Raw genomic sequence first — 72,089 nt, forward strand, 5'->3', positions numbered from 1 at the left:
ATCAACATAAAAGTTATATACTATGTTGCCCTTGAAAAGCATACCGAAATGACTGTTAAATACTGAAAAAGCATTTGATGTTACAAACATGCAACGGTGTGATGATTTAGGGGATAGTTTTGTTTCTTACGACATATCGTGCCAATCAGATGTGTTAACAAAACTGAAAGCAAGGTGAACAGACGCTGTGGTTAGCTAGAGCCCACCGTGGCAAAATGTAAACAAAGAAGCGGTCCAATGAGTCCGTGATAAAATAACCAATCCCCAGTAAAAACTAGCACTTAAACTAACCACGTATATCAGACACTGTTAACAGTCATGTGTAAAAATGCAATCAACAATTGGTGCCACGAGCTACAGCTTTTGGCAACAATTCTTGGCCTCCAACATTACGTCCCCTAACAGCTCTAGTATTAGATAGCTAGTTAGCTTAGCAAGCGAACGCTAAATTAACCTAATGCAAAACACTAAAGGCATAGCGTGCGTTTGTGGCAGGGGGCACAGATACTGATAACAAACATCAGGTAGGCTAAATAACAGCAGTCCACTAATTGTAGCCAGTTAATACGCCGTTGTTTGCCAACATTATGACCAGTAGAAAGCTAGCTAGCTGCTACACTGCTAGTAAGAAAGCATTGTGGTTTTATTTTATTTTTTTACCTAACTACGCATTTAATGAAACCAATTTGCTTGAACAGTTAGATATTCCTTACCACAAATCCTGGTACATTTCACAATCCCGTACGTCTCATGAGCAGCAGCTTGACGTTATCGGTATGTACTCGACGACTGGTGACTGCTGCAGGCCGGAGCAGTCTCTCTGAGCCCCGCAAGATGGTTCACTTGATGACGCGGTGAGGACGGGAACCAGCTAAGATTCACTCCTAAATTCAAAAGAAAAAAAATGCTCCCATATATAGATATAAATAGCCTATAGCTATCCACATCTAAAAAACACATCTATATATTCGTCCAATTTCTGACATGAAAGTAAAGGTTTCTTTTATTTTATACAAACTTTATACCACTGTTTGTCTAGTTTTGTAGCTTATGTTTTATTTGGAAGCCTGTGCGTCAGCTAATTGGGATTTTAACTATAGCCTACAAACCAACTAGCGAACCCATATTGAAATAAAACATTTAAATAATTAATTAAAGAGATTATTGGAACTATTAATTAACTGTTTATTTTTTTTTTTTTATTACATATAGCATCTTGACATGAATCCCTTAAATTATTCTCCTCGGTTGACCGCATGAACTACAGGAGCTCCAAACGCTCCCACAACTCACTGACAAGTCCTATCGGTTCCATAGCTAATGTAGTACTCTCTTTGATTATAATATCCCTGCTGCAGAGTGCCCCACTTCCTGCCTGTGGTGGGATAGACCTAAAGATAAAGAACAGCACCCTCTGCTGGTAAAGAGAGCGCGTGGAAGTAGCTCCAATGTTTGGACACTTGGCATTTATGGCAGTTATAATTAAGTTATGGCAATTGGTACTCGAGAAGTGTTAGGTCAGAGGAGGTGTGTGTGTGTGTGTGTGTGTGTGTGTGTGTGTGTGTGTGTGTGTGTGTGTGTGTGTGTGTAACACAGATATATTACTGTTTCAGTAAGTGATTGGATCACTGAAATGTGTTTGAACGGAAATGAGGGTTAGATTAAGATTGATCCAGCATTAAGATTTGAGATAGGTTAATGGAAACTTTGGTCTGGCAGTGAAGGCATAAAAGACCTTACATGCAAGTGAAGTCTGGGGCCTATCAAATTTATAACATTTTAATAAATGGGACAAACATCCAACATCCAGATTCTACACTGCATATTCTGTGGGATGATATTAAGGGTCCAGAGAAAAGTCCAAAACAATGCCTGTAGAGACAAACTTGGCTGCTTCCTGTTCATATCATCTAAAATCTAGTCCCCAACAATCCCTGTAACATGAAGTCCTTCAGTCCCAGGAGCTGAACCCCTAACAGAGTTCACTATGCTAGCTGATCCAGAAACTCTCCAGCCTTACAACCTCAAACATCACAGACTTTCAGAGCAGCACTGCTTACCAAACACAATTTGGAATTAACAAAATCACTATGAACAAATTGAATTTAATTGTTTGGACCATTGGAATAACCAATCTAAAACTCCAAATGAGATGATATGCTACATGGCCCTAAAGAGAGACTACAAAATTAGTACAGACTCTGTGACCACCAGTTGGCAAATTGGCAGTAGAGACAGGAAGACACAAGAAGACATGGCTAACCAAAGAGATGCAAATCTTTGGTCACTGTTTGGCAAGAGAGGTTGAGACAAAGATGCACTTCCTCCTTCACTGTGAAAAGTTCTCACAGATCAGAGAACAGTATTTCCACAAATTTACCAAGAGTCCATTATTTCTTGTCACTATGAACAGAATAAGTTGAGAATACTGATGGGTGAGTGTGAAGCAGTTAATACAGTGCCACAACCTGAGAGACAATGAGTAAAGGAAAGAAAAAAAAATCTGTTTGAATATTATACAACAGCAACTGATAGATTTACTTTATTTTCTATGGTGTACTCTTCTATACTTAATACTGACATTAATCTATTCTCTGTTTTACATATATTGTTATAACTATTATTGCCATTATTCTAATGGTTTCTTTTAATTTTATTGGAATTTATTACTTATTATTTATTTATTATTAGTGTTATCATTATTGATTACTACCAAAGCTTTGGGAATATATATTGAATTCTACTTCATGCCAATAAAACCATTGAATTGAATTGAATTGAATTGAATTGAATTGAATTGAATTGAATTGAATTGAATTGAATTGAGATTCTGGGCACAATCGTTTCTGCCATGATGTGGTGATTATGGGATGTGCATTATGAATGGAAACACATTCAAGTCCAATCCTTATTTTAATAAAAGCAAAAATGATAACAATAATAACAACACTGGCAACAACAGCAATGACAACAATAATAATCATCATTATGATATATGTATTTGTACATGTACATGTAGAATAACAACTATATAGACAGGCTCATATCACACAACATAACCAGTCATACATTTTTGGCAATGGCTTGATCATATCTGAGAGTGAAGGAATAATGGAATACGTATAATGGGATTAGCACAATCTTATTACAAATCTGATAAATGTAATCTGTTGGGGTTTATGAAATAAACACAGATATATTCGATCACTGAAATGTGTTTGAAGGGAAATAAGGCATTAAAATTGTTAGATTAAGGCACAATTTGAATGGTTTAGGGTTAGGGTTTGTTCGTTTTTAAGGTTTCAAAGTTACTGTAATTAACTGTGAATGAGCTCTTTGTTTAGCTTCATATTGTGTAGAATTTGGAGGCAAAGACACAAACAGAGACGCATTACCTAGTTGGATTAATCCAGAAAATTACTGATTATATTTTAAGAAAGTAATCAGTAATTTGTAACAGTGGTGTTGTTACAAACTGGAGCCAACACTGAGTATAGAGAAGGGGCACCATTAAGGTCTGTGCGGTAATGCAGCCCAGCAAAACTCTTTCTATAAGGGGATCTGGTATTTTTTTACATAAAGTAAAAAAAAAAAAAACACAGTTTAGACTGATGTCAAGTTTTAGGCAAAGTGACACTATACAAGCCATATCGTATTTGCAAGTACATAGCAAATGCATAGATATCTTCAAACAAGATGAGAGCTGATGTGAATTGTGGAGCCTATATTAAACTTAGCTTACTACTGTACAAAAAAAAATGGTAATTGGCTATTTACAATTGTTCGTGTCATTCTCATAGACACCCCTACACTTCAGCATCAGAAAAAGACTTCTCCTTGCTGCGACTGATAACTGCTGAGTTTGTGTAGGTGTTGGATTGAGACGCCTCTTCCTGGAAGGCAGTCTCCAGCACCTTCAGGATGGATCTGCGGACTTTATCCTTGAAATCCTGGCCCATGAATACATACAGCAAGGGGTTCAGGCAGCTGTTGAGAAAGGCCAGGCTGGTGGCTATAGGGATGCCAATGGTGGTGACATGATCTAAAGTTTCACTGAACTCGGCAGCTATGTGGTTCACCATCTCGATCAGAGCCATGATGTGATAGGGAGCCCAGCACAGGAAAAAAGTGGTGATGACAGCAGCGATGATTTTGAAGGGGCGGCTTGACTGGCTGGCCAGGGAACGGTTCCTCCTAAGACGATAAATTATCACAGCATAACAGGAGACAATGATAGTGAAGGGCACCACAAATCCCAGAATGAAGCGGGTAATGGTCGTGGCCCGATGACGAAACTGCCGCAGCTGAACTATGGCCGGTGTTTCGTAGTCATCAGAAAAGGCAAAGTTGTTGAAGCAGTTAACGATGCCCTCTTCGCTAAATGATGCCCCGGTGTCCCTGAAGGCGAAGTAGGGAGTGCTGAGAACCAGAGCCAGTACCCAGACACACAGACTCACACAAGACGCCTTGCGTACACTCCGGTGGTTCTGGGCCCAGACTGGCCACACCACAGACACACATCTGTCCGCACTGATGACCACCAGAATGTAGACGCTGGCAAACATGTTCAGAAAGCTTACAGTGCTGTTAAGCTTGCACATGAATTTGCCAAAGGGCCAGTGGGCGTTCATAGCCGTGTAAGTCACACTCAGGGGCAGGAACGCTGTGAAGAGGAAGTCAGCCACCGCCAGATTGAGGAACCAAATGGTGTTAACCGTTTTCTTCATTTTGAATCCTGTGACCCAGATGACCACTCCGTTTCCCAGCACCCCAAGCACAAAGGCCAGGCAGTAAATGATGACAGACATGATCTTGAGAGACTGTCTGAGTTCAGCATGCTCGTAGTCATCATACTCGTCTGTTGCATTTTCGTGGTAAAAAGGAGTAGTGGTCATAATCTCCATCATTGTCTCGTGACCTGGAATAGCAAGATGAAAAATAAATATTTGCTTTGTTTCTCATCATACCTCTTGTCTGTTTTGTAATATGATCTACCTGCAATTTTATTATCATCTCCTAGAGGTCAGTAACACTCCTTCATAATAAATGAGACTTGTTTTACAAAATATTGAAATTATTTTTAATCAAGCATTATATCAAACTTTTCAATATTTTAAATGATTTGTTATAGCTTCACTACTGTCAATTTCTTAAAATGTCTTTAAAATAAATTAGTTCTTAACAGTCACAGTAGGTAGACTATGTAACATGAATTATGCAACATTGGCAAGAGCAATAGCCTATATTTCACATTTGGCGACACATTCATAAGCGAGTAGCTAATTCTGTTGTTTATATCTTGTACACCAACAAAGTCAAAAGACAAAAAGACAAATATTAAAACGACATTTTTAAGAATATGTTGTCTCATTAACTTTCTCGACCCACAGAGTAAAAAAAAAAATCAAATCAGTCTGTGGTGAAAATTATGGCAGCGTATTGATGTCACAGTGGGAGAAAAATATAGGCTCAGTATCTCGTTATAACGAGAAACTTTTCTCGTTATAACGAGATCTTTTTCTCGTTATAACAAGATATTTTCACGTTATAATGACATATTTTCTCGTTATTACAACATACCAACTTATCTCATTATAACGAGAAACGTTTCTCGTTATAACGAGATATTGATTGTGTCTGAGTCAGGATAAGTTGAGCTGACTGTATTAGCCAGTTGGCTGCAGTGCTGAGCATTGTGAAATGCTTGTGCAGTTTATTGTTGATGCAGTGTGGAGCTTGTACCATCCAGCATCCCATTATATGTTGTAGACGTAACACCATACTGATATCTTATGTGACTGTGTGTGTAAGAGTTTACTGTGTGTGTGTGTGCGCGCGCGCGTACGTGTGCGTGCGTGCTCATATGTGTTTATGGTATGGATCCATGTAACATGAAGACCAGACCCCCTGTCTGATTGTTGCTGAGTTGTCTCATTCCATGAGTCTAGTCAACTTGATTAAATCGTTCTCAATTTCCCCGATGTCTATAGGCTGTTTTCTCATTTGGCAATATGTATTTTTTCTCATTATAACAGCATTTGAAAGTTTCTTGGTATCTCGTTATAACGAGAACAGTTTCTCGTTATAATGAGATAAGTTGGTATGTCATAATAACGAGAAATATGTCATAATTATACATATCTTGTTATAACGAGAAAAAGATCTCGTTATAACGAGAAAAGTTTCTCGTTATAACGAGATACTGAACCGATTTTTTTTCCCACTGTGGCATCAATACGCTGCCGTAGAAAATGATTATGCAGTTTCATAAGTTTTTCTGTATTGCTTAATGTTTTTGAATTTTCCCTTTACAACCTTATGAGCAACGTTTATTAATACATGCAGACAGCACAACAACTTGTCGTGGGATGAAACTCCCATAGGTTAGACACACGCACATAACAAAAACCCTATTTGATGAATTAAACATTTGATAAGGTCAATGTAGGGGTGAATAAAAAATGGTTAAACTATAACATAATATGACTTCCAATCTGTGATTAATCAGGGAAACAACAAAATAGATATTTTCAGAAAAAAAGAAAAAAAACATTACTTAATGCTTTTTTCATTCAGAGACTATTTAACACATATCTTATCGGTTTGATAGTACTCTCCATAATGTATAGGCTACTGTGAAGTAGACTACGTTATAGAAGTTAAAGTCAGCCTTAAAAGGTGGCAGCCTAAACTGTATTCCGCAAAAGTAAAAAGTTGGACAAACTGAGTTTAGGTGGTTTTCCCTTCACCACATCCCTGGGTAAAATGTTTATATAGGCATACATCAGATTTTTTTATTTTTATTTTTTATTATCCTATTCGCAACATAAAATTTTAGAATAAGAATAATAAAGGCAGCCTACCTTTCGCTCTGAGGGAGGGATGTCTGCGGAACCAGCCCCGTTAAGTCTTCAAAGGGCTGTGTGCTGCCGCCTTAAATAAGATTTCCCGTCCGATTTTTTCAGAATAAAAGCGTAATTTCAACAAATCCACAACACTATATTGACTAAAAAAACGTCTTTTTGCACAAAAAACAACAACAAATAATTAAGCAAAAAAAAAAATGCAACTCTGTACAATGTTTTTCTATGACAAGAATTGTTGTAATCATTTAGTTGAAAGTTCCCATCTAACAGGGATTTGCCTTTCCCCCATATAGACCTCCGGATCTATAGCGGTTGCTCTGTGGGGATAATCAATGGGGTTTTCACATAAGCATCCCTTACAGGCTGTATTTAATGCAGGCTTTTTAAACTTGGTCCTTTTTTTTTTTTACCCTTCGTACATTTGTCTTTCTAATGACACTGCGTCCATTGAATTCTGTGACAGTGTTCGAGTCAAAACAATAATTTTGCTAACAAGCTTACAGTGGCGCAACATGTGCGCCTAATTTGTGTCAGCTGCTTGCGGGACTTCTAGCATGTTGATTTATACTTTTTATACCACTGTTTGTCTAGTTTTGTAACTTATGTAGCCTGTCGCCTGTGTGTCGACTAATTGGGATCCTAACTATACCTAACAAAGTAACGAGCGAACTTACTAATACTAACCCATATTGAAATAAAACATCTCAGTCATCAATTAAAGAGATGTGCTTAAAAATGCGAACATTTTCTATATTATTGCAACTACTAAGTAACTGTTTATTTTTTTTTTTTATTACATATAGCATCTTGACATGAATCCCTTAAATTATTCTCCTCGGTTGACCGCATGAACTACAGGAGCTCCAAACGCTCCCACAACTCACTGACAAGTCCTATCGGTTCCATAGCTAATGTAGTACTCTCTTTGATTATAATATCCCTGCTGCAGAGTGCCCCACTTCCTGCCTGTGGTGGGATAGACCTAAAGATAAAGAACAGCACCCTCTGCTGGTAAAGAGAGCGCGTGGAAGTAGCTCCAATGTTTGGACACTTGGCATTTATGGCAGTTATAATGAAGTTATGGCAATTGGTAATCGAGAAGCGTTAGGTTAGATGATGTGTGTGTGTGTGTGTGTGTGTGTTTGTGTGTGTGTGTGTGTGTGTGTGTGTGTGTGTGTGTGTGTGTGTAACACAGATATATTAGAGCTGTTTCAGTAAGTGATTGGATCACTGAAATGTGTTTGAACGGAAATAAGGGTTAGATTAAGATTGATCCCGCATTAAATTTGTGAGATTATGGCACAATTTGAGATAGGTTAATGGAAACTTTGGTCTGGCAGTGAAGGCATAAAAGACTTTACACTCAATTAGAAAAAAACTTGTTCAGTATAGATATTTCCCTCAAAATCTGGTGCAAAATATCTGACCATATAATTTTTCAAATGGCCTTACATGCAAGTGAAGTCTGGGGCCTATCAAATTTATAACATTTTAATAAATGGGACAAACATCCAACATCCAGATTCTACATTGCATATTCTGTGGGATGATATTAAGGGTCCAGAGAAAAGTCCAAAACAATGCCTGTAGAGACAAACTTGGCTGCTTCCTGTTCATATCATATAAAATCTAGTTCCCAACAATCCCTGTAACACAAAGTCCTTCAGTCCCAGGAGCTGAACCCCCAACAGAGTTCACTATGCTAGCTGGTCCAGAAACTCTCCAGCCTTACAACCTCAAACATCACAGACTTTCAGAGCAGCACTGCTTACCAAACACAATTTGGAATTAACAAAATCACTATGAACAAATTAAATTTAATTGTTTGGACCATTGGAATAACCAATCTAAAACCCCAAATGAGATGATATGCTACATGGCCCTAAAGAGAGACTACAAAATGGCAGACTACCTCTTCTCCGTCACAGACATGAAGCAGAGGCAGATCCTGACCAAGTACAGACTCAGTGACCACCAGTTGGCAAATTGGCAGTAGAGACAGGAAGACGCAAGAAGACATGGCTAACCAAAGAGATGCAAATCTTTGGTTACTGTTTGGCAAGAGAGGTTGAGATAAAGATGCACTTCCTCCTTCACTGTGAAAAGTTCTCACAGATCAGAGAACAGTATTTCCACACATTCACCAAGAGTCCATTATTTGGGAATATACAGTATATTGAATTGTACTTCAAGCGAATAAAACTCATTGAATTGAATTGAATTGAATTGAATTGAAATTCCTGGCATAATCTTTTCTGCCATGATAGCTCCTGCATCACATTGCTAGCTTGCCTGGGAAGCTAAGCAGGTTTAGCTGTGGTCAGTCCTTGGATGGGAGACCACCCTGTGCTGGAAGTGGTGTTGGAGGACCAGTAGGAGGTGCTCTTCCCTCTGGTCTCATGCATAATATCCCCAATGCCCCAGGGCAGAGACGGGGACTCTGTCCTGTGAGTGAGCACCGTCCTTCGGATGAGACGTTAAACCGAGGTCCTGACTCTGTGGTCAATAAAGATCCCATCGGCACTCATCGCAAGAGTAGGGGTGTAACCCCGGTGCCCTGGCAAAATTCCCAAACAGGCCTTCCTTCCATCATGGCCACCTAATCATCCCTCGTTACCTAATTGGCTCTTTCAGTCCTCTACTCTCCACTGTGATAGCTGATGTGTGGTGAGCGTTCTGGCGCAAACTGGCTGCCGTGCATCACCCAGGTGGGTGCTACACTTCGGTGGTGGATGAGTTGAGTCCCCCCCCCCCCCATATGTGAAGCGCTTTGAGTACCTAGAAAAGCACTATATAAATGTAATCAATTATTATTATTATATGATGTGCATTATGAATGGAAACACATTCAAGTCCAATCCTTATTTTAATAAAAGCAATAATGATAACAATAATAACAACAATGGCAACAACAGCAATGACAACAATAATAATCATCATCATGATATATGTATTTGTACATGTACATGTAGAATAACAACTATATAGACAGGCTCATATCACACAACATAATCAGTCATACATTTTGGCAATGGCTTGATCATATCTGAGAGTGAGGGAATAATGGAATACGTATAATGGGATTAGCACAATCTGATTGCATATCTGATAAATGTAATCTGAGAAAAGTCCAAAACAATGCCTGTAGAGACAAACTTGGCTGCTTCCTGTTCATATCATCTAAAATCTAGTCCCCAACAATCCCTGTAACATAAAGTCCTTCAGTCCCAGGAGCTGAACCCCCAACAGAGTTCACTATGCTAGCTGGTCCAGAAACTCTCCAGCCTTACAACCTCAAACATCACAGACTTTCAGAGCAGCACTGCTTACCAAACACAATTTGGAATTAACCAAATCACTGAACAAATTAAATTTAATTGTTTGTTGTAATCTGTTGGGGTTTATGAAATAAACACAGATATATTAGAGCTGTTTCAGTAAGTTATTGGATCACTGAAATGTGTTTGAAGGGAAATAAGGCATTAAAATTGTTAGATTAAGGCACAATTTGAATGGTTTAGGGTTAGGGTTTGTTCGTTTTTAAGGTTTCAAAGTTACTGTAATTAACTGTGAATGAGCTCTTTGTTTAGCTTCATATTGTGTAGAATTTGGAGACAAAGACACAAACAGAGACGCATTACCTAGTTGGATTAATCCAGAAAATTACTGATTATATTTTAAGAAAGTAATCAGTAATTTGTAACAGTGGTGTTGTTACAAACTGGAGCCAACACTGAGTATAGAGAAGGGGCACCATTAAGGTCTGTGCGGTAATGCAGCCCAGCAAAACTCTTTCTATAAGGGGATCTGGTATTTTTTTTTACATAAAGTAAAAAAAAATATATATATAGACAGATGTCAAGTTTTAGGTATTGTGATTAGACACTATACAAGCCGTTTTGTATTTGCAAGCAAATTCAAACAAGACGAGAGCTGATGTGAATTGTGTAGCCTATATTAAACTTAGCTTACTACTGTGCTATTCTGTCAGGCATGATATTCATACACTGTAACCTAAAATGTGTTTTGTGGATGTGTACCACTCAGCCTTGAAAATCTCCAATGTTGTTTTCAGAACTTTTACAGTAATATATTGTTTGAGGTATAGTATATTTAATCAATGTTTCAATCTCAGAGAATGCATACAGATATCTTAAAGGGTCCTTGTATGAAACAATACAAAAAATTGCTAAAAAAAAAAAAGGTAATTGGCTATTTACAATTGTTTGTGTCATTCTCATAGACACCCCTACACCTCAGCATCAGAAAAAGACTTCTCCTTGCTGCGACTGATAACTGCTGAGTTTGTGTAGGTGTTGGATTGAGACGCCTCTTCCTGGAAGGCAGTCTCCAGCACCTTCAGGATGGATCTGCGGACTTTATCCTTGAAATCCTGGCCCATGAATACATACAGCAAGGGGTTCAGGCAGCTGTTGAGAAAGGCCAGGCTGGTGGCTATAGGGATGCCAATGGTGGTGACATGATCTAAAGTTTCACTGAACTCGGCAGCCATGTGGTTCACCATCTCGATCAGAGCCATGATGTGATAGGGAGCCCAGCACAGGAAAAAAGTGGTGATGACAGCAGCGATGATTTTGAAGGGGCGGCTTGACTGGCTGGCCAGGGAACGGTTCCTCCTAAGACGATGAATTATCACAGCATAACAGGAGACAATGATAGTGAAGGGCACCACAAATCCCAGAATGAAGCGGGTAATGGTCATGGCCCGATGACGAAACTGCCGCAGCTGAACTATGGCCGGTGTTTCGTAGTCATCAGAAAAGGCAAAGTTGTTGAAGCAGTTAACGATGCCCTCTTCGCTAAATGATGCCCCGGTGTCCCTGAAGACGAAGTAGGGAGTGCTGAGAACCAGAGCCAGTACCCAGACACACAGACTCACACAAGACGCCTTGCGTACACTCCGGTGGTTCTGGGCCCAGACTGGCCACACCACAGACACACATCTGTCCGCACTGATGACCACCAGAATGTAGACGCTGGCAAACATGTTCAGAAAGCTTACAGTGCTGTTAAGCTTGCACATGAATTTGCCAAAGGGCCAGTGGAAGTCCATAGCCGTGTAAGTCACACTCAGGGGCAGGAACGCTGTGAAGAGGAAGTCAGCCACCGCCAGATTGAGGAACCAAATGGTGTTAACCGTTTTCTTCATTTTGAATCCTGTGACCCAGATGACCACTCCGTTTCCCAGCACCCCAAGCACAAAGGCCAGGCAGTAAACGATGAGAGACATGATGTTGAGAGACTGTCTGAGTTCAGCATGCTCGTAGTCATCATACTCGTCTGTTGCATTTTCGTGGTAAAAAGGAGTAGTGGTCATAATCTCCATCATTGTCTCGTGACCTGGAATAGCAAGATGAAAAATAAATATTTGCTTTGTTTCTCATCATACCTCTTGTCTGTTTTGTAATATGATCTACCTGCAATTTTATTATCATCTCCTAGAGGTCAGTAACACTCCTTCACAATAAATGAGACTTGTTTTACAAAATATTGAAATTATTTTTAATCAAGCATTATATCAAACCTTTCAATATTTTAAATGATTTGTTATAGCTCCACTACTGTCAGTTTCCTAAAAGGCCTTTAAAATAAATCAGTTCTTCACAGTCACAACATGAATTATGCAACATTGGCAAGAGCAATAGCCTATATTTCACATCCGGCGACACATTAATAGGCGAGTATTTCTGTTGTTTATATCTTGTACACCAACAAAGTCAAAAGACAAAAAGACAAATATGAAAATGACATTTTTAAGAATATGTTTTCTCATTAACTTTCTCGACCCACAGAGAAAAAAAAAAATCAAATCACTCTGTGGTGAAAATGATTATGCAGTTTTTCTGTATTGCTTAACGTTTTTGAATTTTCCCTTTACAACCTTATGAGCAACGTTTATTAATACATGCAGACAGCACAACAACTTGTCGTGGGATGAAACTCCCATCGGTTAGACACACGCACATAACAAAAACCCTATTTGATGAACTAAACATTTGACAAGGCCAATGTAGGGGTGAATAAAAAATTGGTAAACTATAATATGACTTCCAATCTGTGATTCATCGGGGAAACAACAAAATAAATATTTTCAGAAAAATAGAAGAAAAAACAAAAACATTACTTAATGCTTTTTTCATTCAGAGACTATTTAACACATATCTTATCGGTTTGATAGTACTCTCCATAATGTATAGGCTACTGTGAAGTAGACTACGTTATAGAAGTTAAAGTCAGCCTTAAAAGGTGGCAGCCTAAACTGTATTCCGCAAAAGTAAAAAGTTGGACAAACTGAGTTTAGGTGGTTTTCCCTTCACCACATCCTTGGGTAAAATGTTTATCTAGGCATACATCAGATGTTTAATATTCGCTACATTAAAAGTTAGAATAACAATAGTAAAGGCAGCCTACCGTTCGCTCTGGCGGAGGGACGTCTGTGGAACCAGCCTCCTCCCAAGTGGTCATAGAAGAAAGCGCGTGCACGGATCATTTAGGGTCCGTACAGAGCCCGATCCTTTCTATATGGAGAAAGGCAGTAAGGCACACTCCCCGCTATGAGAAAAATAGGGTAAAAACGGACGTGTCAGCACTCATCTAATGTAGCCTATGCACGATTACAGAAACGTTCTTCTCAATGCCAGTATTGCAGTATTCCATATATATATCTTAATCTTTAATCTTTAATCTTTAATCTTTAATCTTTAATCTTAAAGATTAAAATCTCCCAAGTCTGACGTAGGCTGTCAACCTTGCCCATATATAGACCTCCGGATCTAAAGCGACTGCTCTGTGGGGAAATCAGTGGGGTTTTCACATAAGCATCCCTGGCTTTGTAAGGGAGTTAAGTTGTGTGTTTGATTATTTAGGGGTTAAATGTATAGTTTGTGTAAAATGTAAATGTTTATATGGTGTTTTGGAAAAGATTGTGTAAGATAAAATGTTAAGTACTTAACATATGTATATATTTTTGCAGCTTTTCTTGTAAATATCACCCCTATTGTATTTGCAGTGATTAGACTCAGGGCATTTATATACTGGGGGGTATTCAGTTGTCGGGTTGGCTGGTTGTGGGTAGAGGGGAACCCTTGTCCCTCTGTATTGCTGTTTTGTTTTGTAAATATGGCCATGTAAAGTGCAATAAACGACTGAGCGGATGCTGTGCTTCTTCCTCCTCGTACATCTCAGTAGCTGCTGCTATCCTGCAGTATGTAAGGGGTACTCCACCACCGAAACCTTACAGTGTCACTGCTAATATCAAGGTGGGACCACAACGTCCCCCCTTGTTGCTATTGCATCTCCTTTCTATACCCTTGCTCGTTGGTTGTTTATGTCCTGCTGTTCAACAGAAATTATTTACAACATTTTCTAAAACTCAACTTTCTTGAAGTTGGCCTGCTTCAATTTGAGGTTTTTGTGTCTATCAGCCATGCAGTAGCCTACAGCATGAACATGATATGACCACTTACCACATTAACTTAGGCCTACACAAGTTGGCTATAACACATACATGCACGGGCTCACACACACTCACACATACTGTATACCACCTTGGACTGACAGACTGACTGAACCCTGCTAATCTGCACATGGACACTGATACAAGCTATTGAGCCTTCTTTGTTGAGCCAAATGATAGAGCCTTTGTCTTTTGGGGTATTCCCAAAGACAAGTATTCAACCAACTAAATGCAGAAGTTGTGGGTTGTTGAAATGACTACCTGAGTGAGTGCAGAAGCTACTTCTCAAGGCCATCAACCACTCTGTAAGACTGTGTAATATGTTTTCCTCTATGTGGGTTGAGCTCATGCTTGAGGTTAAGTGTAATTGCTCTGTGTTGACTGTTTGAATTGACATCTGGACATGTACATATTTTTAATGTCCCCTCTCTTCACTCTACAACACATTACAAGAAAGTCACAGCATCTGTCAGTAATTTAGGGTTGCCAAGCAGTTTTCTGAAATGGTAGGCTACACCCTTGCTGCCACTGTCCACTTGAAGCTGGACACAAACTATGGTGTCTCTGTAGAGCCAGCATTGCAAGCAAAAGTAAAATTATAGCCTCATTTAATATCAGGAGTAAAAAAAAAATCCTGTTACAACAAATTATTAGTATTAGTGCTAGTATTAGTAGTAGCAGCAGTATAGGTTAAGACATACAGTAAAAAGAAATAAATGACAGGGAGAAAGAAATTACAAGAAATTGTGTGATAATCATGTTCCTGTACACATGAATGTTCTAACATTGCACAGGTCTTCCTGTCATCTATTTCCCTACTTCTCAGAATCCCCTTTTGCAATCTTACACATCAAATCTCCAGCGGAGTTCAGAAATGTTGATAGATTGTGAAATTACTAAACTGCTATCTGTAAGTGTTATGGAAGTTACGTTGCTTGTTTTAAAGCTGGTTATGTGTATCTGATCAAGCATTAAACCTTTCCTCTCTGCTCTGCTGAGATGCTTGGCTGTCATTCAAACACTTGCACAAGAGTAAATCCCCCACATATGGATTTCAGCTTTTACAGTAACTTTCGGTAATTTATTGGCACAAACATTTTGCATAAATTCCTTAATGTAAAAAAGGAACATCTGTTCTTGGTCGATGGGATGGGATATTTTCATTCACTATGGAGCAAATTTCATCCATTAGACCATTCACTGAACCATGCATTCATTGAACACTTGACACTTTTGTACCATTTTTAGTTTCTAACATGAGAGGTCATTTCAGAATAGACTCGCAAACAACCATGTAGCTTCCAACAATGTATTGAGAGAGTGTTTTTTATTATAGTTCTTGCATGAACACATATTAATCTTTAGAGGAGATAACCATTTTCTATTAATTACAAAAGTTTTTTGTAATTAACTTTTGATTGAGTGAGGATTTAGGCCCAGCTAAAACTTTTAAAAGATAGTAAATTCAAATGCCTACCCCAAAGCTAAAATTAAAATTTGTGCTAGTAATCCCCAGCTATTGCCTTTTGAAATATAGTTACAATATATGGTACAATCCTGTAGCAATGGTATTTTTTGTACTTCTTATTTCCCAATCAAGTTCTCACAGAGTCCCTAAGATTGAAACTGTACTCTAAACTGAGACCTTGGAGTAAACCTGGATCTAGACAAGGTAAATAATTGAAAGTGTCAATTTATAACTGTTTTCCCACTGTGAATAATACAGTCAAAACTGCATTTGTTTTGAACAAAATCACTGGCCAAAGCAGAAGATATTGTTATTGGAGGCACTGTGACTTCCCAACATACCTACTAAATTCATGCAGAAGGGAGTTTGTGTTGTTCAAATGAATGTTAATCCAATCTGGCGTGCTGAAAGCAGATGCAATGCAAATATCATATGCGGATTGTGGGAAGACTTCTAACTTACCACTTCAAATAATGCACAGTATTTCAGTTGAATAGCACCAAGAGAAACAATCTGCAGAAATGCATCAAAGCCTAGAAGCACAAGGGCCCTGTGTAATATAGGAGAGAGTAACATGGAAATATAGTAATCAGTACAAGATGGACGTGGGTGAGTGTTGGCTGGGGAGATTACAAACCAGTCTCGTCCCCTAAGTCAGGCCCTACCCTAACACATACAATCCAGTGGGGAGGGGAACTCTTCATCATAATTTGACTGGTCACATTTCCTCCCACTTGGTTCCACCTTACTGTTAATTTTACTCCCACACTACACAGACATGCATGCATGAGATGGCAATGGGTTGGTGCTTGCTTTGTGGAATTGTGGTGAAAGCTGGCCAAACTTGTTAAAATGAATGGTTAGTGGACATTTTGTTATGCTATTTTGCATGGCTTGTGTTGAACAATCTTAATATTATAGGACTTAAATATAAAATAAATACTCGAGCACACTGGTACTAAAAAACAGACGAAGCAAGAATACCATTGTGCTCGAGTAATTCTTTTATATTTAAGTTCATATGGCTGGAACAAAATCAAGGTGTGCAAACTTAATTTAATCAACACTATTACAGGACTGACATGGATGTGACAAAAACTAAACCATTTTTACAACAAAGGTTGAAAACAGCTGATTTTGATTTTAAAAGCCCTTTTGCAGTGGAAATTTTTCAATTTTTGAAATGTATAAATCCACTGAAGATGTGTTAAATTGACCCAAACTCTAATTGAAAAGTCTAGCCTTAGTTCATTTTGTGAAACTGACCCACAATTTTATATATTAAAATAAGTTCATTTGTATTTTGACAAGATTTGCTGTGGTTTTCATAATGGAAAGACCAAAAAACTCCCCAGCTACTAATGTACACACCACACAGGAACTCATGTGTCCTAATAGACCAGATGTGAGGGGGAGGAGAGCAAAGCCCCTAGTGTGCGTGTGTGTGTGTGTGTTGGGGGGGTGTATGTGCGAGAGAGACAAAGCGAGAGAGAGTCCATGTCTGTGTGTGTGTCCATGTGTTGCACACCCAGCCCCTGCTTGAATTCAGAGCAGCACCCTTATTTGACTGTGTAGGAGGAATCATGTCTCTGTTTTCATTGCCTTTTCCTCGGATACATAAATATTCAACATTTGAATACTTCCCCACTGGGAGATATTTTACACCAGGACTAAAAACAATTCTTTGTAACTACAGGAAACATTTTGAATAAGTGGGTCTTTTTAACTTCATCACTCTTAAAAACTACACTGTACCGTTACATAAACCTATTTGTAACACTGAATTCCTTTTTTTTCCTGTTTTAGCTGAAGTCTAGACATGATGGCTACTCTGTTTTATTTTGTTATGATTGCCTTGAGCAATACATCTGGCAGTTTGCATTTTTATGCTAAAATGTATTTTTTTGAATTGATTGTTCTACACTCTTTTAACAAAACGTAAAAGCAAAGCATTTTCTTGTGTCTGGAGTGGATATTAATAGCTATCCCAAGCCTGTAGTTTGAGGGAAGCCTTCAGAGACCAAGATTTGCCATAGTTCTTGATTTACCAACCAAACGTGTAATTATGTGTGTGCCGCACAAATACCAATTTGGGTGTGTAAAACAACTAGTGGGGGTTTAAGGGGAATTTAGTTTTTCGGTGGTAGAGGGTGGTGGGGGGACTTGGAGTTGGGGGGTTTATTATTCACTACAGCTGTTGAGAGGGTGGGGCAATGACCTGAAAGGCTCAACTAAAATGTGTGTCTATGTTTGGGGCAGTGAAAAACTAATGACATAGCTCACAGTGACATTGTAATCCACCCAGTATTTTTCGTAGCTGTTGAGAAAAACACTGTGAGCTCACTGCTTTTCTAAATCCACAACTCTTTTTTTTTCTTAGGGGACCAAAGCAGGATGGTGCCTCATCGTTGTGCTAAAACTTCCAGTTTCCGGTTTCACTGTCATGAAGACTGAGAGCAAACAAATAGTAGGAATCCGTTGTATACTGTAACCTCAGAGGTTTGTTGATCTTGCTGTGGTGCTGACTGGAAATTGGGCCCTTGTCTCACGGGTGTGGAGGGGTCAGGAATTTTGTTTTGAAGTCAAAATGGGTGCCAACAGCTCTTCCCTCTATGCCTCAGCTAAGGTTTTTCCATGAAATACACCACACATAAGGGAAACGCTGAACCTCAATAACCTAAACCACTTCCTTATATTTGTCCCTACTTTCAACCACAACGCCGGTCCCCCCTTGGCAGGCCTAAGGGATATGAATAATCAGTCTTGGCTCTGCCTTACAGCAAACAAGTCTGGCAGAGCATATGTCATACAGATCTATGACACAGTGCTCTCTCTGTCTGTCCAAGTGTATTTTGAGGTACATTGGAATGGGATCAGGGGAACAGGAACTGGTTAAACAGGGAGATCCAGATGGGGAAATAAATGGGAGTTCTTGTCCTTTCCATATACTGTAACTAAGGCAAACTGCTTGGACGCATGTGTTTTAAGGGAAAACTAAGCTGTTGCTTTGGTCTTTTTTGACGGTCAGTGGCATTTTAAGTTTGCATAAGAGATGGCAGTGAACTCGTTTCTTTATTCCGCCGGTTGATCACATCCTGAGTACTGTCTTGCAGATCTGCAAATGAGCAGGCATCTGGGTGTCACATGTCAGTTGCATAAAGACTGTAAAGATTTCCCCCCTTGAAAAATGAGCTCAGAATCCTTTTCTATTTGTTATGCATTTTAATTATTTTGACAGGCAATTTAGTTTTCTCTCAGAAATGCCTGTGAAAGTTGCTGTAGCATACCTTAACCTTAACAGAAAGGTACTGTAATCTACTTTTTTTCTAGTGGAGATGTATTATAAATGTCCCAGTAAGTTTAGTGAAATGTAGACAGAACAAGGAAACAAATAAGAAAAACAGAACAGAAACAAAACTGCTGATTGTATCTTTGTTTGATTGGGTACGCAACACAATATGTTTTCATCTTTATTTAGAGTATGTTTTGCAGCAGAATGTGCCAAGTTACTGTACTACATACACCTATTTGTTATCCCATAACAGAAGCAATAATACATGAGTAGGAATGAAGGAGGCATTTTCTAGACAAGTCAGACACTGTATATGTCACACAGTAATGAGGAGGGGAGAACTTGCCTGTGCTGGATGGGAATGTGTTATATTTTAGCCTTAAGTGTATAATCATAGGGCTCGGTTAAATGTACCCTCACATTTAAATGTTTTCCTGTCTGGTGCTGATAAACACCTAGACTCATACATGAGTAACGGTGGAGTCTTGTACCTCTTAGAACCTCTTGATTCCTAGAACATTGACTCAGCAAAGATATGCAGTGGTGTAATTTCAAAACAGTAAGAGTGCTTATTTTTTTAATAAATACCTGTACCAGAAAGTGAAAAAAATAAGAGATTTTTATTTGACAATCTAAAGAATTTACATGCACATAACCTTTGACCAGTATTTCAAAACAGGAATGTACGTTATTTGCATTCCAAAACCTAAGGCTGAACATATTTTATTGATCTACACCAATATCTAATTGTCAAGGGCTTCTCTATCAAGTTATCATTCAAAGTTAAAGAAATTATTTAACAAAAAAAAAAGTTAGAGCACACGATGTCTCTGGTGGGTGTGAGTTTGTTTAACTAAACCCCAAACCCAAATCTGTCGTGAAGCCTGACATGGTGAAAAGTAGCGTACTGAACTGGCCATCTGCTATTAATCTTTGATGCCAGGTGATGTCACCTTCTATAGAGTACAACAGGTGGTGACATCACCTGGCACCAAAGACCAGACAATCTTCAAAGTTACTTAAACTTGCAATAAACGATATCAGACCTTATAACCAATCCTGAAACTAATGTGTGCTATGTGGAGATTTCATTAGCCCCTTTCACTAAGTGGCCAAAACCACAGGTGAATTCTGAAGCCAGTAAAAGTGGCTGGAAGCTGCAGTTCCTCTAATGTCCGCTAGGGTCGGCTCCAAAGAGACTCCAAATCCCGCCCAACTCCATTCAAGTCAATGGGACCACAGCCCAGCTTCTCACTCAAAATATAAAGTCAATTAATTTTTTCGACAAGAGATTATGGTCTCAGTAGCTAATTTTACTTCTTCTAATATGTGTCCGTATGGCAATTTTCAAAATAATTGCGTCATTAACCCCCTGCTTTGCTCTGGCTGCTCCGGCTCCAAAAAATGTCAACATGGCGGCGCTCGTAAATCCCAACTTTTAGCTTCAAAACGGACATTCAGAAACCATAATGGGTGACGTTACACTCACCACGTCCATCTTTTTTTTTACAGTCTATGCCTTTCACACATGAAACCCATAAAATTGCCGTTTAGGCTAAATTTTTCCGGTAAAGGTAGCAGTTTCTGTTGTTCGCACAAGACATGCCTTTCTGCTTTTTTAACATAAAAACACGGCGGGATAATCTCCCTGTCCACTCGAACTCCGAGGATCTCCCTCATTTCCACGTCCAATTAAACATTTTCGTCTAAAAAGTAAAGTTGCAGCCCGTTGTATAGTGGTTTGTATTTCCCTCCTACAGTTAGACAACAGAGCTTCCTAATGTTGTGCTGGTATGCCGTTAATTTTACAGCATTGTTCACACATACAGTCGATATGGAACTTTACTAGGCTTTGCTGTGTGTTAGTTACAAGTGTGTTGCAGTTTCTGTCACCCTGTAGTGGTCAGAAAATGTTGCTTATTGTAGCTTTAATTAAGCAATATTACACGAGAGGGTGAGCTTTTTCAGTGATGCGGTCAGGACCCCGGCGCAAGCGCCTCGGTCCCCAATAATGACAGTAAAGCGAGTGTAATCGAGTGTAATATTGCTTAATTAAAGCTACAATAAGCAACATTTTCTGACCACTACAGGGTGACAGAAACTGCAACACACTTGTAACTAACACACAGCAAAGCCTAGTAAAGTTCCATATCGACTGTATGTGTGAACAATGCTGTAAAATTAACGGCATACCAGTTACCATCAAAATAAAAGATATAATCAAAATGTATTCATATTGTGGGGCAATTCGCTCTCAAAATAAAAAACTTTTTGCTAGTGTTATCTCCGTTTCCCTGGAAATACATGGGGTCTGACTAATAACTGGAAAACAATCAGTCACGTCAGTAGACTCGTATGTAATGGAACCTAGTTTACTAGTCCAGCAAGTAGGCCGACCCTTAGTAACAACCTAGCAACAGAGACGGTTTCTAGTCCCTGTTGAGTCAGCAAGCCAACTTGAACTTATGCTTTCTAGAGATCGTGGGATTTCCCAAACTGATTAAATACCACACATATAAACACAAAACTGCCTTGCTAGCTCAATCTTGTTGTAACTAAGATATCTGCTGAAAAAAATATTTTTTTCATGGACAGATTTAGCTACTATGTCCGTGAACTTCACATGTATTTTTAAGCTAGTAGCGCCGTGTCACCGACTCACCGGCACAGCTGATGGAGGATGCCAGAGCGTCTAGTAACATCAAGGCTGAACAGAGTTATATTTAAATATATTGTATGATAATATATGGCGGAGTAATATTTAGTGATGAGCACGGCTAGGTGCAAGTACCCCTGACTGCAGTGTGCAGATTGGGGCTGTGCTCAATGTGGGCGGAGTCAAACGTTTGACTCCGCCCACGTTGAGCACGGCCACTGCTGTATGTCGCCGCTATGCGTCTGAGCGTCCGCCATATTGGGGCGGTCAAGATCCGCTAGGAAACAAATGCAACGTGTATTGAGAGATGCAGACTTCTCTACAAAATCGACTGTAACTCGCTTAATTCTGAACCGATTTTCATGAAAATTGGTTTGTTATAAATGTGTGAAATTGAACATGATACTGGTTGGTTATTGGAATTAAATTCAGTTACTGGGGGCGGATCTAATCAGCTCTATTCCAAAACATTAACCTTCTGAATAGCCACAACTTCCTCTGGGACATGCAGATATTGAGCCGTTCTCTAGCTTTAGCCTATCCCGTGGTCAGTGAAAGATTATGCATGCTACGAACTTTAGCACCCGCCTGGGAGCTAACATAGCTAACTTTTCTACAGTGCTGGCTGTGTTAGTTACCTAATGCTTGGCCATACATAGCTTAATACATCCATGGTCCATGCATGTCTCTAGCTAACGTTAGCCATGCTTATGTTAGCTTCAGGTGATTGCGCCGGGGATTGAGCACGGCGCCGCGTTTGCCTCCGCCCACTTCAGTGATGCTTACGGACCTCGGCGCAAGCGCCCCGGTCCTGACCGCATCACTGTCGTGCCAATAATGACGGTAAAGCCAGAGGCGGCCTTAAGCATCTGGGGGCCCGTTTCAAGAGCCAATGTGCGAAAAAAAAAAACATAAAAGAGAAAAAAAAGCGAGGATTCAAGTTGGTTTGCATCAATAATGGTATATTGTCGGACTTCATCTTAAATGCATTATGTGCACTTTCAGCATCATGGACAGCTCAACATAGAAACGCAGTTGTCATTTTCACGCCCAGCGCCCACGTTGTTTAAAAAGCAAATGTACTTGCACCCATCTTTGCGCCCATGGTCTTAAAATGAGGTGTGGTCAGGCGCATTGTTGGTGCATTGCTATCTTGAGGCAGCAGAAAGAGATTGCGCCATTGACCAACAAAAACCTGGTCTAAAGTCTGGCGCAATATTTTCCTGCTATTTAAAGGGCGCATTATTCAGATAGTAAGATGCGTCTCTCTCTCTCTCTCTCTCTCTCTCTCACACACACACACACACAACGTTACCATGCAAAATAGTAAAGGCCTTTTCAGAATTCCAATAAACGAGTATTGTACCAAAATACATTTTTTTCAATTTTCTCCCTGCAACATACCCGCAAATTACACCAGTATGACGGGCTACAGGGCGTTGGTAGACAGATGTGAAGTCTCTCCCTCTCCTTCTCCTCCTTTCTTCCACTGACCAACTCAGCGCAATCAAAACTCCATGTAAAGTAATTTCACACATATGATTGCATACCTTTAGAACAACAGTGTGATGAGACAGAGCTCCTGGACATGAAACGTGAGATATTCTGTCTGTGGATAAACTGAAAGATTAATTGCGCAATATTGTGCTTATGTATTTCCATGGGACATCTGTGCGTAAAGCACGTCCCCAAAAGGATTTAATGGACAGAGCTCATTATATAGCTACAAATATTTCACATTTAGCAAATGTTATCCATACTAGTTATTTCCTATGATTTAACACTATATAACACTGTAAGTTAGGCTGTAGGAAACGTGAGCTAAGCACTGCGTAATGGCGCATTCCAAGGATTCCACGCAGTAAATTCACGATGATTGAAAGAGCCTGCCATGTTTTTTTTTTAAATATCTTATAGTTCGTTATTGTTTGATCATTTAATTGCTCAGTTCTTTGTGCCGTTTTGGCAATGTGCCTGTAATATTTAATATACTGAAGTAATGGCGACGCCTCCGTTTCCCCGTATATATTGTATTTTAGAAATTCTGAATTTCTAAAATCTATTATATATCTAGTATATTTGTATTTTAGAAATTCTGAATTTCTAAAATACAATATATAGGTGGGAACGGGGGCGTAGCCATTACTTCAATATATTAAATATACACAGATAGGGGTTGTTTACAATGAATTGGGCTTCGCGTTCTTTCAGCACCGTGGACAGCTCACGTCAGGCCTGGAGAGCTTGTTATTCATGCACTGTTGGCCTGGTAGGATTATTTAACCCTAAATAATTGCTTATAGAGATTATTTTAATTATGTGTATTTGCTTTAGTTTGAGAATTAACTAGTTCGTATTAGTTGACACCGTTAGTAATGTTCATAGTGAAAGAAATGACCCGCCTACCGTTTTGCTGTGAATATTGAACTGCTAACTGGTTCTAACTGCAATTAAAGCTGTTAGCTTTGAAACTGTGTCCAGTGCGTTATCTTTGATTGAAGTAACCACAGCTCGCCACAATATATATACATATATATATAAAAAGTGGGTGAATTATTTAATGCTTGCATGTCAGTTGGGGGCCCTTTGGGAGGGCGGGGCCCGTTTCAGTTGAAACGGGTGAAACATAGCTAAGGCCGCCACTGGGTAAAGCACACCCTCGAGTGTAATATTGCTTAATTATGTAATACTTCTTAAAAAGAACTTCCATATTCTACTTTAGAAAATGGTTTTAACTGTATTGTTACCCAATACCTATTGTGCTAGTAGCTACTACGTAACACCATGACTGTACTGCCAAGTAATCTCTGTGGTTGCTCTATTCCTTGGTTCAGTAGGGGGGTACTTTTCCTCCCTAGAATTGTGTAGTATGGGTTTGCAAGATTGTTAACAACTCTAAGCGCAAGCTGCCAACAAATTCTGACACAACACCACATAGAAATGTTGTTTTACCAAGGAAAGGAAGGTTATAATATACTGTATATAACAATTGCGTTTGCATCGAGGCCTATTGAACCAAGGAATAAAGTATCTACATAGTAAAATCCATGTAATATTGATTATCAAGCCTGAATGATGTAGTACTTTCATAATAGGTATTGGGTAACAATGTTGTAACAACTTAATCTTCTTAACTAGAACATGGAAGTTCCCTTTAAAAGATAAGGAAAGGCGCAGTTAGCAATGTTTCAGAAGTATTGCACCATAACGTAAAGTGCTATTGATAATTTTATTAAACTATACAGAAGATATATGCAAGAGATTGCAGAGAATTATGTTTAAAGACTGCTATTTTGACTAAATAAGTTCATTCTACTTAAAAAAATTTCCACTGCCTCATTTGTTCAAGTAGATGCCACTGTAATGGTGGCAAAAAAGGAAGGATGCAGAAGAAAGAAAGAAGTAAGAAATAATCCTCAATGTCATCAGATGACACTTTCTGGAGTTGCTCCAGTGATAGTAAACAGGAAACTTTCTTCGGTATCAAAGGTCAAACTCAAAGTTCATGAAGTCAGCCTCCCAGTAATGGAACAGCAATGGAACAGACATTTTTGATAGAGCTATCAGAGATAGTAAAATGAACTGAACTTTTATTTAATTTTAGGATTTTCTCTCTAAGAAAGAGATCATGCTAAGAGAGTATGCTTTGAACTACAGTATACATCCAAGGGCGTCACTTTGTGTTGAAAAGTGGTGGGGCTCAGATTAAAAAAACATTTTTTAAACAGTCTTCAACATATGCGATTTTAGGCAATGTAATGGTGGGATCGGTATGAGGTCAGAGTAGATAATTATGGCGAGAAAAAAATTGCATAATGGCGCATCAAACTCTCTCCCTCTTCCTCTTCCCTGTAAAAACTGTTCACCTCAACAAATAATGTCATCTCTAAGTAAAGTGTCCACCACACCTGAGCAGAATGAAATGCTGGTATGTTTAATAGAGACTTTGCAATTGCAGCCACAGCAGGTGCCATGGAGGTCCATTCGAGAACTGGCTGTGTGCAAATAATGTGAAATATAGAGCAAACTACATGGATTTTTTCAAACTACATGCGCATTTCTTTCTTCTATATTTACATTGCATTGTATGTTTTCTTATTGTGCAAATGAACCTTTCTCAAAGCGTTTTCATTTGTTAGTTAACATTTCTTGGTGCAAGCTATTTTTCAGATCATTTTTAACAAATTATGCTTTTAAAAAGTGATGGGGACAAAATCGGCCATTTAAAAAAGTGGTGGGGACATGTCCCCAGCGTCCCCAGTGTAAATGACACTTATGTATACATCTATGGATTTGTTGAATTTCAACAGTAATACAAGTCAACTAATCTTTCTCTTTGTTTTTAATTATTAATGTTAGGCTACTATTAAGGAGAAAGCTTCACTTTCAACTTTCTCCTATCTGGTCTTTTCCTCATGGAAATGTGTAATGTCCTTTTTTTTATTTTTTTTTATTTTTATTGCAAGACAGAACATTGACAGGACAACACAGGAAAAACAAAACAATAAATACAGGACAGAACAATTAATAAAAGCCTAGCCAGAAAACAAGAGAGCAAAGTGACATTAGTTGTCGGGTATTGTGTTGATCTGGTGTGTGTGTGTTTGTGTGTGTGTGTGTGTGTGTGTGTGTGTGTGCGCGCGCGTGCCTGCCTGCCTGCCTGCCTGCCTGTGTCCCACATTGTCGGACTAGGAAGAGGTCTATAAGGTGGATGGGAGATAGATTAATAATAAGTAATAATACAAAAATAAATAAATAAATAAATAGATAGATAAGTAATTAATCAATCAATTAATCAACCAACTCAATAAATAAATAAATACATAAATAAATACATTTTAAAAAGAAAAGAAACGCTAATACTAATACTACCTTTGACATCCCCTGACAAAAATAATACTACTGCTGTTATTATGAAATGTTTAATGTCCTAACATAACACCATTCTCTTTAGTTATCATTTCCTGACATTAAAGTAAGTACTGTGACACAGCCATATTACACTTGCCCAGGCAACAGCTGGAGAGATGGCTGAGTGCGCTTGCAGATAAGCAGACTGCCTACCTACATCAGTAAGCAGTGAATTACTACTCATAAAGTAGATGTTTGTGTATTTCTCTGCCCTCTGGATGTAAAAAATGCCATAGTTGCATAATACCATTTTTTCCTTATGCTTTTTACTCAAGTCCAAAGAATCTTTAACCTATGAGTAACCATATACACATGTCAAGCTGTCTTTCTCAACATTCTCATGTGTGAAGTCATCACAAAAATAACAGCAGTTTGAGGAACTATCAGTAGAAGGCAACAAACGTGTCCGATGTAATGTGTGGTTGCACCACATCAGTTTCAGAACAGCATTCACATACTTTTGCTTCCTTTAAGCTACTGCTGCTATCATTGCTAGGGACTACTATCATGGAAACGTACCTAGAACTATCAGCTCAAACTTGAGAAACTATTCAAATTCCACCAGAAATGACTTGAATATAGAAAACAAAAATAAGACATTTGTATGCTAATTAAAAGTATGTTGAATAGGAGGAAACTAACTACTCAGAGAGGAAATTCCAAATGGCAGTACTTGCCATGCATTTTTTTCTTTCATTCTTTGCTAGTGATTTACACCCTTTTAATGAAAACATATGGAATCTAAACTGTCTTTGGCATTTTAGAGTCGTAGACCATAAACCACAGACTCACCCAAAGTCATTATTTAGTCTTATATACATTAAACCCAGTGTTCTGGGGAAATGTAACACATGTTTTCCAAGGTGTCACTGTTTGAGGTGTACACCTGACGATAGAAGACCTTGAGAAAGAGCAGATAAGAGGACTAAAATACATAGAAAATAGAGGCTGAGGACACACCAGTCTTGCCAACCAGACAGACAGAAAGCATGAAGCATTTCCTTCTTCTGGCACTCTTTGGATGGGCAGGTATGGTACAAAATTGATACATAAGCATTAATGATGCATGAGTTAAAACAGGGCATCTAATGGTGTCACAGACTCGCGTGTGTTTAACTGGATGTCTGAATGACATGTCATCTTTCGTTTTTTGTCTGTTCCTTATTTTCCCTTTTAATTAAACAAACCAGTTGCCCTGGAGGAAGATGGCAAGATTGTTGGAGGGTATGAGTGCCCAAAGCACTCTGTGCCTTACCAAGTGTCTCTCTTCACCGGGTACAACTTCTGTGGAGGGACTCTTCTGTCTAGTGAGTGGGTGCTGTCTGCTGCACACTGCAAAACAAAGTAAGAACATTTTGTCACGAACCACTGCTAGTAGCATGTTTGTAACAGTTTTGCTGGTGTTTAAAACTGATGGATGTTTTTTACTGCGTTTGAAAACCTATATATTGACTCTGTAATTCATGACTTAATGATCGTGAGTCCCTTGAAACTAGTTCTTTGGGTGGGAAGCGGTAAGGAAGCTTCTCTCACTTCTCAGATAATCATAATGGTCTCCATGATGGGTTTAACTCTTCCAGGTCAAATGTAGAAGTACGGCTGGGAGAGCACAACATCTGGGAGTCTGAGGGGACTGAACAGCACATAATGTCTGCAAAGTTTATCCGTCACCCTGACTACAACTCCCGCACTCAGGACAGTGACATCATGCTGATCAAGCTGAGCCGGCCGGCCATTCTGAACAGCTACGTGCGCCCCGCTACCCTCCCTACAAAGTGCGCCCGTGATGGGACGATGTGCCATATCTCTGGATGGGGGAGCCTTCGTCCCAGCAATGAGGGCTGTGAGTTACGTAGTAAAATAGTTGTAAGCTAGAAAGAGTTGTATTTATCTTATAAGAGTATTTGCCATGCTCTACTTAATGCCATTATAAGAATAATAAAAACAACTCCTTTATGTGTGCTTATTTTCTCATGCTATCTATTCCAGCAAGGTACCCTGACAAGTTGCAGTGCCTGGATGCCCCCCTCCTGAGTGACGACACCTGCTTTAATGCCTATCCTTTCCAGATCACTGAGAACATGATCTGTGCTGGGTTCCTGGAGGGAGGCAAAGACTCCTGTCAGGTAATTTTGAGGTCACAGCCACAACACAGACACTGCTGCTTCTTTCTTCTCAGATTTGACTCTGAATATGAAGGACCCACCTTGAAAATAACATCACCCTGCCCCCCTCACTCTCTCTCTCTCTATCTATCTCTCTCTCTCTCCCTCTCGCCTTCCTCAGGGTGACTCTGGGGGTCCCATGGTATGTGACGGGGAGCTCCAGGGTGTGGTGTCTTGGGGGCATGGCTGTGCTCTGAGAAAGAAGCCCGGGGTGTACACGAAAGTTTGCAATTACATCTCCTGGATCAAGAACACCATGGAATCTGGCTGAGCAGCATAGACTTAGGAAGCTATTAAAGATTCACATGTGACTGGGCAACATACATAAAGTCAACTGTGTGATATACTGTGTGTACAGTGTGGTTCTATCACTGTGTCATTAGCATGGCATTGATCAAGGACTATTACTCATTAATTTGAAAATTCACTTGCCTTCAGTGCCATAATTCACAGCTCGGGTAAGCATGACTGTATGAAAGAATGTGAAAACTGAGACTGTAATATCCTGTGTGAAAAGAATAGCTCTAGCTCCCTCTCCTGATTTAATAGTGATTGCTTATACACGTAGAAAATATAGCATAATTGGTTAAATTAGTAAAAAGTAAAACTTGCAGATACTGACAATTAATTTAGTTAATTAAATGAGATTGAGGTATGGTTCATATTAAACAGTATTAATTTTTCTAGCATTTATAATCTTTTTAACAGGGACAATTTAGCTGATGCTCTTACCCAGAATGACTTTACAATGAATGAGCAGGCAGAATTATGGGATGTTATGTTTAAGGCTATCCTGCTGCCGCAAAAAGAAAATAAATAAAAAGAATAAAAAGAAATAATGCACATATGAGCATTGCTGCAAAGGTGACAGTTAGCCAGCTGACTAGCCAGTGACGTTTCATCTGTGGTTCCTGACAAGATCTTAATAGATCTGAATATAGAAAATAGGGGAAAATAGGGGTTCCATGGCACTCTAGACTCTGAATGCGGCGATATTTGGTAGCATAGTTGGAGTCCCTCAACCAGAATGCCCCCATGAGAGCATGCATCTGCCCTGCCGAAGTGTCTTTGAGCAAGACGCTGAACCCCAACCAGGGATGGAAGGGGGGGGGGGGGGGGCAGACAAATTTCTCCCTTGGAAATCCATATGTGCCATTATCTACCAATATGTCAAATAGGATAATTCAGCATCAAATGTAGATATCTAAATAATCAAATACATTAATATTTGTGTGGGGAAATTAATAGTAATAATTAAATAGTATAGTAGAGAGAGAATTTATTTCTACTTAATTTTCCACAGTTTCACAATTTTGCACATTTAAATATTTATATGTGATGCTGGAATATCCTATTTGAGATGCTGGCACACAATGGATGCCAGTGTATCACATGCCAGTGTATCACAAAAAAGCTTATAATAAAATAGATGCAGACTGAAGGGTATGAAACAGCATGTCAACCCGGTGTTGTGCAGCAGGCTGAAACTAGTAAAACACACAAGATATAATAGACAGGGTAGCAAAAAATCAATTACGGTCAACTACAGCACAATGTTGTGAAGTACATTAAGGAAAACATACAGGCGGTGATGAGCAGACAAACTAGCAAGGACTTGGACAAACTGACAGGCAGAGTGACTGACAGGACAGTATGACTCATTGAACAAGTGGTGAAATGTTTAGCATAGCTTATCTAACATAATCTTGTTCAAGGTTGCTTGCTGTGATATTTCTCACGGAGAAAACTTACAATAACATAATAGTCTAACCAGTTCACCCTGAATACACTGACTAGCACAGCCATTAAAGTGTGAAATCATGCTGCCAGGCTGGTGGCTTCTATTTGGGTCTGACATAAGGCATGTCGATCGCTCTCGACAGCTCCTGTGGCTAAAGGGTGTGGACCCTCAGTGGATGGTCAACAGATTTCCCCGGAAAGGAAGTCTCCAGAGATGTAATCATGGTAAAGTCAGAACAGTGACAGTAACTTAATGAACCAGAAAGGGCAGCTAAGTCCTCTGAGGTCTGAGCCAGGATGGGTCAGAGGTTTGCAGTGCCTTTGCTCTGTGACCCCGTGACCTTTCTTACATCCACTACATCACTGAACAAAGACATCCAACTTCCCTTTTTCCTCCCCCCTTTCTCTTTTTACTTCTGCAGTTCAAGCGAGGGACCAGCAGATGGCAACATCCAACCTCAATACAAACAGCAAGGGCTTTGAATGCAGCCGTGGGGATTACCCGTCTGATCGCTCTCAAGGTTGATGTGATGGAATACCTCAACATCCCACACTGGCAGCAGAACAAAGGATCGGCTTTGGCACAGCAGAATAAACTCTCCATCGGGCTCACTCTCTTAAACTGCTGATTACAATTCTGACAATATTTGCCTTCAGATAACTTTTATCATAATATAATAGCCTATAATATAATATAATAATCTATATAACATAACATAACAAATAGGCTAATACCATATAATTACATATATCATATCATATCATATCATATCATATCATATCATATCATATCATATCACCTAACTCTTGCCTAGTTAAATATTCTAACGAGTTACCCCTGGCAATAACAGTAGTATCATGACTGATAATCAGGTATCATTTGAGAATCTAACAGCGGTCCCCAAACTGGGGTGCAAGGGCCCCCAGGGGCCCTCGAAAGGCTTCCAAACGGTCCTCAGCAAAACGAGGACTAGTGTAATTCCTCTGGTAATTCATTAGAAGTTAGCGCAATATGAGAATGTGCAAAAAGAAAAAAAAGATCGCTGTTCTGTTATGTACACACCGACATATAGGGAGGCAATAAAAATCTTCTTGGACGGGAATCCGCGAGATAAGACCTTTATCAGGTTGTGTCCAGGTCTTATTGGTCTTACAGTGTGTCTATTCGGGGCTCCTTAAGTTTGGGGACCTTGAGAAAGACGCTCCCCCTCGTGACGTAGACTTATTGGTTTTGGTGTAGCTTTTATTATCTTGAGTGAACAAAGATCGTAGCCCAATTATCACCATGGTAAAACAAAAAAAACACAAAAAAACACCCAAAACAACTCTGTGGAATGCGCACTGAGACGTCTCCAATCAGTGCGACCACCGCCTTGCTCCTGACGCACGGCTGAGTCAACGGGCGCGCGCGTAATTGATAATTCCCCAGACAAAAGAGCGCACACATGGCTCCGTCCAAGTGAGAGTATTCAACCTAGTATAAAGCTGCCAACTTCACACCAAGTTCCCAGAAGTAGAGAAACACGGAGTGGATGTCTCGCAAATTCCAAACCAGCGGAACTTGACATCAGGTAAGGGCAAAGATTCAATATCACGTTTATTCCTCTTTTTTTTTTTATTTTGTCGAGAAACGATTGAATTAATTCGGATATATTCATGATATCTAATTAAAAAGAAAATGTATGTAATAATAACAATAACAATAACAATAACAATAATAATATGATTAAACTTATAACACTTTTCTAAAACACAGTTTGCAAAGTGCTTCACAGTATATATTATTTCTTTCAAACATTTTATTTTCAGTTTATACAGATTACACACTCAATGTTGCCCTCAAAAAGAATGGTACATAGCACAAATACTAGAGCTAGACAACAGCTAACCATACAAACAATCAGACTAACAGACGAAAAAAGACAAGAAAACAACTCAAACATTTATCATCATCCTCCTTATTATAACTACAATAACAATGAAATGTTAATCAATATGTGGACTTTACCCTTTGGGGATCACTTGGATCCCAAAGTTGTAAAACCTTTTAATATGATTGCAGCATAGTCCTCTCCAATAAAATCTATAACAGGGCTCCAAACAGAGAAAAACCCATTCATGTCTCCTTGGAGAACATGTATGAGCCTTTCCAATGGGAGAAGTTGAAGAACATTATAAAGCCATCTTGAAACAGATGGTTTGACATCGTCTAGCCAACACTGTAAGATTGATAACCGTGCACAGTACCACAGAAGACTAAGGATTCTCTGACATCTGGTTAATTCAGGTGAGGCAGCGTGTAGGCCTGAGATACATTGTAGAGGATTAAGCTCAATAGGACAGTGTATTATGGATGATACTTGGTTGCCAATCTCAACCCAAAATTTATGAATTGCCGGACAGAGCCACATTAAATGCACATAGGTGCCTACATGCTGCTTACACCTTACACATACACCAGAACAGTCATTGTCATATTTGCTCCTGCAATATGGGGTAGTTTGTAATTTATGTATAATCTTAAACTGAGTTTCCTGGGATTTGTAATTGCTGCATATTCTTTTGCTATTTAACATAATTGTTTTCCATTGGTGATCAGTGATTGCAGTTTTAAGGTCCCGTTCCCATGATTGCCTGCTGCTGAGAGTACTAGTATTAGTTTATGATAAATGTAACACATTTTTTTCCTCTTCAGCAGAAGTATATATTATAAAATGACAAGATAGTAAAACAATTGTACCACAAAACAAATGTTTTGTGTGATGATATCACATTCTTTCAGTGATGTATTATTTGCATGTTTATTTAGTCAAGTGAAAACGATTGATGTATCTTCTTCTTGCTCTATATGGCAGCCTTTTAGGACAGCTTTTCCTACAATTTTGTCTCAGAATAAGATATCCTAAGAGACAAGTATGGTAATATGTTTAAGTTTGTTATGTGTTAGCGTTACTGTGGGTGTTTAACTAACAACACAATATGCACCATTATTATTATCTAACAGTAGGCTATTAGATGTCATTCAATAATTGATTCAATAATAAGTTAGCTGTTAAAGACACACATTCTTGGAATAACAATGTTTTTACTGACATCATTTATATAAATTGAGTATCAGAGGAATAGCAGAGCAGCTTGAAACTTGTTGTATGCCTGGTAGCTGTGTTATTTCCCAAGCTGTATAGATTGTTAGCTTGGGTCATACATTACAATATGCCACATAAAGTAACATAATCCATTTAACACACTTTCATCCAAAGCACCTTACAGTACTGTGAGTGCGTAGTTAACTGTTACATTTGTAGCATGGCTGGCTCCAGTGGGAACCTATCCCCTAACTCTAGAAGTGTTAGTGTCACACTCTAGATTCAGCTACACAGGACCAGGAGCCATACTGACATCTGGCTTCTTCTTGTCTCCTAGGTAAAGGAAAACAATGGACCTGAAACCATTATTGAAGAAGTCGGGCTCAATAGTCCGTGCTTTCTTCACTTTCCTCTTTGCTCTTGTGGTGCTGGGAGTGATGGTGTGGGCTTACGTTAAAGGTTTCCAGTTAGTGACCTCTGAGTATGGCATCATCTCTTTTGGCTTTTATGGACTGCTGCTCGCACTCCATGTGTTGGTCCAGAGCTTCTTTGCCTTTATTGAACACCGGCGAATGAAAGCCCGCACAGAACCCTGCACCTTTACCAAGACCATTGGCTTCACAATCTCGGCTTACCAGGAGGACCCCGTCTATCTCAGAGAGTGCCTCAACTCGATCAGGGCCCTCGCGTATCCCCCTGAACTGTTGCGCATCATCATGGTGGTAGACGGGAACTCAGATGACGACCTGTACATGCAGGACATGTTCAGAGAGGTGTTTGCTGACCAAGACCCCGGCTGTTATGTGTGGCAGAATAACTACCATACATGGGTCCCCACCAGGCCCCAGGCGGATGGGGACACAACTAGAGTAAACTCTCCAGCAGGAGATGCTGGTTCTGTGACAGCAGAGGATCCACAGCGACAAGAGGTAGAGCAGCTGATCAACAGCAAGAGGTGTGTGTGCATCTTGCAGAAGTGGGGTGGCAAGAGAGAGGTCATGTACACAGCCTTTAAAGCACTGGGATCCTCAGTTGACTATATACAGGTATCTATTTTTCTTTTCTCATGCATATTGCTAATGTATTTGTCAGTCATATAGTTTCACAGATATCCCAGGACACTTCTTTAAAAAGAAAATTACAATTTTACATAATTTGAATAACAAGACTGACTTTCATAATAACAATTGAACGAAATGGCTGTGAATTTGGATTTTACTTAGGTGGCTGGAATCCCCTCTTAACCCCCCTCTCTGCACTCCCAGGTCTGTGACTCGGACACTAAGCTGGACCCTCTGGCCACGGTGGAGCTGTGTAAAGTGTTGGAGAGTAACCCCAAGTACGGTGCTGTGGGAGGAGATGTGATGATCCTCAACCTGAAAGAGTCTTACGTCAGCTTCATGAGTAGCCTGAGGTACTGGATGGCTTTCAACATTGAACGGTCCTGCCAATCCTTCTTCAACTGCGTGTCCTGCATTAGCGGCCCTTTGGGTAAGGAAAAGCAAGTTTCTCTGTGTAATGCAATTACACAGAAAAATAGCAATTATTGCAATTACACATTATAATATTATAATGGAATTTTCTATGAAGGTCTGTATAGGAACGACCTCCTGCAGCAGTTTCTGGAGTCTTGGTACAATCAGAAGTTTCTAGGAACTCACTGCACGTTTGGTGACGACAGGCACCTCACCAACCGTATGCTGAGCATGGGCTATGCCACTAAGTAAGTAGCTTCTCAACATTCTCATGTACAAAAATTACATCGCACACACCTATCTTGGAATGACGTGATATGTACACAACTGTATTATATTGATGTAAAATGTTAAAGGTTTCATAGATCCTATTTTTATTGCTTCCTTCAGATATACAGCCAGATCGAAATGCTACACGGAGACACCCGGCCAGTTCCTACGCTGGCTCAACCAGCAGACTCGCTGGACCAAATCCTACTTCCGTGAGTGGCTCTACAACGCAATGTGGTGGCACAAGCACCACCTCTGGATGACCTATGAATCCATTGTCTCTGGCGTTTTCCCCTTCTTTGTCACCGCCACCATCATCCAGCTGTTTTGGACAGGTACGCTGTGGGACATCCTCTGGGTCCTGTGTTGCATCCAGCTGATTGGGCTGGTGAAGGCATCTTACGCTTGCATCCTGCGCAGAGACATTGTGATGGTGTTTATGTCCCTCTACTCTGCACTGTACATGACCAGCCTGCTGCCTGCCAAGTACTTTGCCATTCTCACCATGACCAAAAGCAGCTGGGGGACATCAGGCAGGCGTAAGATGGTGGGGAACTATATACCCCTCCTTCCTCTGTCAGTGTGGGCAGCCATTTTGTTAGGTGGGCTGTGTTACACAATCTACAGGGAGAGCCAGGAGGGCTGGTTCACTCCAACCAAGATACTGGAGACTAAGTTTCTTATCTTTGGTTGTGTAGCCTATGTGTGCTACTGGCTCCTTATGATGTCCCTCTATTGGGTGTGGTTCCGCAGGCTATGTAGGAAACGCTCGCAAAGTTACAAAGTGAATGTGTAGGTTTGAAGCCGCCAGCCGAGAGGAAGAATTTAATTTATTTGAATTTAACCACTTTCCTTATTTTATTCAGTTCATTTGATTTCATTTATTTATTTTGTCTTGCAGTTGAATAACTGTTGGACAGGGGCTTTTCATGCAGCTGCTATAAAAAAAAAAAAACTTTAAAGGAGGAATAAATATTATTGATAATATGGATAACAGCCATATTATTCTTGTTGTATACCAACTACCTGGGCAGTGAATACTTCTTTCAGAGGCACAGAGCATTTTTGAAAAAGTAACAAAAACAAAAGATTATCGCTAGATATGGAATTTTTTTTTATCATATGTATGCTTAACATGGAGACATTGTTGCACATATAAATTAAACTGTACTGAGGGCTGTGTAGCCCATGCACTTCTCAGGATTCTCTTTGTCAGACTATGATATGAGATGACTAGATGGTCTTCCATCAGATGATTATTCATGATATCTAAAGAACAAAAAACTGTTATTGAGATATCATTTTTGTGTTTAGGGATGCGTGTGTAAGGGACTTTGGGTTATGTGTCTCTTAAAAACATGTAGATTATATTGCTGTGTGCATGTAGATTGTATTGCCATGGACCCTAAACTCACAAACAACCCCACTGAAGGTTGCTACAGTGTGTCAGATTAGTGGCCATTAGTTCACCATCGTCATTATTGCACTGGATCCTGGACTGCACTTTTTTCAGCATTGCAGATGGACTTGAAGATACAGAAAATGACAGTTATGTCTCGCAGGGGGCAGAAAATGAAGAAAAGACGTGGTACCTCTGAAAAAACTGGGATAACGGACAAAGCGTAATGATAATGATAGTGCTGTGATTGAGAGAGGATCAAAGCGTGTGATCACTTTTACTGAAACCTTATATATTGACTAATTGAATTAAGGCATTGGCGTCAGCAATGACAGCTAGACAATCGTACATCAAGTTTTGTTATAGGACAGATGTTTCATGAAACATTGCATATTATATAGTTACTGTATATCAACCTTTCTCTTGATATGTGAATCATGGGCATACTGTATGAGATGTACTGTAGTAGATAGTTTTGATATTACTGAGCAAATTAAAAAAAATATATATATATGGATTCTTTATGTATATTTTTCTAGGCAGTGCACATCTTGTATATGTTGGAAATTGTCTCAAAATGTGAATGCATTAATGATTTTGGGAACTTATTTAAAAATGAACAAATAAAATATTTTTCTGAGATGTACACTTTGACTTTGACTTGTTTGACACACATTACAAGACAGCTACATTTGAATCACTGGTTGCAAGGCAAAATATAACAGGACCTCAAATATACATGACACATGTGACAATAGATTGAACGTAAATCCACATTAAGTATACATTCAAAGAAGTGTAGCCTAGTATTGGCATCATGAGAGTCTGATATTGTTGTAGTTCAATGTACCAGAGAGTCACAATCATGAGTAGAATGAACTGAATAGGACCAACGTGAAAATGCCTTGAGGCAGTGGTATTACAAAACAAAGTGACAAGGATCTGCCAGTACAATAAAGTTGCAGATGTTGGTGCAAATTACATCTAGGTTGTTAAATGGAAAGAGACGCAGAAATGATGGATGTTGCCACATACAGCTAGATAACTTGAATAGCTTATAAAAGTGTTGATGTGCAGATTAGCAGGGTTTGGTCAGTCTGTCAGTCCAGTGTGTGACGTGATTGTGTGTGTGAAAGCATGCTTGGGGGTGTGGTGGGAGACTTTGTAGAGCTGGTTGAGGAGGGTCATTGCCATCAGTGCACTCCACTTGGTTGTCAAGGCAACTTGCTGAGTTTTTCCAATGGAGCTATGAGGCAGAGGAAAGTTTTGGGCCTTTTTTTTTGGCTGTTTACTACTAGTCACTAAATATGAACTATAAATTAACTATACACACCTTAGTTCTCTATACATTAACTATGAATGGCCTTGGGAAGAAATTGTTTTGGTGGGTGATGTTGGCGCCAAATGCACTGGAATCGTCCTCCAGTATGTCAAACAAATTAAGTCAAAATTAGCATATCAAACACAAATTATGTTATTATGTTAATTTCTCCTCTCATTCTAGATTGACAGAATTGTAACTTAGTGGCTGGCAGCAGAACCCCTCGTTGCCATTTTGTCACAGTCAACAACACTACCTTGCACAACCAGCCATACTGTATACGGTTAATTTTAGCTATCCGACTTACAACAAAATAATTAATAAAATATATATAATTTTCAAATTTTGCAATATTTTCTTAATCTTTTTCATGGACTGATCATATTGTGGAGATTCTGTCTTCACTCTGGGTATTTTTATTCTTCCTGAAGAAGAGTGAGGTCACATGGACCGCAGTAGCAGTCAGTAAGTCACCAAAGAGCTGCTTCAAAGTTGTTTACTTCATTCTATCTGGTTATTAAGTTAATTACTTCATTCTACCTGAATTTGATACATAGTTTCGAAAAAAAAAATCCTTTTTTTCCCTGATAACTGCAGAGGCAGCATAGCTGTGGTTGACGGTTACAGGTACGAGAAGGAGATAGCTGATTTCTCGGGAACAAACTCTGCTCTCGGGCAGCATCCCACACCAGTACTTTTACATTCCTCTACACTCCCCCCTATTGTGCTTTCAAGCACAACATCACAAGTATAACTCTACATGATTACAAGTAGATGTTCATTGGAGCCCTGACTTCCTTATCAGGGTCTTGTGAACCTCTGTGGTCGACAGAGCATCTCTTATACTTAACTACTGCCAACTGTACTGGTGCCAGGGTGGTTTTAGAGAGCAGCATAGAACAACAGCATTTCAATAACATGCATAATACATACAGAGCAACAAAAATGAAAATAATGGAAGTTATCGCTTATTTACTTATATTGAAGCGCCAAATGCTCCAAGAGAGTTTGACACCTGGTTGGATGCTGTGACAGAGCCAGTCTGATTCCTTCACTTGAGCTGCTTTGACCTGGGAATGGACAGACTTAACATTTCTCAGCAGGCAGATATCAATCATAGTGTCATCCATCATGTGAATGTCCATTTGTGCCATGTCCATGTGGTGGGGACACAGGTAGTCTCATTGGTCTCTCCATTAATATTTAATGTGGAATGAGGCCAGTTTTCCTGTGAAGTGGGTTCCCCAATCACTATCTTTCAGTTGTGTTTTTACAACAGTCTTTTCATCAGCTTTTCTACACGGGAAAGTGTCTACCCATTTGGTGAACATATCAATAATCACAAGTACATATTCATATCCACAACATTTTGTCATTTGCTTGAAATCAATTTGCATATTTACAAAAATAGGTAATTTTTACTGCTTTTCCCATATTGTGTTGTTGGCAATGACACACCTGTTACAGTACTGAGCTGCAGTCTATGAAAAAGTGGGAGCATACCAATGTTGACTGACCTCTGCACACATTCCCCTTTGCTCATATATGCCAACACATGGGACATGCCAGCAAGATAGTGAAAAAGAGAACATCGTGCCACTGGGCAACCGTCCTGTGAATGCCAAATCTTGTCAGGATGCAAAAGGCACCTGTCTTTTACAGGTTCAGGTTACTTTATTTATACCCGTAGGTAGATTTGGTTTGCAGTAGAGAGTCATCCATCTTGACACACATTTTAGAAACAACACAAACAGTAGACAAACATGATAAAAGTACTCAAAGTTCCAATCATCACTAAACCACTAAAACTAAAAGATAAAATAAATAAATTAAGATTGCTTCTATATCATCTGTGCAATGTTGCTACGACTTGTTCATCTGAGTGATGGCTGCTGGAACAAAACAATTTTTATACCGCTTTGTTCTGCGCTTTGGGACTATAAACCGTCGTCCAGAAGGAAGAAGCTGAAATTCACTGTGCAAAGGGTGGGAGTCGTCATTTAAAATCGAGCCAGTTATCCGCTGTAACTGTCTGGTGTACAGGGACGCTGGGTTAAGCTGTGAATCACCAATCAGCCTACTAGACCAATTAACAATCTGATTCAGAGAGTTTCTGTTCTTTAAAGATAGGTTTCCAAACCATGACACCAAAGAAAAAGATAAAATCGATTCAATAAAAGCAGAATAAGGTCATCATGGTTTTATCGATGTGGAAATAGGACAGTTTCCTCAAACAAAACAAACGCTGGTGCCCCTTTTTGCACACGGCTTCACAATTTTCTTCAAAGTTCAGTTTTGAGTCAATAATTGTCCCAAGATATTTGTAAAATTGCACACATTCCACTGTCTGACCCTTAATGGATGTGACTTCATGTGTGTGGGCATGTCTTCTAAAATCAATTATCATGTCTTTTTTTACCCCACAGTCTCTCTCCCCAACATCAAGCCTCCTGCAAGAGAGCCACATCAGCAAGGGAAGGTGGAGTCATCAGTTTTATAAGGGGACATACCGTACCACCATGGGAGCAGGAAAAGCGTCCGCAGCTTTAGCAATATGTTACAAAAAAAGAAATTAAGGAATATAATGAAAATATTGTGAAAATTAACAGAGAGTCTGTGAAAATGTCTGTGAAAATGTACAGGTGTCTGTACATTTTAAGGTAGGCTCAGTATATCTTGATGGGTTTCTGTAAGGAACATCCACTATAATCAGGGCAGCCAATTAACTGAAGCGAAGTAATAAAGCTGTATCTAAAGTGTAATCTTAAGTGTTTTTACATAACATCTAAGGGTGGAGCTCTGGTTTATAACTTTTTAGAGAGGCAGAAAAGTACACAGTTCAGTCAAATATATGATTCTGAGGGTGACTCCCTCTTTTGTAATACTAACAAACTATTGAGGAGCTCTAATTAAGCTGCCAGAGGCACAGGAGAGCTGCCACAGTCCTACTGACAATCAATAATAAGATGCAAGGCTGACTCAACTGGCAAATCTTTATATTCAGTGTACAGCAATAATAAAATGTCATAAATAAGGTGTTCCTGATTGCACAAACACATGGTACTTGACCATACCCACAGATTATTTATTCACATCTCAAGTGCACCTTTGTTAGTCATTTTTCTGTTTCAGAACTAAGGATGATTGATCACGGCCCCTACCTCCAACAGCACACCAGGCATTCTGATGTTAGGTGTGGATGTGGAGTACTCCTAATGGAAACTTTATGTTAATAATTACAAGTCCTTGTTATGTATACTATTTCAATCCAAAGTATTATTTTTAACACATAGTGAGATAAATTGATTTTGAATACATAGTATTGTATTCAAAAACATTTTCTCTCACTATTCTTATATAATATATAGAATTGGGGCTATGGACACACACAAATTCTAGGCTGGACATTAAGTTCTATTCTATTCTATTCTATTCTATTCTATTCTATTCTATTATTTTGACAAGTGGTCATAAAATACACAATGCTGGGTCTGTACATGAAATACGAGTATTACCCAACCAGGACCCAGTTGATTGTCGTAATGATAATCTGTCATCTCCACTTCCATTCAAATGCTGTTGCCCAAAAACATGGGAGGATCTGACCAGACGTTGGTGACCACCAGCATCATCAGGAAACACTTCCTAGACAACACAGCAGATGGTCAGTCAGTGAGTCAAACCTTAAAGCGACTGTTGCTTGGCAGGCGAGCACGGTTTCTCACATGAGTAGCAGAGTCTGGATTCCCACAAGATCTGCATCAACATTACTCATCAGATTTTGCAGTGATACCCTGTTATTGGCCTCTGCGTGGCAGATAGCGACAACATTAGCATCTGACATGGATTTTTTGCACTTACCCCACAGTGTCTAGTTGAATCTTGAAATGAAATTCATCTTTTAGCGAAGAAGTCAAATTCTATTCCATTATATTCTATTATACTCTCTCAGCATGTAATTATTGTCATTTTGGGACACCTAATATCGTTGACATGAAACAAAGAAGCAATGTAAAGACAGAATATCAACCTTGACATTGAGTTGATTTATTAGAATAAATGCCCATCATTTTCTGTACAATTAAGCGGCCGTAATGAATCCGGGAAGGGGATTTAACATGAGCATACTCCAGAGAGAGGGGGAGAAAACTGTAGCACCAAACCAGGAGTATGACGAAGCCAAAGATCACCTCCTCTCACGGCTGTTTTCAATTAGTTTGTCCTTCCCCGCCCTGTCTGGGCCTCCCTCCCCTACATCAGGAAGGAAGAACACTTTCAGCTGGCACACATGTTGGGGCGCACGTTCCATTTATTACAAAAGGGAAGCAGAATTATAGGACAGAAAGCTGTAGAGATCATGTTGAGGAGGTGTTGCGCCACCAACCAACCGCCAAACCCCTCTTGGTTTCAGAATAATTCCATCTCAGTGGCTCACATTCTGTTCGAGGAAGCCGATGCTGTTTGACGCTGTAAGTTACTGAAGATGGGATGAGCTTTCCCTCAGAATTGCACTAGCTCTTTGAGCACATGTGAAAACCACTACAGTGGCTACAATTATAATTTCTTCCATCACAGCTGCTGCAATGACGTCATAATTAAAGCAAGATGACACGCAGGCAAATCACAGTGGTTAAGACTGTGGGTGATAAGATGATAGAGGCAAGACATAAGAAACGCTCTAACAGGATAGGGAATAAATATGTCAAGTCATTTGAATAATATGTTTATGCTCTACAACATACAAAACGTCTGTTTTCCGTTTGTTTCCTGTTGGCTTGTGGCTTGTTGTTGCTGTCACCACTCCCATTATTTCTATCTCTAGATTTTGTCTCCATTTTATTCTTTTTCCTTTATTCCCTTCTGTATGTAGTATATTTTATGCAAGCTATATGTGCCATCTTGTACCGCAATATACAATAAAAATCACACTAAAAGTTACGTGAGTCACTCTTACCACTAACTAAGTCAAAAAAATGGCTTCTCTGGAAACCGCAAAACCTTTCACAACCTGAGCGGGGTAGAGTTAAGAAAGTGAGCCACAGTGTATGAGGAGGGAATAACCTATTAGATCACAGATTTAGTTTCTGGTTATTTTTGGCACACTGCATTTGTGTGAATTGAGCTGAGGGTGTTCCCTCAGTCTGCAGAGACATTGGTTTTTGTCTGACTACTTCAGGGTCAGCTGTAGTATGCAGCCAATATGCACACGCATATTGGTGGGGTTACTGTCATTTACTGGAATTTGCGCAAAAATGCATATTTTGATGCTGAATACTGTTGGACACGAGAATCAGAATTCATAATCCACAACACTTCCAAAGAAATACAACTGAGGCAGGGAAACAGGGTAGGGAAACAATTATGATGGCACAAAAATTAGCCAAAGGTCAGCTCTAGTGAAGATAAACTTTACTGAAGTCAGTTAACATGATAGTGACATTATCCACAAGAGAATAGCCTATTTACAGGGTTACATAATTGTACAGTGTTTTCAAAATTATGACAAATGGCAACAAAACAAGCAATTAAGTGGGCCATGATTGCTTCCTAGTATTATGCCGTGTACAATATTCTAAACATCAATGACAACCTCAAACAATTCAAAGTTACAGACTAACCAGATGAATTACACCTTTTATCCACTCTAAAATCGTAAAGAAAAGAAAGATTTATGGCTCTGTCAATAGCGAGGTCTGTCTTAAGGGTCAAGATGCAGGTGGAGCTATTTTTGACGTACATCCACAGTGATTCTTTCAACTTCACAGGCACTCCTCTCTGTTGCCTATTACCTATTTAGATAGAGAGAGTGAGTTGGGGTCCAAAAGGGGAAATTTGTAAACCTTTGCATTAAAGCTCTGGTGCTTCACATCATGAGGCTCTGCCCAGCAGTAGTATTGTGTTCTGCAGTGCTGTGGATGCGGAGAACCATGGAATATAGTGGAAACTTAAATGACACAATCCAGAATATACATTTCCTGCTATGAGGCCTCGTGCAATGCATCATCCCTGTTGCCTGGACAACTGAACAACCACTGGAAAAAAATACAAGCATTCAGCCTATTAAATGACGAGTTAGGTGATGAGTCATGTCTGAATATATTTAGATACTCTACAAATGCTTTATAAGCCTTGCAACTCCCAGTTAGTCCTCACATTTTGTTATTTCCAGACAACCATTCATTTAAACTGAAATTACTCTAAGCTTTTCAGACTGTCAGGAGGATATTTAGTGATAAACCAAGCTACAGAAACATTTTATGCAGGGGCAAACACATTGTTGTAGTTGTTGAGTTGTAATCTTAATCTTAAATGTTTTCAAATTATCATACTTCATCTATCTAACAGTTCAAAAGTAGTGAGAAAAGGACCTCACTGTTGTAACATGAACACAGAAGGCTATAGGATGTGATTATAAGAATAGATCAGGAAAGGAGTGGTGAAGGAAAACTGAACATAAAATGTATTATAATATGTGATGAAAATGATCTGCAATAAGTTTGTGAACAATTCTTTGATTGGAATCTTGAAAGAATGAGTACAAACAGAACTTTTTTTTTTGTTTTTAAAGAGATCAACAGACACAAAATAGAACATATACAAGAATACCATACATCAAAAAGAAAAGAGAGAGAAAATAAGAAACAAAACAAATTAGAAAAGGTAACATTTTCTGAAGAAAATTTGTTTGAAAATTTGGTTCCTATTAGTGACTGTTAACATGGTGAAGAAACAGGGGGAGCAGTAAAGTAATATGGGCTGAATTATACTTTTGTACAATAACAACAGAAGGTGGAGTTTGACAGAAAGAGCATTGAGTTTGTGGATGACAGAGAGTCTTTACTGGCAGCATTTGTGGATGTCAGTGGTCTGCTGGTTGAAACAGAGTCTATTGTCCAAAGTGAGTCCAAGATACCTGAAGCAGTCCATTTCAACAGTCTCATTATGGATGAGTGTGATACCAACCAAAATACCAACCAGAGTTGGTGATGAGGAGCTCTTTTGTCTTACTGACATTCAGATGTAAGTAATTATCTGTACACCATTGTGTGATATGGGAAATGGAATGTTGAGGGCTGCTTTACATACCATCATATACATGGTCATATAACATACTACTTCATATATACATACTGTATACAGTATATGCACACATCATATACATCCTATACTAGGTCGTATACATACTTCATAAAAATTGTTTACTACATCATATACATACTATACATAATATATTACATCATATACTAGATCATATACATCATATACCATACTACACACAAACACACTCATGCCTATGGGCAATTTAGAGTCTCCAATTCACCTGACTATGGGAGGAAACCGGAGCACCCAGAGGAAACCCACGCAAACACAGGGAGAACATGCAAACTCCACACAGAGAGGACATTCTTACTGTGAGGCAACATTACTAACCACTTAACCACTGTGCCGCCAGGGTGTACCAGGGGTTGCTAAGGTGTTTCTAGGTGGTTGCTAGGTTGGACTAGGTGGTTGCTAGGATGTACTAGATGGTTGGTAGGGGGTTTCTAGGTGGCTGTTAGGTGATTACTAGGTGGTTGTTAAATTGTTGTAATCATAGGACAGCCCATAATAACAGTGTGCAGCCCACAAAAACTACAGGAGAGGCTGTAATAATACTGTAATAATCAGTACACAGCCCATAGCAACCATAGGACAGCCCACAATAATCAGTACACAGCCTAAAGCAATCAGCCCATGATAACCTGAAAGCAGTCTTCAGCAACCAGCCCATAAAAAACAATACAAAGTGTGGGAGCAGTGAGAGAGAACAGAGAAAGAGAGACAGACAGCATGAGAGAGCTAGACTGAGTGAGAGAAGTGTGTGTGTGTGTGTGTGTGTGTGTGTGTGCGTGTGTGTTTGTGTGTGTACGTGTGTGTGTACGTGTGTGTGTGTGTGCATGCTGGTGTGTGTTGTGTATGTTTATGTTGTGTGTGCATGTGTGTGTGGACACGTGTGTGTGTGCATGTGTGTGTGGACACGTGTGTGTGTGCTGGTGTGTATTGTGTATATTTCTGTATGCACACGTGTGCGTGTGTGTGGACTCGTCGTTGTGTGTGTGAACGTGCGTTGATGTGTGTGTTGTTTATGTTTCTGTATGCATGTGTCTGGGGGGGTGTTGAAACGTGTTTGTGTGTGTGTTTTTAGTAGCAGTAGTACTAGTACTAGTTGTAGTAGCAGTAATTGTAGTAGTAGTACTAATAGTAATTGAAGTGTTTGAAGTAGCTGAAGTAGTAGTTGAAGTATGGGGTTCAAGGACTTGAAGCAGTAGTTACCTCCGCCAACAGAGTTGCCCTGTTCTGTCTGTCTGTTTGACTGTTAGCAGGATAACTCCAAAAGTTACAAATGGATTTGCATGAAACTGTGGAAAGATTGGCCATGGGACCTGGAAGAACTGATTAACTTTTCACACCGATTGGACAAAAGGGGGTGTGGCAGTGGGCGTGGCTTCACACAACACAATGAAACTTGGGGGGCACAGAATTACCGAAATGTTACATGAAAATGTTTCCATCTCCTGATGTGAAACAAGTTGGTAAAGAGCGTGGCAGAAATTATTAATTTTTGGTGGAAATTCATGTGGAATTGGCACAATATGACAATTGCATAGCGTTGGCGGAGGTATGTGCTCTACCGAGTGCCATCTAGTTGCATTAGTAGCAGTAGAAAGAGTAAAAGAGTGAAAGGGTGAAAGCCAGCGTCTATAAAACAGCTAGAGAGGTGACTGCTCAAACTGAAGAAGCTGAAGCAGCCAATCAGAACAGCAATAATTTGTATATTGAAAACTGATTAGTTGGGAAGAAGAGTGAATTGTGACATCACCCAGCAGAGCTGAACACTCCACCAGTCATTGTCAACTGTGAATCGAATCTTTTAGAAAATACACGGTTATAATAACAGTTCAAGCTGAATTAATTTGCGAAAAAGTGTCTGGAAGATAATAGAATAGATAGAAGATAGAAACAGTTAGAACAATAAAGGTAAAAATAAAGAACTAAATAAAAGTGTATCAGTGTGACTTGCTGAAACAAGCACACACCTAAACATTGTCTTAACCTGCAATAATGTGCCACATTTATCCTGCTGTCATGGAATTTCTTCAATAAACAAGCTCAGTTGATTGCTGTTGATTTTGCTTTTATTTTCATGTGTATGGGAGAAAAGGCATCACCATAGCAGTGAAATGATTCTTCTCACCAAACACAGGATACAGGTCTAGTATGTACAGTATATGCACGCTTTGGGAGAAGCTAACAGAGAATCATGGAAAATTTCAAACAATGTGCCTGCAGTGACACCTACAGGCCTAATGGCGCATTCACAGTTCATATTCCTCCACATTTCCCTCTTTTTGATTACGTAGCTCAACTGAACATATATTCACAATACAGAGTAAGATACCATCTTCCCTGGGGCTTGAAACCTTCATTACAATATGTAGAGGTGTAGTTTTCATAAAAATTAAACCATAAAGATAAAAAATATACAATAAAAATAGTACAAATTAATACAAGGGTGGAGTTAGGGAGAATTAGGTAAAAGTAGAATAAAGGTGAGGTAGGTTAATAAAATTAGCAGAACCCATGTATGGAGCTAAGGCGTTGAGAGGTTCCTCATTCTCTCTGATAAAAAATGATCATATCCATTAACCAGAGACCTTATTGCAACAAGAACAGATTAACATATTCAAACAGTAAATCATCACAAAAAAAATTTGCAATACAATAATAGTACAGAGATTATTATGAAATAACATATCAAAAGCACTAATCTTATCGGACAACCAACCAAAAATTTAGTAAGGTTTTGGTGAGTGGACTGATCATTAAGATGATCAATGATATGAGCTATTGTGACATTATTGTAGTCTGGAATTATGTACAGCATTCTGAACCAATTACAGCACATGTTCCACCTTGACTAGCCAATAAATAATCTACTTTGTTTTTCAGAGAGACTATTTGGACCCATAGGGAGTGGTGGAGTGATGGATCAGTCCACAGATTAAGCAATTGTTGTTAGCCATAAAAGCTATGGTATGACCCAAGTTCAGATACAAATCATTGCAATGTCCATCCATGTTTTTCTTTTTCTTTTAATGTTCGCACAATTGTCCTGGGTCTGTGTTGATCCCGGTGACAGGGGACTGATGTCCTCTTCCTCAGGGCCTCTACTCCAGGCATTGGATCCCTTGGCATGGGATCAGGGTCACTTCCTCATCCTGGCCTGGTCCCCAGGCAGCAGCTCGACCTTAGAGAGGGGGCGAAGAGGTGTTAGTTCAGTTGACATTGACTTTCCCATTAGAACTTCATGTGGAGACATTTCTGTCTGTCTATTTGGTGTTGCCCTCATAGACATCAGTACACGTAAGGATATCTGGCCATTTCAGTCCTGTTTCATTACAGAGCTTAGCCAGTTTATTCTTTATGATGCCATTTTGCCTCTCCACAGCTCCTGCAGACTGTGCATGATAAGGAATATGAAAGCTGTGAAGTGTCCCTGTCACTATTACTGTGTAGTTTTCTCTGGTGCACCAGTATTGTGCTGCTGACATATTACACATCTCTTACAATACTGTTCTGCCTGCCCTGTGAAACCAGGTGCATACCACTGTGACGTTATTGCAGCTCCCATACCCCCTTTTGACACATGGGCCTGCTCATGTGACAACCTGATCAAAGTAGGAAGCATTGCTTGGGGAGCAACAACAAGACCATCAGGGTGACATCTGATGCCTTAAGATATCCAACAGATTCCCATGCCAGCCACTTAGTATCAGCACTTGTCTGTAACATAGCGACTTCATTACAGTTTTTCTCAATCGCTTAGATGCATTTTCCTAAATGCTAACCTCATTCTCAAAACTCTAAGTGCAATTCCCAAAACAGCCAAAGTGTTTCTCAAAACACCATGCCACCCATGCAAAAGAAACTAAAACTCTCAAAACATTAACCACATATGTCAAAACACACAAAGTCAGTCAATCAATTGTCACCAAACACCAACACTGTCACCAAATGGATAGCACCCTTTGATCATTGCTGACACAAAAAAATGCTAAGTATTTGCATCAAAACTGGACAGACTGTGTAGCCTATACAGTATACGTACAGTGCCATGAAAAAGTGTGTAAAATGGATTAAAGTATAGTCTGGAATGTGAGGTTCACAGATGGCATTAGGGTCCAGGTTGTCATGTTTCAAAGAAAAAAAAAAATATCAAGCTCTTCTCACTATATCCAAAAATACATGGAGGTGCACTTTCACTGGAGTTTATCTTCTCAGATATTGGACAGGTCAAACTCCAGTGAAATGCATCCATATGCATTTTTAAAATGTATTCATTTTTATCTATTTATTTTATTTTTTCTTAAAAATAACCTGGAATGACACGTCACACTGGCCTTTTTTGTATAAACACAATGCTTGTTGTAGTATTTTGCGTCAATGCAAGTGTGAAATGTACATAGCCGACTGACAAAAGTACAATCTATTTTGACCAGCATGTCATAGTTAAATGAGAACTGCGTCTACGCAATTCTCAGTTGCATTTAGTGTTTTGCAAAATGTGCTTTAAAATTTGCATTTTGTGTGAACACAATGAGAGCTGAAGTAGTGCCGTGGCCAATTTTTGAGAATGTGGTTACTGTTTCGGGAAATGCATCTAAGTGATTGAGAAAAACTGTAAAAGTAGGGGCAGGGTCACTAACAACAGTACTAACCCATCCCTGCTTGTAAAACAAGCAGGGATGCACATATTAGCACATATTAGCCCTAGCATTACATTTAGCAGTTAGAGAAGTGGAAGAAGTGTGTGCCTCACATTTTATGACAGACGATTTACGAGGAAGCAAGTAATTCAGCTGCCTGTACAGAACAATTGTTAGGGAACTTTGCACTTCCAGTGACTTCATGATCAGTGACTACTGGATATCTAGCATTTAAGTCTTGCCCATTAGAATGTCTACAAGAGCTGCCATCAATATAGAAAACACAGTCACTATCGGGAATACAAGTTTGTTCTGAATCTGGTCTGGAAGAAGTTACTGTCAGAACAGTTTGTACACAATCACGATTCCAGCAAATGGGCACAAATGTGGATGGCTTAATAGGTGGTGAGCGCTTGATAGTAAGATTAGGATTTGCCAAAAATGTTGCTTTTATATGGAGTTTCTAGAGGAAGTTAAATGTTTTGGCTGACTGTTGAAGTAGAATAGAGACAGAATGAGGTACAATAAGTAGGAGGAGAATCAAGGGTGAGGCGAGAGCATTTAGAGACACAGAGAGCAGCAGCAGCAACAGCACACAGACATGGTGGCATGTTGCTCAGCTTGGCAGCACTGCCAAGCTGAGCCAAGCTGTAATAGGCTACAGATCGTAGTGAGCCAACATGTGACCGTGCCAGAACCTCAGTGGCAAAACCCACAAAAAGGGAAAAAGGCAGTTTGTAGTCAGGAAAAGTAGTAGTCAGGAAAAGCAAGGACTTTTTCCATTGCACTGAAGGCATCAACCAGTTCAGGAGTCCATACAATGTCTTTGGGTTTGTCAGAGGTGGTGACATCACAGAGAGGGAGGTCCAGAGCAGCATAGTCAACTAGAAGGGCATCTGGATCCGGATCCACTTCAAAATTTAATGGGTTCTTCCTTGGCCCATGCTACACCCTTCCACAAAGTTTCATGAAAATCGGGCCAGTAGTTTTTCCGTAATCCTGCTAACAGACAAACAGACAAACAAACAAACGGCACTGAAAACATAACCTCCTTGGTGGAGGTAAATATCCATTGCCTGCCGTAGCCAGCGGCATCCAAGAAGGATAGCAGTTCACTTTTGGTCGGGGGAGGTGAGACAGAGGTTGGAGCAGGTATTCACACTACTGCAATAGTTTTTGTGAGCCTCTAAGAATATATCCAAGATATTTCACTTGAGGTTGGCAGAACTGAAGCTTGGCAAGTGAGGCTTTGAGACCTTTGTCAGCCAGAGTACTACAGAGTCTTTTTCACAGGCTTCTTTACTCCAAGAAGCAATCAGCAATGATTCAAAGCTCTGCTATAAAGAGTAAGTGATTCAGTATAGCCATAGCCTTGAGGTGCCCTTGTCCTCGTGTAGCTAACTGTAATGCAGTGACACCTAGAGGCCTAGTGGTGCATAGCTTATATTCACATTTCCTCCGCACTATATAACCCCACCCTTGACCTATCTCTGGACCAGCTCCTTACACCCCAGTTCCACTCTACCAGGAACCCATTAGCGCAACAATTTTCCTATCGCTTATGGAACATAAAGACCTTACAGGTGGACACATATCAAGCATCTTAATGCTCATTCCTTATATGATAGAGATGTGTCTACATAAAAAAAGAAAAAAGGAACATTAATGTCTGACAAATTTAGAATAATAATTTTTCTCAAAGAGCTGCCCAGCAGGTTACATTCTGGGATTTTGCATCACATCTATGTATGAAGTTATAGTGAATCAATTGATAATTACTGTAATGATTCCTGATGATATGGATGATAAAGATACATCTGACCATGTAGTATTCCAATTGAAATGCGTAGAATTTGGTTTTATTTCTTTTCCCCAAATGTCATCCAGTGGTAGAGTTTATGCGAGGCCTTCATTTTGCTTATGGCATCATGTACTTTACAATAAATGCCAGATTCTTTGAAGTATTTGATTGTTAGGCCACTGACACTTGTAACACGACTAAGAACGACATATGCTTGTCCTGATGAAAAATCTTTTTGAGTGAAACGACAACTTTATCTACTGTCAGTCCTGCCCATGCCAAACTTATGGGGAATTGCCTTTGTAAACCTTCACTATTTGTGACTTCATCTTCTTCTGGTTTTATGATGGTGATATTTCTTCCTTCAGAGTCAACTGTGCATGTTTTTGACTGTTGAATTTGGCAAACTTTGGGGTTGTCAAATACCACATAAATGGAATATGGGAAGTAATACTACTACCACTAATACTACTACTTCCCTCATTGTCTAGAATTTTGCTAACTACTGTATATTAAGTATTGCTCCATACGCACCATTAACAAGGCCGTCTGACACAATATTTTTCAGCAACATTATTCGAGCTCTGATTACTTTGTTTATATATTTTTGCAGACATGAATTGTACATTTTGTTATGATGTCCATCTTTTGGCTCTACTGTGCCAGTTGTGCCCACTTGTTAACGCTAACACTCATTCACCCTGCAAGCTGGAGGAGGTAGCTGGAGAATGTTGCTGCATGTCATGGTCCTGTAAGTTTATGACCATACAGGCTGATGTTTTCTATGGTACAAACAATATTTGCATGGTAGTAAATCATTCTGTTAAACTCTGGGCCTCTATATGAATGCTCACCTTGGATTATGGCACAAGGGATAGTAACATTATATCCTGTGTCTTGACAAATGTTTTGAAGTGAATCATAAGTAAGTGAAAAGCATGTGTTCTGATGAAATGTGATTTGGGAGAAAAGGGCATACACATTTTTGGCACACCCTATATGACAAACATTTAGTGCTGTCGCTCAATTGCTTGATGAACAGGTCTAACAACTCGCAGAAATCATTGAGTAAATTATGTCCGATTTGTGTTATGTGTGATGACCCCACCCACTCTGCTTGTCTTGCTTGTGTTTCCCTCTTCCTTCTGGAGGCAGGCTGGGCAGAGTGGGTCCCCCTGTCCCATTATGCCCCCAAAACACTCCCCCTTCATTGACACTCAGAGGTGTTAGTGATGTATCAGAAGGACCACTCAAAGGCGAGGAACTGAGGCGAGAGGGGGTATGAACATGCAGCAACAGCTGATTGAGAAGCATTTGCCACAAGCAAGATCCATCATGCTGAAATTGCTTTGGGACAAATAACTCACTTTAAGTCTTACCTGTTCAATTAACACCGATATCGCCTGATGCTGATTCTATGAACACTAGCTTTCTGCAAAATAAGTGAAGGCAGACCCAATTAATATACTTGTTGCCTACCCACAATCCTAATCCTCATTTTCTCCCCGTGTCTCCTGGGAGCCGCACAGCCTAAAATCCAGCAACACCAGTGTCCTGCTCTGCCACGCCCTGCCTGTCCCATATCTTGCTGCCCTGCCTCCACAAGACCAAACATCCTCTCATCAACTGTGTGTGTGTGTGTGTACTGTGTGTGTGTATATGTGTGAATATGGACAATCAGCTACATCAACTTCAACCATGCCCTTTGTAATACAGCCTCTATATAAAAACAGTGGACTATGGGACACCTTTGTGTGAGCGGCACTCTAAATAAAACTTAAAGCTGACTTAAAATTGAATAATGGAGACAGATATAGAGATTCGCCATTAAATTACACTACATTATGCAAGTTTGCACTTTTTATTTTACTTGACCACAAAGCATTTTTACAAATTCATATTTCCTTTTATGTTTCTGTTGATATGAAAGTAGAATCTGTTATGTGATGTTCAATGAATCTCGCCATGCATTCTTGGGCAACACCCCATTACGAACTAATAGGTTCAGTTTTGAGTGTTTACTAGTCTAGCAATGAATATGTTGGCCAATGTATGAGCACAGTGTCACATTCTCAGAAAAATAACCATTACCGCAATTACAGTACATCCTCAAATCCGTCTCTGACTTGTTTTTCGGGATGTTGTCTTTGGCTTTGAAAACAGCAACCACCCAGTGCCCTAATGTGATTGTCAGTTGCTTTGAGTCACAATGCGTCTTGTAGACTTTAGACTAGGTGCAGTCTGTGCTTTGCTGCCTCCCTTTGGTTAATTAGAGGCTCCACTGGCTAGTTGGTACTGTTTGAGCCTATATCCTTCAATACAGGTCCGAGGAAGGCATAGGAAGTTTATTATCTTCTTGGCAATTTGACTTTGGTGCTCACTTTCTCCAAACAGTACTCTTAAGAAAAAGGTTTTTACACACATATCAGCCAACTCTCCAGATAGCTCTCTTCTTCCCCTCCCGCAGCAAGGTCACTGCAGCATCACATGACTCACTGTCTCCATTACCCAGCACTCTGTACACTTTCCATTCCAGTGTTTCCCAACCAACACCAGTCCACTACCCAGCCCAAAATGCCTCAGCCTAGTCAGCTTTACCTCATCCTCCCTGCTCATCACAGCTCTGCTTCCTTCCCTCATTGATGGCTGGATGTTTAAGAAATGCCTCTCTTTACTCCCTCTCTCCTGTCCCCTCTCCCGCTGGTTATGGATTCCTTCTGTGATGATACTACATCACTCCATCCTCCCAACATCCTGCTTCCTTGGCTGCCCTATCTGCACCCTCGTTACCTTCTACCTGTACATGAGCAGGCACCCACAACATCCCTATACAGCATCCTTGTCTGCCCCCCACCAAATCAGATCTAGCTGTGGCTCCCCCATCTTCCAGAGCCGCCAGAGCAGCTGCCAAATCTGAACACACAACCAACACAAAAAGGTGAGGTGGGACGATGGGCGGGACGAGTCCCATCGACCAATTAGAAGCAAGTCCAGCCCTCACTTTCATCTCCTTCATGTCAGTCAACCCGTGGCACGATGCTGCAACGAAAATACTTTTTTTTGTGTCCGAAACTAATTTTAAATTTTGTGATTCCAAAAAATTGAAAAAAAAAAAACAAAAAAAAAAACAAAGAGTCTAAAATCTGAATGATTTAGCTGAAGAGTAAAACTTGTAGAAATTGTAGTGAAATTGTAGAAAACTGCTCTAAATCTTCTGTTGAATATAAACTGCAGTCTTAAATGTGGTCATCATACTCAGTGGAACATACAATGTGTGGACTGGATATCTGTGATAAAGATGTGTCCTGCCCTCTAGTGGTGGAAGGAGTCAGATACAGGCTTCTGTAAGATATGACGTAACCTTCAGTGGATGAGCAGAGGCTTGATGAAATGGCTTTATTGCACCACATATATCTCCCTAACTGGGCATCTTGAGTCTTCACCTCCCTCAGCCTGCTCACCATCACTTGTGCTCTCTGATATTGACCACCAGTACAGAACCCTGAAATGTCCAGAGACAAAGTGGGAGACATGATACCACTCTATAACCTCATAATATGCAGTCCTCTTAGCTGTATATTATGCAGAATAGCTAGGGACATCTTGAATTCATTGGAAAAGTATGCGTATCCCTGTCTCTTTGCCGTATATGTCTCATATTGTGCAAATAATAGCTCTGTATTACCCCAGGGAGAGGAATAGCAGCAGCAGCGAAGCAGTCAGACAGGCGGTGAGAAGCACATGCAAGGGGAGGAGGGGGAGGGAGTGGGGAGGACCACCAGGCACGGGGACTATCCGCCCTCCTGGGAGTAGAGACAGGTCGAATATCTCCTGCAGCTCCGCCTGGCCTACCACAACCTGGGGTGTCACTTGGAGAAAGAGGTGGAGAGAGATGGTGAGAAGGAATATTGGGAGGGGGGTGTGAACACAAATGAGACATAAAGGATTTGGTAAAGGAGGGAGGGTGTAACATAAGCAAAAATTGTAGACGATTAGGAGTTTGACTGGAATTTTGTTGAGGATACAAGAGGTAAAGATTCCTGATTTATTAAGTCTTTAAAAGTTGTAATAATTCCTTATGAGATTTTGGTATAATTATCATCAAGCCAGTGGTAGGCAAGGCAAGACAAACTTTATTTATATAGCACATTTCATACACAAGGCAAATTCAAATGTGCTTTACATAAAACACAAAAATTACATGATTTGTCTAGTAAAATGACATAAAAAAGAAAGAAAGAAAAAAATAGTATAAATACTTACTTGCTCTAAACCATGGCCACAAACACAAACAATTCATTCTAGCCCTAGCCACCAACATTGTGAGTTCTTCCTTGAGTTGAGCTCAGAAGAATGTCACAATGTGCGGTGATATATTGTACTGGTATGTGTTGTTACCTGTGAGGTAGTAGTACAATCTGACTATGGAATGCTGGCCTGAGTAGATCTCACACTGGTAGGTTCCCTGATGCTGCAAGCTGGCTGAGGGGATGGAGTAGAGCCTGTCCACCCCCACAGTCACCTCTTTAAACTGATCCACTTGCTGCGTTTTCACCTGTCAGAAATATAACAAAGCTGGGCGAACATTCTGTTGGCATGGATCATTTATGTGATTATGCACCAGGGTCGGGGTCAATTCATGAATGACCTAATCAATTCCAATTCAACTGAGGAACTGGAATTGGAATTTGAAAAAAAAAAAAAAAAAAACCTTCAGGAAACAGAATTGGAATTGAATTAATTAATTCAATGGAATTCTGGGACATTCCATGTTTTTTTTTTTTCTTACCATATATCTGAGATTAAATGTGGTGTTATATATTATCAATATTGAATATTGAATATGTTAAAGGTACTTTTCAGGTGGTATTTGCTGCATAACATATAACCATAATACATACATTATGATTGCATGTAATTGATTTGTTTAACTGTCTTTTATTTGATTAATGTTTGATTTATAATGTTTAGCATGTCAAGAGAGCCTTAGAAGTGGAATTTCATGGAATTTCATGGAATTAATGGAATTCAATTCCTGTCCCAATTGTGTTTCCTTAGAGCTGGGGGCAATTCCAATTCCAGTTCCAATTCCAGGAATTGAATTGGAAATTACATTGCAGTGCAGCGACCGTCAGACGTACCTCTGCTGCATACCTCCAGATCACCTCGATATCTTCAGGTAAGGGAAATGGCACATCGCACCACATACGAGTCCTGTTGTTCTCCATTACTTTGATTTCTGTAACTGAAACAAACACGTACCCACCCACACATACACAAGGCACGCACACAAACATGCACACAAACACGTACATAACATTCACAGGGGGGGAGCTCTTGCAGTCTGAGCCCTCCTAATGATAATACTTAAGCCCAGTCTCTGAGGAGTGGAGTAAAAGTGATGATATGCTAAACAGTGACTGTGCTGTACAGGGTTGATACGAATACCATGGTGTGTGGGAGTCAACTGTCACCTTGCATAAAGAAGCCAAGGACTTAAAGAGTACCTTGGGGGCTCGGTGCAAAAGATATTATGTGTGGAAATAAAACCTAGCCTTGGTCGCTTTTTCAAATCCCGACTTTCTGCTAAGAGCATTTCAAGGATCAGAAGCACCAAGTGGATGCTTGTGAAGGTGAAAACACAGTTATGTAAGACTGTGTCAAGTCTGGATTAGTATCCCATAATTTTTCAGTTTAAAATGGTGATGTAACAGGATCAGTAATCCAGTATTTTTTTGACTCAAGTGTGTTGGAGACATCATTAGTACTCACCTGGACAGTCTAGAGGGAACTCACAGGAGTCATACTGGCAGGTAATACAGTTGTATACAGCGCCTGCTTTCTGGAAACCTGATGGACCCATAAAATTTAAACATGACACAGACAAGACCAAGAGTACAGTGAGGAAATAGCACAGTATACAGAAAGTAACAATTAATGTAATGTCTACCCCTGAAACTTTAGGGTCAAGCTAACTTGCTATATTAATGACAGTGGCATCTGAAGATATTCTGTTTCTAATAACATGCATACTGTAAATATAAGTTTCCCAGACAGAAATTATGAATTAGAATAGATGAAATGGAACAAAACTAACCGCATGGAGGGAAACATCCGGAGACTGTGAAAACAATGCAAGACAAGACAGTTCGTTATCACAGATTTAGTTGACTTAGATGACCAAATGTGATGTAGATCAGATTACTAGATTTATCACAAGTGTACCGAAATACAAGTCAGTTCAACCTGACTGCTGCCTTTGTTCTCCACAGCAATTTGTGAAGCTGTAAGAAAGTAAGTGGTGTCCTTATCGAGATCAGAGGGAGATGTAATGACCTAATATAGGCATTACTATAGATGAAAAGATGAAGGAGAGGGGAAGGGGACATGTCTCACCTCTAGGCAGTTTGGAGGCAGCTGCAATGAAATTGTCTGCCGCTGTCTGCAGCCTTTCCTCATATACTGTATCTGATGGATGGAAAGGAGGAGTAGGAGGAGGAAGACAGAAATATTTGGCTCAACATATCTTGCTGAAGTGTGTGCTCTAGGGCGTCATTTTTGATTCTGTCATTTCTCCATTTCTTCTTACTTAACAATTCCAAGGCTCTAAGACTAATTTACTTGTGTAGTTATGTGGCTAACAAGGCAGATGGCTAGATACCATTATTCAGCTTCTTGTCAAACTCCTCTACCATGGGCAGGATCTCCGCATCCAGGATTTTCTTCAGCTGCTCATCATAGCCTTTTCCTGAAAAGATGAACACATATCACATAATCACAAGCCAGCTTCCTTCCTACATGTCCAGATGCACCCAACCTATTACTTGTGATTTGATAATTATCATGAATGAAATTTACTGATTTTATTGTGTGTGCCATGAGAACAAAAAGGACCAATTCTCACCTACTCTGCCAGCTTCAATTACTCTTTCATTGTCGTTGAATATACGGTCCAGCTTCCTAACGCAGGAGTCAACGTTCCTAATATTGTATTCAGTCAAAACGTGACCCCAACACAGCCGGAGACTGTCTCCCACGTCAACCAAGCACTGATAACAGCTTAGAGACGGGCTGAACAGCAAGCTGGCATGCAGGACCCACAAAACAGACATCCACATTTTACAGTAACACTGTGTGGAAAATGTTTCACTCTGAAGCCACATTCACCCATATAATTCAAGGCATGATGTCATAATGGCTAAGAGGGTGGGAATTCCAAGGTTTCACATTCCAGGAGAAGCTGCTGTAATCAAAGCTGTTACTATGAATTTGATGCCCATAGTAGAGACAGAGCCTAATATCCCAAGTGAAATAAACAGTGGGGTTTTGAATGTATCCTGCTTACACGGTTTCTCAGCATGCTTGGGTGGTGAGAGGAGAGCATCACAGCCTCCCCTCTACTTCCCTCCATTCTATTGTCTCTAGTCCCCATTTCCTGCTGCCTCAATGCACCAGTTTTACTGCAGAGCACAGAGATGGAGTGAGCCAAGGCGGGAGGGGGGAGGGAGAGGGGCAGATGAAGAGAGAGTTAAATGCTTATGTACGTAGAGGGATAAAGTGGGGAGACTGTCTGCAAGAAAACCCGAGAGAAATATATAAAGGATAAAGTCTAACTGGTGGTCTAGAGATGGGGAAACTGAGAATGAAAGCCAAGTAGAAAAAGAGGGATAAAAACGCAGCGCAGCAGAGGACACCAAAATCAATAGGATAATGAGCAGCGGAGAAAGTGACAATCCTCGCTCATGGGGCTGCAGAAATGTAAAAAGTAAGGGGGGAAAGAACGCCAGACAAAAGAGATAGCAGAACATGAAGGGAAAAAAAGTAAAGAAAACAAAGGGGGTATAATAGAGGAGGAAAAAAGTGAGTAGAAAGAGGATAGAAAGATAGGTGAAAGAGGCATGAAAGGACACGTGTGACAAACAGAGACAGAGAGAAGAGAGTGTGGGACTACAAATCAAGTCTACTGCCTCATCGCATCCTGTATCCCCCACTCCTCTCCCATCCTTTCCCATCCTCCCCCCCCCCCGACCCCTCCTCCCCAGTCCCTCACTCCCGGTGCATCTCCATGGTAACCAGACAGAGTGCCTAATACATGAACTTAATATATTTCCAGTGGCAGGGTGAGCTGGGTACTAATGCATTCATCTGTCTCCACACAGACAAGCCAATCAATATTAGGCAAGAGTCTGCTCCAGGACTGCCAAAGTCAGATAGCTAGTCAGACAGTCCAACATGGAATGTCCCGAATGTGTGTGTGTGTGTGTCTGTTTGTGTGTTTGCGTCTGTGCATTAAAGCGTGTGTGGGTGTTTGTATACAGCATGTGTCTGGCGACAAGGGCACTTTGATAGAATCTCCTCATACATGTCTACAGTATTTACAAGGACATAAAATCCACTCATTCACAGCGCAATAAAATGTTGAGCTGCCAAAGAAACTGGTGTGCGTCTGAACAGGACACAATTTTATAGAGCATGTTTTGGAAGATGACACACTTACATAGAAATAAAAGAAAAGAAATGGGAATAATAGTCACACAATTAAGCTGTACAATCAAGACAGAGATTGGTGCTTCAGGTACAATCGGTCCACTGCGCAAAGATCCTACATAAGAGGATGAATTTGAAGGAAAAAGAAAAAACTGTGTTGCCGGAGATCATTGCATACTTAACACCTCTGAATCTTTTTGTTATCAGGTAGTCAGGCATCGCTTGCTTTCGTCACAAATTCACACATGAAACCACTTTTTGCCCTCTTTTATTAATCAGGTAACACACAGAGTGGCTCATACAATACTTTCACAGTACAGCAACTTGCATATGTCGTACCAACAAGCAATCTGACTCCAATAGATTTTAGAAGATGACAAATATGACGGGGTCACAACCCTCGGCTGTCTTCCTACTGGCCCCCAATGAGGGCTCTAACACGAAGCCAGCCAATAGGGTTGGCCCCCTGAGAATTCTTCTGCTGTAGGAGGATTTGCTGTCTTCTTGTCCATGAATTCAGTCTGCCAGGGCTTGATCATATCATTCGACATGATAGATGTTGTATGTAGTTACAAGAAACACTTCAGAACAGCCAACATACTGAAGAGACATACAGTTGGATACTGAGGACTGTGAATGAAACATTTCTATTAGATCTGTAATAAAATGAGACATCACATCACAGTTAACATCTGAGAGTTTACTTTGTAAGATTCCAGTATTTGAAGCTGTCTGAAGCGGTGGTGATAATACCAAAGGGAACATCAAACATTTAAACAGAGGATTTTCAGTAGACACTCATTTTGCTGAGTAGAAATAGGCTCATTTTTACAAAACACTCCTTTTTTATGGCACGTTGAAACTGAATGCAGCCCTGTTCCCGAGGACCTCACCTGTGACCTGCTTTGACCTCACAGGTTAAGGGTCTCAGGGACAGAGGGGCATACTGGGAAATGAAAATACACAGGGAACTTTTAGAGACTTACAAAAGGACTGATAGACAAAATGTCTTTCAAAAAGAAAGAACCGCATAGTCGCTGCAATGAGACAAAGATATGACCTCATCTGACATTTGGATTCTGCGGCACCAACCAGCCTCTTGGTTTGCTGCAGAATAGAAGCAAAACTGATCAGTTCAATTAATACAGAATATCTAACAATAATCCTTATTGCCATATTTGTCCACCTTTTATCTGTACAGTAAACCTTTTGTCTTACAGAACACCTATCAGAAGCAAACCATTTTTCACAACAGGTACATAGAATATCAACAATGCTGCAGTGTAGCACACAGTGGATGAGACAAAAACAATTCATTTTAATGGTTGTTAAATGTAATTTAACATTGCATTTTCAACGTTATGTATTGAGCTAGCACTGAAAACAATTAATGCATAATAGCTTTTGAGAGAGCTCATTAAGCTAAAAGCTCATTTAAACTCGTACATATGTAAAACATGTAAACAGAATCTTACCTTAGAACATGAAATGCATGTCGTGAAAAGGATCTGAAAACATATCAAATCCATCTTGATTCTTAGTTATTGCAGAGGTATAACTTTCATAGTTCAATCTTCCAAAGCTCCCCTATACAGGAAATTAGTCAACCAAAATTAAACCAAAGTCAGTGGAATTTTACATGGCATTGATCTCAAAAGCTTGATGACATCTCCATGCAGTTCTTGTTTTTAACAGTTCCAAGCAAAGAGTAAAACAGGATCTGTGTTCTTACTTACCAGCTAAGATGAAACTAGTTTTTCATGGTTATGAAGACGGGGAAAGGAGAAGGGCAGGACAAGGAAGACCTGAATCCATTTGGGCAAATCTGTAAGACGTCAATCTGTCTGTGAGTGAAGTGAGACAACAGCACTTTTAGAGACAGTCAAACACCTACGAAATATGAACCTACCATCGAAATGTTCTTTTTTTGTTATCAATATAGACAAATTATCAATGCAATACATACATTTTAGTGCAGAAAGACAATTCATTGCGTAGAGATATTATAAGCCAATGCCACCTGCTGGTAGACAGACAGAATGACACATATTGACTGGGAAAGACTGAAATAAAAATTGTCCTAATGGTGTGGAATATGGAAAAATTTGCATTTTATGATACATCTGTCTTGGTAACATACTTTCTCTTTATATAAAAAATCTGTGTGTGGATGTGAATAAAGGTGCAATCTGCGTATGTAATGTGCTGCATCAAATGAACAGCATTTTTATATGCATTACCTACAGGTTGATTTTATATGCTACAGGCCTAAATGAAGGCTTCAAGAATTTGGAAAACATATGTGTGATTTTAGATCATTTTAGGTAATGCCGGATCTGACAGAAATGGCAGCTGGAACAGACCAGAGGGAATAATAGAGACATTTATCATAACTTCACCTAGAAATGAATTATGTATTTGTCTGCGGTAGAGGTTGCATTTCAGGTAAAAACTGATTCAAATGTCATAATTCATGTCAGGATTAGTAAAAAAAAATAATTACAATAATTTCAATAATTCAGTGGAAGATAGCTCATACACATAACACAACAGAAATGCAAATTTCATATTGAACATTTTGATTCTACAAGATAATATATGACAGCAGGTGTAAATGCGTATCAGACAAATGGCCAATCATAAAGACAACATTTAAATCCTTTGACAGCAGCTAATTGATTTTGAAAAAAAAGATCAATTAGGTGAATTTAAGAGGCACCATTTCTCATTTCAGATGCACAATTGAAGGCTGTCAAAGGAAGGGAGAATTACAGAAAAAGTACAGTGCTATAGATCAAACTTGAAATGAAAGGGTGGAAAAGAAAAATGTTGAGCAGGCAAAAACTCAGAAATGACCTGTCTGCAATATGTAGCCCAGACATGTGCACACTAATTAAACAGCTTTTCACAAAAGCATGTGCAAACACAGACACACCATCAGCATTCATGCTCTATCAAGTATATACAGAAAAGAACTACGTACACAAATGCATGCACATATCTACACTTAAATACCGCCACTTGTTTTAATTATAGAATTGTATCAGAGGAAAGGATCTAAATAATTAGTGATGGAAAAAGTTTGAGTTAAAAACGCTTGTAGCCTCTACATAAAAGATTAACATGAAATATATTTTTAATGGCCAAATCTTGATCTGTATTCACCTTGTGAGTGAAATTGTGAGAAATGATCCACTCACAGCCAGCCTCTTCCTTTCTTTTCCCATTCAGTGTGAGTCTGAGTCTGTGTTCCAGGCTTGCTCTGTACTGAAACAGCTCTCTCTCTCTCTCTCTCTCTCTCTCTCTCTCCCTCTCTCTCTCTCTCTCTGATGGCTGGCTATGCTGGGGCCAGACAGAGAGCCCAGTGGCAGGTAGGTTACAGACAATAGTATTGATTCTATTATTCTACTTTCTACCTACCTACCCGACTGCCACCAACGTAGATACAGTAGCTCACCCTTTGTCTTCACAGAGCCGCCAACAGAAACACCCAGACACAAAACTGCAAAAAAATAAAATAAAATAAAAAAAATGCATGCTTACTTGTGGGCTCACATGCTCCCTAAAGCACAAGCACACTAAACTGCCCAGCGCACACGCTATCAAACACTTGCACATGCACACAGAAGACACACACACACACACACGCATTTACCCTCCTTGCTGCGTTCATGGTCTAATTCTCCAGTCTTCTCTCTTTGCATATTAGAGCATCAGTGTCGCTGCTGCATCCATTGTACCTCAAAGTCTCTTCTCTTCCTTCCTCTCTCTCTCTTTTACACTCTCTAGTCGTCATCCTTCCATCTCCCTCTTTTTCCTTTCACGTTTTTCAAGCCTCACGTCTCTACTAGCCCAGTAACCCCCCCCTTGCAGTCTGTGAGCTACGTGTGTGTGCGTATATGTGTGTGAATGTGTGAGAGATGGAGAGAGAGAGTGAATAAGAGTGCAGTGTGTGTGTTTGTGTGTATGTGTGTGCGGTTGGGTGTGTGTGCATGCATGTGCGTGCGTGAATGTGTGTGTATGTGTCTAGGAAAGAGAGGAACTGTGTGTGAGAGACAGGGGAGGGTGGCGGAGAGGCTAGCAGAAAGTAGGGATGGAGGGGGAGGGTCAGAATCTCTAATAGGATGAGAATAGAGAGAAAATACTAAGCCCAGGAGTCTCATGAACCTGAGAGCCTGACATTACTGCCTCTTCCTATGTTTACAGCAACCATACCATCATTAAATTGATTACAAGATTTATGGTCTAGCTCATACAGTACAGCAAATGGCAGCTTGAGTGACATCAAACACACTAAATAAACTGCTCGATGAAGTGGCGAGAAACCCATTGTGGAAAGCTGTGCCAACTGCAAAGAACGCCTCGGATGTTTGATGATCATAAAACTTAAGCACAGTCGGATGTTATTGTCAACAGAAATAATCAAAACTCTGTGGAAATGGAGGGCGCTCGAACCAGTGAAATATCTGGAGTACTGAAACACAATGGCACCAAGGCAACGTATTTTGAAAACATGAAACACGCATGCACACCCACTCCAAAATGTCTTCTACAGTCCAATTTGCTGTTAAAATTGTTTTGGTTGCATACATAAATTAAATTGCAATAGTTGTACATATTTATATTATGCATATTTATATTTTTTATCTTGTGTAATATATTTTCATCTCCTAATATATATATTTTTGAATGCATTATGCCTGTTCGGTTGCCCGGGCAGTTCAGATGTCTTGGGGCAGGAATTATATAGTGGTACTGTAACATTTGCTTTAACGTTTGTGCTACTCAGCTGAGAGAACATGGAGCTTCTCATTGGTACATTTGTGTTTGTTGTGTAACAGAATCATACGGCCCTGAGGGAAATTTAGAAATGAAACTAAATCTAATTTAGGCCCGCTGGTTGACTGTCTGTTCTGTGAGATGGAGCATAAACACTACACTTGATGTGTAAGCATCATTAATGGTCCTAAACTGTTCTGACCATGTTGTACAACAGAGAATATCACCAATGTGTCAAACATTTAGAGCAAATGAGAGTGGAATTGAAAAAGGAAATACATTTGGACCAAATAGACAAAAGTTTTTTTGTTTTTTTTTGCCTTCAACACAATGCAACTGATGCCAGTGATAATAGCTCTCTGACTGATAACTAGTTAACACCATGGCTAGCAAAAAGGAAAATAAATTGAGATAAATGAGGGTAAAGGTAGTCACATCAATCTCTTGTAACATTTAGCCAGAATTTTAAAGCCAGTCTGAAAAGCAAGAACTGTCAAGCAACGTGATGGAAACTGATCAAAAAGCATTCATCTTCACCTTCTTTCAAAAGGGTTTCAGACGGAGTTTCGATTCCATAATCATGCAAACGGACACATGAATATATACAACTATACATTCATAATACATTATGAATATTCATTATATACTCGTAATGCCTGCACAAGTCGTTGTACACTATGTCACTTTAGCCTCAGGAATTACAGACACGTACTCTGTAATGCTTGGATTTATTTTGTGCTTTCATCCTATTCAGCACAACTATCATGGTACACTGTTCCAACGCACTACAGGACTCTTACCATCCCCCTCTATAGCTGCAATCATACTGTATGCCATGCTACCTGAATTTGCATAGAGTGCTGAATGTCTATATGTGGAGTGATATGTATAGTCTATTATATGTTTTGCACTATCCCCTTGCACTGAATGTGATCCTGTGCAGTGTGTGCCTGCACTGTGTCTACTTATGCTACAGCGTGCTCTATATGTCCCTGCACCAACGCCACAAAGACTCATTCCTGTATATTTATTGCATATGACAAATAAAGTGATTCTGAATACATTATAGAGTACATCAATTTCCCAGTGCATGGGTGTTTTCCCGCTCTCCTCTGTCTGTCCTCTTGCCTGCTTGAGTACAGTAAATCCACACTACGTTTGAGCACGTCCTTCTGAGCTAGTGGCTATTTGGAAGCCATTTTGGCTTAAAAATAAGCAAAAGCAGCTCTCTTGGCACGGGGCAACGACAGGGCCTATGCTTTTGAGTGACAAATGCAGAATGTCATAGACAGGTGTGTGTGTGTGTCTGGGTGTGCATGTGTGTGTGCTTGCGGCTCCACTCCGCAGTGCCACTGAGAGACAAAGCACTGGGAGTGTTCCACAGGGATGACATCATCAGTCTGGGATGGTGTCTGCCTTGTCTGTCTCAGGACTGGGTTTCTCTAGTTCGCCATTATATCCTGAGAGACTGGAGACAACATCCATTCTGGCAGCACCCCCTTGCCAATCATGTTTTCACAACCACCACCCGAAAAAATAAAGAAAAAAGTTATGTGTATAGGGTAAACCAAGCTTTACAGAAAGTAACATGTTTGTTTTGACGTGGCTAGCTTCACTGTGAGTCTCTGCTGCAGTTGCCGCATGTTGCTCTATATTGGGAGAGGTTGGGGCATTCTACACACGGCTTTTACCTTGATAGCTATCTTTATAGCTGCATACATGTGCTGTGTAGGAGCATGTGTTTACATGTGTATGAGAATCTGCCCGCACATATGCAGAGTTTGAAAATGAGTAAAGACCAGCTGTATCAAATACCACGTTCACATAGTTCGTCAATGGTATCAACGATCTCTTTTGCCGTATGACAAAGAGAGGTGGGGTGGATATCGCTGCCTCACATGTACATTATCCTTGCCCCACACACCTTGCAACTGACAGACGTTCAGCTGTCTACTATGGCAGGAGAGCGGTGTTGTGTGGGGATGATAAAGAACACTACAACTGACAGTGCCGAATCAGCACAATTCTGATATATGCCCCTTTTTTCCCCTTCCAGGAGGGGAGGAGAGCCGGCTGTAACGCACTGCAGATGGCTGCTGTCTCAACCACCAGTCAGACACACTGAGGGGATGGGAGGGGGCAATGAGTGTTGGCGTGCATGTGCAAGTGGTATGTCTGTGACCAGGTAACATGTAACATGGAAGTACATGTTCCATTGTCCACAAAAGAGCCAAGATACACAGAATGTGTGTGTAGAAAAAGTAATGCCAGGTACAAGCCGTCCCTCACATGGAGACATCACACTGAGACAAGGCTGCTTTCTGACCTGTTGTAGTATACAGTGATAGACGGCTCTAGTAAATTACTGCCAGGTACAGACAGGGAGACCTGAATTTTCATAGTGAAACAGTATATGATGTATCATGTCTATGTATGGTTTATTGTCCATTGTGTTGTTTTTCAATAGCTGTCCTTGGAGAGGTTGGTAGATATACAGTAAATGGGGGTTTGGTGCCCTTTTTCAGAGGCACTTCAGCTGTATTGGGAACTGTTGATTGCTAGTATCCAACCAAGAACCTGTCAACTAATATGAGATCTTCTTGACAATCCTTTCCAACTGCTACAGATATTGTAGTTACACAAAATGAAAAGTTATTTCATGGGGAAGTTACAAGATTTCACGAGGACTTTCCCCGAGTGAGGAAATGATAATATCTGATTAGACCTTCAGAGAGTGAAAGGCAATGCAATTGAAAAGGACGAGTCATGTCATTAACCACTAGAAGATCCTCCTTGCAGGCTAACAACATACTTACCTCTCTGCTGGGGGTATGTTAGACGTGGCAAGAAGTGACTCCGCAGGGAAAGCTAGAAGGTTGTACAGTTATCTCCGTGCTGTTTATTATGCGAAACCATACAACCAACTACCTCACACTGCAGAGCACAGACTGTAGAGCTGCTCTCCAGACAAGATCTTCACCAGCAGGACGTGGGCTTGTCTATATATATATAAATTATATATGTATATATATATATATATATATATATATATATATATATATGTATAAGTGTGGATATGACTATCCACTTGCCTGCCAGTCAGCGAATTAATCCATGCCTAACTTTTTAATGTCAACTGTGGTATGGCTGTCTTACTTTGTGTATCTGTCTGTCTGATGACTGATCTAGCTGTGAGCTGTGTATCCTCACAAATACAGTAGTTAATGTCTTTTTGACTAAATCATTCAACCAGTTTGGAAATTCATTCATCACTCAAAAGGGGATTTACGGCAATGTTTTGTTGTGCTAAAGAATTATTTTATTCAGCATTTTTCTTTGGTCTCAGAACCAGGCAAAAAACTTGATTCTCTCACATATTAAAGTATTCACTCCTTTTCTCCCTTGGGCTCAGTTGGGGGTGTATGTCTGTGTGTGTGTGTGTGTGTGTGTGGGAGGGGAGGCAAAGAGGGTAGGTAGGATTTTTTTTTTTTTTTTATCAGCTAGGGAAACTAAGTGCAGCTGAAGATGGGAGGTGGAGGAGAGGTGTAGCGTGAAGATATACGTCTACAACATAAGATGAGGAGTGACTCCAAAATCAGCAGGGAGGATTGCTCTACCATTTGGGTTAGGGTTAGACCAAAAGTATGAATTGGTTATGGGCAGCTACTGGAAGCCAGTGGAGGGACAAGAGGAAGACTGGAAGGACAAAATTATGAGACAAAAGACATATTATTACTGCTCATTGCATGTCCTTGAAAATACTTTTCTACAGCAGTGTCACAACTCCTTTAAATACACAACACAAAACTGAAAGTCAACAACATTAGAACAGAACTATGAAAATCCATTACCACGCATCTGCGCCTCTCATGAGTACTACAAAGTGTTTTGAGTTCTACAGACTATACTACCTTAATTCAGAGTATTTCATTTCTATTTCTAAGGCGTTGTTGCCCCCTACTGGTGACTGTGCAAGCTTCTCCTCCTTACTTCTCTGTTTGAGTCTCCCCAAACTCTGTTCCTTCATCCCCACACAAGAGTCAGCACTAGAATATTAGTAAAAAAAAATGCTGCTTAGGGAAAAACAGGGTTTAACTGTCCTGTCATTGTTGTATACAGGCTATTACAAGTGCATCATTCCTTATCATTACCCATGGTATTCATATCATTCTCAGGAAAAGCTATTATTGAAATGCATAGCTGCTGCCCTACATACATTTAAATGCACTGGTCATAATTGATGCCAACTCATCATAAATCCCTGTGCTTTGGCTTTGGCGCAAACATAATAGATTTAGTGTGCAAAGTGCAAAGTTTTACCTGGGAGAAAAATGACCTGTAAACCTCTGCATTGATACTGTTATCACCACCAAGTGTGTGGTCTGATGTGAGCTGTGATGCCTAAATCTGGATGACGTATGCTACACTTCAGATTACAGTCAAAATGGAAGTTCCCTCAAGTCATACAGTCAGACAAATTGGCTAAAATTGAAACTATTTTGATCTGTGGACCCTGTTTATAGATGTGGTTATTGTTGTCAGCTAGCACATTGCAGGCAGAATGCAATGTTCCAGCAGCTACAGGCCAGTGTTATATTACCTTGGACACAGATTCCGACGTAACTAGGACAACGTGATGTGCTGTGTGAATGCCATTTAAAGAATCTCTCAGCACCTTATAGTAATAAAATACCAGTATTATCAACATAAAGAAGGTGTCAGATTTGCGCATGTTCACAAAAAGTGTAAAATTAAGAGCATCTACTGAGTCTGTAACAGTGACAAAAGAGAACAGGCTTTGCATCTTGTGCATGAAAAAGCTGCATGGCATGTGGGGTTTGAGGGATCCATCTTCCAACAAAGGAACATCACAACGTATTATCAAACAGAAGACGAATAAAGATCAGTGACCGAGCTTTGCCCCACCTATCATTCTGCAGACCTCTTGTTGAACTGTGCGGCACTTCTCTATGGATTAACCTCGTCCGTGACAAGAGAGAGAGAGATGCGCACGCAGAGACGGCCCGCCTCAAGTCTGCCCTTTAACCAATCAGACCAAACATTAGGGAACAGGGGAACCATTAAAATGTTGCCAGGTGAATTTCTTTCCTATCTTCTCCTTCCTTCCTTACTTCCTTCCTCCCTCCTTTTTTCTTTTTGGAATGTGTTCAAATTCCTAATCCCCTCCTGTCTGCCCCTCCCTCTCTCCTTCTCCAGTCCCTCTCACTCTCCTGTCCCAAAGTGCACCCCCCCCCCCCCCTTCACTCACTCAACCTTTTCTCTGCTCCAGCCCTCATGGGTCCCCATTTCCCGCCTCTTACCCTTTTAACCACCCTCTGTCTTCATACCCCCTCCTGCCTTTTCTATCCACATGCACACACACACACACACACACTGGTTGGTCTTTTATACCCACAACCTCCTCTACTTTATTCCCCGTCTGCAATATTTTCACAGTCAAATCACGCAGAAATGCAGTGTGATTGTGCCAATGTCAGCTATCCTTCTCTCTCTCTCTGTCTCTCTCCCCCCTCCTAACCAGGCCTGTCTGTTTGTCTAGTAGTGAAAGGCTACTCCACTATGAAAAGTGACTGGGGCAATCCTTAAATGCTGCAGTCTCACTTCAACTTCAACATTCTGCTCATACTCACAGAGAAAAGCCAAGACATTCTGTCCATATATAACAACTTCACATCACTCTATTTGATGGACATCACCTCGTGTTTACGATCCTTAAAGCCCATCTTCAGCATGTGAGACCTTCACATCATTCAATAGTCAGTACAGCAGAAAGCTGTCTTTCAATGGAGTGATATGTGATGAAGTGAACATGATGTAACACTGAGGAAAAAAAAGAAAGATGGGAAAAATTTTGTTCATTTGAAACTATCCTCTGGACAGAATGTATCCGTTGATATTCAATGTTACAGTGTATATTTTAAACATGACATTACATATAGAAAGTTTCATCAAGTTGGGGTTCGTATGCCAAATATGAAGACATCACCTCTGCCACTCCCTTGCCATGGAGTAAGGCATGCAATGTCTCTGAGTGTGGATTACATCACAGCAATGTTGCAATGTAGTCATTTGTAATGTAAGAGGGTAAAGCTCTGATCTGCTGAAATATGCATGTGCTTTTTCTCAGTTGAGAGCAATGCTCTATCCTACACTAATCTGCTTCAGTTGACGCCAGCCTCATATACCAAGGTGGCAAAATGAATGTTGCCATGGGAACCTTTTGCCTGGCAACCCCTACAGCCTGGCAACTAGCCAAACTGTTGCTACGGCACAGCTGTCAATCTCTGCTGGGCTGGTGTGTCAGGGCTTTCTGTAGTCACTCCCTTCAAACGTTCCAATCAAACGCATGATGGTGAAATGTATTCCAGACATTTTCTGTAGTGGAACTGACCTATTAAAGTTAGAGAGGTGTGGTGGGGGAGCGGGAGGCAGAGGGAGGGGGGGCTGCATCTGTACCAAAGACAGCATGGGCCTTCTGCCAACGAAGCAGCAATGAAATGGTACCTTGACATTTGGTACACCTTGGAAATTAACATCACTCTGTGTGTTCTGTGGTCCAGCTTGAACATTATCACATAAACCTTAGATAAAATTAAATAAAAATGAGATATTGTGACTTAAAATTGAGAATATAGATAGGAGGCCTTTTGCAATCTTGGCTTTCCCACAGCATCTGGACAGCTGGAGCATTGTTCTGCATGTATTATCGGTCACTGAGGCATGATGAAGGGTTAACATGTGATGTGGCAGCCTGTGTGCAGGTGTGACTTAGTTTTTGAGCAGGCATAACTTCATAAGTCAGAGAGCACCTGCCAAATGTTTATGATATAATTTGTTGTCAATTCATGTGGATTTTAGAGACAATACTTTTGCCTCTTGAAAGGCCTGAAATCCCTCTTTATTACAATCTTATATGCTCATGGGCTCAAATTGGTCGACAGGTAATGATGTGTATAGAATTTTATATATATCATTTTATATATTATTAAAGTTATATATAATTTTTATAGTCCCTTGGCTCACGCCATCTCAAAATTACAGGGAAAACAAAGAAATTCTGGGAATACCAACTGTCTGAATGGCATTCTAATTATGCTAATTCAAGGGCCCATTTCTGCAGAATTGTGA

General features: G+C 40.0%; 5 protein-coding genes across 5 annotated transcripts; 2 read left to right on the forward strand and 3 right to left on the reverse strand.

Annotated features, from left to right (window-relative positions):
* Positions 1–2,858: 2,858 nt before the first annotated feature.
* Positions 2,859–6,897, reverse strand: LOC139667509 (chemerin-like receptor 1). The gene is made up of 2 exons (XM_071546988.1): positions 6,864–6,897; positions 2,859–4,918 (listed from the first exon to the last, which is right to left on the reverse strand). The coding sequence occupies exon 2, from the start codon at positions 4,905–4,907 to the stop codon at positions 3,807–3,809; it is 1,101 nt and encodes a 366-aa protein (XP_071403089.1). The 5' UTR covers positions 4,908–4,918; positions 6,864–6,897; the 3' UTR covers positions 2,859–3,806.
* Positions 6,898–9,724: 2,827 nt separating this feature from the next.
* LOC139667507 (chemerin-like receptor 1) lies at positions 9,725–13,430 on the reverse strand. Its single transcript, XM_071546986.1, has 2 exons — positions 13,299–13,430; positions 9,725–12,227 (listed from the first exon to the last, which is right to left on the reverse strand). The coding sequence occupies exons 1-2, from the start codon at positions 13,375–13,377 to the stop codon at positions 11,116–11,118; spliced, it is 1,191 nt and encodes a 396-aa protein (XP_071403087.1). The 5' UTR covers positions 13,378–13,430; the 3' UTR covers positions 9,725–11,115.
* Positions 13,431–27,659: 14,229 nt separating this feature from the next.
* On the forward strand, positions 27,660–29,106 carry LOC139667506 (trypsin-3-like). Its single transcript, XM_071546985.1, has 5 exons — positions 27,660–27,699; positions 27,861–28,014; positions 28,251–28,513; positions 28,660–28,796; positions 28,957–29,106. Exons 1-5 carry the CDS (start codon positions 27,660–27,662, stop codon positions 29,104–29,106), a joined length of 744 nt encoding a protein of 247 aa, XP_071403086.1.
* Positions 29,107–32,096: 2,990 nt separating this feature from the next.
* Positions 32,097–36,642, forward strand: has1 (hyaluronan synthase 1). The gene is made up of 5 exons (XM_071546990.1): positions 32,097–32,146; positions 33,999–34,707; positions 34,927–35,152; positions 35,252–35,384; positions 35,527–36,642. Exons 2-5 carry the CDS (start codon positions 34,012–34,014, stop codon positions 36,200–36,202), a joined length of 1,731 nt encoding a protein of 576 aa, XP_071403091.1. The 5' UTR covers positions 32,097–32,146; positions 33,999–34,011; the 3' UTR covers positions 36,203–36,642.
* Positions 36,643–48,334: 11,692 nt separating this feature from the next.
* Positions 48,335–58,792, reverse strand: spaca6 (sperm acrosome associated 6). The gene is made up of 11 exons (XM_071546987.1): positions 58,579–58,792; positions 58,336–58,422; positions 58,071–58,142; positions 57,772–57,795; positions 57,447–57,524; positions 56,816–56,919; positions 56,073–56,229; positions 55,360–55,543; positions 55,118–55,176; positions 54,465–54,587; positions 48,335–48,414 (listed from the first exon to the last, which is right to left on the reverse strand). The coding sequence occupies exons 1-11, from the start codon at positions 58,790–58,792 to the stop codon at positions 48,335–48,337; spliced, it is 1,182 nt and encodes a 393-aa protein (XP_071403088.1).
* Positions 58,793–72,089: the final 13,297 nt, after the last annotated feature.

The sequence above is a fragment of the Centroberyx affinis genome, unplaced genomic scaffold (assembly GCF_046629955.1).
Source record: "Centroberyx affinis isolate AG114_WGS23_722 - 3 ecotype Tasmania unplaced genomic scaffold, CSIRO-AGI_Caff_v1 ptg005585l_1, whole genome shotgun sequence".
NCBI lineage: Eukaryota > Metazoa > Chordata > Actinopteri > Beryciformes > Berycidae > Centroberyx > Centroberyx affinis.

Coding starts and splice junctions, on each gene's coding strand:
- LOC139667509 (XM_071546988.1), bottom strand. CDS start 4,907: ATGATGGAGATTATGACCACTACTCCTTTTTACCACGAAAATGCAACA.
- LOC139667507 (XM_071546986.1), bottom strand. CDS start 13,377: ATGATCCGTGCACGCGCTTTCTTCTATGACCACTTGGGAGGAGGCTGG. Junction 12,228..13,298: donor TCCCTCCGCCAGAGCGAACG/GTAGGCTGCCTT, acceptor TTGCTATTCCAG/GTCACGAGACAATGATGGAG.
- LOC139667506 (XM_071546985.1), top strand. CDS start 27,660: ATGAAGCATTTCCTTCTTCTGGCACTCTTTGGATGGGCAG. Junction 28,514..28,659: donor TCGTCCCAGCAATGAGGGCT/GTGAGTTACGTA, acceptor TATCTATTCCAG/CAAGGTACCCTGACAAGTTG. Junction 28,797..28,956: donor GAGGCAAAGACTCCTGTCAG/GTAATTTTGAGG, acceptor CGCCTTCCTCAG/GGTGACTCTGGGGGTCCCAT.
- has1 (XM_071546990.1), top strand. CDS start 34,012: ATGGACCTGAAACCATTATTGAAGAAGTCGGGCTCAATAGTCCGTGCT. Junction 35,153..35,251: donor CTGCATTAGCGGCCCTTTGG/GTAAGGAAAAGC, acceptor TTTTCTATGAAG/GTCTGTATAGGAACGACCTC. Junction 35,385..35,526: donor AGCATGGGCTATGCCACTAA/GTAAGTAGCTTC, acceptor TGCTTCCTTCAG/ATATACAGCCAGATCGAAAT.
- spaca6 (XM_071546987.1), bottom strand. CDS start 58,792: ATGTGGATGTCTGTTTTGTGGGTCCTGCATGCCAGCTTGCTGTTCAGC. Junction 55,544..56,072: donor ATTGTACTACTACCTCACAG/GTAACAACACAT, acceptor TCTTTCTCCAAG/TGACACCCCAGGTTGTGGTA. Junction 54,588..55,117: donor TGGTGAGCAGGCTGAGGGAG/GTGAAGACTCAA, acceptor TTGTGTGTTCAG/ATTTGGCAGCTGCTCTGGCG.